The following is a 72,089-nucleotide window of genomic DNA, read 5'->3' as shown; positions in this document are numbered from 1 at the left end:
TACATTGCATTTGCATTTAGGTTCTAATTGTACATTTTGTAGATCAATTAGTAAATTAGTTTGTTTTACAAAAATGGAAAAAACACAAAAAATAACTTATTTTGGCATATTTTAATTTTTGAGTTTCGAATTTTGGTAGTTTTTCTTTTAATTTGGTATTTAATTAGTTGTGGCAATTATGATTTAGAGTTAATTAATTTATTTTGGTAGGAAAATTTGGTTTAGGGATTAATTTAGGTTTTATTTTAATTTTGAAAAGGAAAAGAATTTTTTGAAAAAAAAGAAGGAAAAAGAATAAGAGAAGGTCTAGTTTGGGCCATTTTAGTTAAAAATCACTAGGGCCAATTGAATTCCCCATTACCCCTTCAAATACCCGTTCAAAACCGGCCCAATTTTCGCCTCAACCCGGTCCGCCTCACTCAGAACCAAACGACACCGTTTTGATCGCCTTAAATCCAAACGCCCTGCACCCCCCCCCCCATCTCATCTCTCTCAACCCACCTTCTTCAGGGACCCAAAACAGAAAACCATAGCGCTGCCTTGGTTCTCCACCGCCTTGGGCCGGCGGCGCCACTTCCAAACCACCTCAAATGCACACCCGAAAATCCTCGTGGCTTCCTCATACCAAATTTGACACCCCTTTCCTTCGAATCATCACAGAACTTGTAGAATTCTAAATCAAAGGCCGGAACCCTAAAATCCCAAAACCCAAATCAGTGAAGTTTAACGAAGGTTTAAGGCCGAAATCGGCTTTATTCGTGTGTTTTCGCTTGAGAACACATGATTAAAGCCTATTTCGTTCAAAAATCAGAGTTTCTTTTGAAGACTTTCAAGCCATTTTCCACTTGGTTTAGGTATTCTTCAGTCCTTATCCTCTCTTTCATCTTTCTTCTGTTCTTTATTTTGTTTGTTTTAAGTGCTAGTCTCCATCTCCTCTTACCTCGTCTTTTCCGTTTTATTCTCGTTTTAAATTAGTTTTAAAATCGAGTTTGTTCGTGCATGTCGTTTTAATTTCTCTGTTTCTTTGTATTACTCCATTTTTCTGGTTTTCAAAGGGAAGAGATCCGATTTTTCTCTTGGGCAATTCTGCCTAGCCAATTGATTCTACATGGGTTCTGGAACCAGAAGCCTATGAAGAGATTCAATCTAGCCCTGCAAGCTTAGGATTTTTGATTTAAACCATTGGGTCCATTTGACTGTTGACCCATTTAGATTTCTGGGGTAATTAACAGGACTTAAAGGGGTAGTTTAGGAATTGTAAGTGGAAGGAATCTCAGTAACTGAATTAGGAAGCTGCTAGGAATGTGTCATTGGAACCTAAGTAAAAGTCTGATTTTTACACTAAGGGTATGTAAGAAAAAATAAAAATACAAAAAGGTTTAAAATGCAAAGATGATTTCATCATTGCTGCCCTAAAACCTTGCCTATAAAGGCATCTTTACTTCATTAGCAAGGCATAGGGGGGAGGTATTAAAAACACTAAAAAGCTGAAACGACTAAATTCTTTGAGATAAGTTCTGGATTCCTTGCACCATTTGTTTGAAAACTGCTCAAATTCTGCTTATTTCGAGTCTTCTACTTTTGTTTGGTTAGTTAAAGCTCCTGAAAATGTCAAATTCTTGCACCTTAGTTATAATGGCTTGAGCTCGGGTTCTTTAAAGTTTGGTTTTTGAGCTGTGCCGCTGGATTTACTATTGCATTGTTGAGATCTAAATTGACTTCAGTTGCTGCTTGTCTACTGATTCCTTACTTTTTTTTGCTTTCCCCTTATTCCCAGGTACATGTTTTCTGAATTCTACCTCGTATGAAGCTTTGGTTTGAAGTATGAAATGAAACCTGGAAGTTTAAAGCATGTCTTCAGCATGTTCTGATTCATTAGTCTAGCTTCATTTCTCCTGAATTACATGATTCTGAGTTTAGTCGATGCGTTGTATCTTGCTAATTGTTTGTAAGACTCTTTTAGGAGCTATACTTGGTTTGTATCTGGTAGGAAGCCATTTTTATCAAATATCTTATAGTTATGTGTTGGTTTGTGATAATTGAACTTTATTTTTGTACCTAATTTCGAACTGTCACAAAAGCATGATGAAATCCTGTTAATCGAGTCAGTAATTGGACTTTGTGTTCATTCCTATTTAAGTAGGGTATGCTATATCAGATCTCTCCTACTATGAAATTAAAGTGAATGTTATAATATAATGCTATGTTCATACAATGGGTAATTGATTACTTCTTAGGTGTTGATTATCATAAAGTCACGTTCAAAAGGAAAGGAAATAGCCTAGGGGTCAAGCTATGTGCTGACTTGCTTGTGATGTGTTAAACATGCTTAGTTTGGAGATAGATTCATGTCTGTTTATTGAATAATCCCATAAGATCTCGTTTCGTTAATTGTATATATTGAACAGAAGGTTTAAGTCAAGTGGAAATCTCATAAGTGTCTTCTGAAAATCATTGGACTGATTCAAGCATGATTATCAATTGATTTGTTTGTTATCAAAACCATTGTTAAGTTCATGGTAATATTCCGGATCTGGTACTCCATTTACAGGCGAACTCGAGTCTTCCCCTATTTAGGCTTTAGTTTTTAAAAGAGCTAGGCTACTCTTTGGGCCTTAGTTCATGAGGCTGCATAAAGTTGAAATGCAGGCCTCTCATGTTGGGCTCGCCCGTTTCAATTTTGTTTTGCTGCTGAAGATGGCACGAGCCATTCTTCTTTAAACAACCAAATCTGTCTCCTTTCTTCGACGCAAGTTTTTCTTTAAACTGGTATCAATGTTGGACTTGAAAAGCAAAAGAGGTAAAATCTCAATTTACCTAGTGTTATTAATTAGATTTTGTTAATAGTTGAGGGGAGTTGTTGTAGATAAAACAATTAGTTTATGGCCCTTAATATTTCAATTGATTTTTAGACAAGTAGATCGGAAGCGTGCTATATTAGGCAAGACATAGTTTATGGCCCTCCAAATTTAGTTCAAGTTCCTTTTAGAACTAGAATCGAGGTGTGCCATGCCGAATAAAAATCTCAAAATGCATGGCCTCATTTAATTAATTTTTAAAATCCTTAGAATCTGAGGCGTGCCATTTAGCAAATTTCCATGACCCTCGCAAAGTTAACAATGCATAGTTGCTTTAGGCGTGTTATTATAATAATATTGCCTTCTTAAATTCGGGTGTGCATTTCATGCGACCCAAATCCAAATCTTAATAACGTTGAATAAAATGTGTTTCGGATTGCGGGTTCATTTCATGTGGCGCGGTCCAAAGACATGTTTTAGACGACGTTAAATCTTCTTTAAAATTAATTAAAGTGATTGATGATTTAAAATTATACCATAGGCTAAAACATATATTAAAATCAAATAATAGGTCAATTGTAATAGTTTAAGCGACCGTGCTAGAACCACGGAATCCGGGGGTGCCTAACACCTTCCCTCGGGTTAAAAGAATTCCTTACTTAGAATTTCTGGTTCGCAGACTTCAAAATGAAAAGTCGAAATTCCTTGACTTGGGATTTTAAAATAAACCGGTGACTTGGGATGCCAGAAAACAAACCATCCCATGTGGCGACTCTGAATAAAAATGAATAAATAATCCTATGTCGAATAATGTCACTTTAATTGGAAAAACTCCCTTGTACTACCCTCGGGTGTAGTAAAAAGGAGGTGTGACAGCTCTTACGTATTGGGTTGGTACGACCTCTTATCTGGGCTGGCAATAGTGGCTCTTACGCATTGGGTTTGTACGACCTCTTATGTGGGCTTTATTTTTCCCCCGTTAAGAACTTTTGAAATTGTGTTTGCTTGACTCTTCGATGGTTTGGTTAAAACCTCGATTATGAGTCATTATATGGCGATGATCGAGCACCTTGAGAGGTTTGGCTAGGTGGCTGAGTATCTTGAAGCCTATAGTTTGGAGCTGACATGGTCGAAGCTCTTTTTCCTATGTTGAGGATAGCCTATTTAACCGGTTCTTTTCGAAGTATTTTCGAAGCAATTGAAGGCCTGTGATTTTATAGTAACGGTCGGGCGTCCCCGAGTCGCGTTAGTTTGGCTGGTACAGCCTTATGACCGTAGTCATTGTGTTTGGCCGGAGCCTTTCCGTTCCCAAGTGAAGTAGTTTTGGCGTCTATATCTAGGGTATACCTTTTTAGGGGTCTTACAAGTTCGATACATAGCCTTAACATTAAGATCAGGGTTATGCCTTTTGTAAGGGCTTACAAATTTTTACATGCCTTTGAGGTCTTACAGCTTTGGTTACTTGGTACAAGTATGATTCATGCCTTTCTCGGGGTCTTACAGTTTTGGTCACTTGGTACAAGTACGATTCATGCCTTACTTGAGGTCTTACAGATTTGGTCACTTGGTACAAGTGTGGTTCATGCCTTGTTTGAGGTCTTATAGTTTTGGTCACTTGGTACAAGTGTGGTTCATCCCTTGCTTGAGGTCTTACAGTTTTGGTCACTTGGTACGAGTGTGGTTCATGCCTTGCTTGAGGTCTTACATATATTGTTGTTGCCTTATATAGGTCTTACGAGATCGAGGTTGCCCACATGAGGTCTTATGGCCTTGGGTATTTAATAAGTCGATGGGGGTGGCGATTGGCGGCAGTCCCCGAGTCATCGAAAGTTTCTTAGCTCGGGGGCCATTCTTTGAAAACTTAGTATTACCTCATCGAGGGCTTACGAGTTCTAATCTTCCGACCCGGAGGTCATACGTCCTCGAGTTTTTTGACACCAGTCCCCTAGTATTAGGGACATTTTTGGCTCTGGAGCCGTTTTGTGAACTTGACGTTGCCTCATTGAGGGATTACGAGTTTGAATCTCCGACCTGGAGGTCATACGATTTCGAGTTGTTGATGCCAGTCCCCGAGTGTTCGGGACATTTTTGGCTCTGGAGCCGTTTTTTACAAACATACCGAGCTTCTTTGAAATGCGAAATGCTTTGGAAAGTATTCTTTAATTACTTGGTACAAGTATACATGTTTTCACTATTAAGGGCTCGGTAAGTCTATACGGACACGGTTCGTTTGACCGTTTGGCCCGGTACATTATTTTCCTATCAAGACCCCATTCAGCACATCTTGGCTTCTCTAAGAAGGCGACCTTCCGGGGGATGCCCCCCAGTATTCGAGGTTGATTGAAAAAGAAGCCTTGAATACTTGTTGAGTCTTCCTTAGGTAGTATATAGATGTTGCCTCGTTAAAAACCTTGTCGGTAAAACCCTTCTTGGGATAAAAACTCGATCGAAGGAAAAGAGTGCAATACATGCTTTTGAAATTTAAGGCCTTTGAGCTTTTAACAATAGTAGCGTTTAAGCATTGATACATTCCAATTGCTTGGAAGTTGTTCGCCTTCCATGGTGCCGAGTTTGTAGGATCCTTTACCAACTATCCCGAGGACGCAGTACAGTCCTTCCCAGTTCTGACCTAGCTTTCCTTCATTAGGATTTCGAATATTCAAGGTGACCTATCTTAGGACTTAGTCCCCAATTCCAAAATGTAAGAGATTTGTTCTCCTGTTGTAGTATCTTTCGATCCTGTGTTTTTGTGCGGCTATTCGGACCATCTAGGCTTCTCACTTTTCATCCAATAATTCGAGAGTAGTAGCCATAGCCTCATTATTCGAGCTCTCAGTGGTGTTTCGAGCTCTGGCGGTAGGTTCTCCGACCTCGACCGTTATCAAATCCTCGGCGCCATATACTAGGGAGAAAGGTGTTTCCCCCGTGCATGATTTTGGAGTTGTTCGATATGCCCAGAGTACTTCGGGTAATATTTCTCTCCATCTTCCCTTTGCGCCTTCCAGTTTCTTCTTTAAGTTTTGAATGATGGTTTTGTTTGTGGACTCAGCTTGAACGTTTGTACATGGGTGGTAGGATGTTGACAGGATCCTTTTAATCTTGTGATCCTCGAGGAACTGAGTCACTTTGCTTCCGATGAATTGCTTCCCGTTATCACATGATATCTCGGAAGGAATTCTGAATTGGCATATGATGTGGTCCCAGATGAAATTAGTGACTTATTTTTCCCTTATTTTTTTGAAGGCTTGTGCTTCAACCCATTTTGAGAAGTAGGCAGTCATAAATAAAATAAATCTAGCTTTACCTGGCACCATTGGTAGAGGTCCGACGATGTCCATCCCTCATTTCATGAATGGCCATGGTGACAAAATTGAATGTAATTGTTCACCAGGTTGGTGGATCATTGGGGAAAATCTTTGGCATTTGTCGCATTTGCGGACAAACTCTTTGGTGTCCTTCTCCATGTTGTCCCAATAGTAGCCTACCCTGATTATTTTTCAAATTAAGGAATTGGCACGCGAATGATTTCCGCATGTGCCCTCGTGGATCTCTCGGAGCATATAGTCGGTATCTCTCGGCCCCAGGGATACTACTAGAGGGCCATCAAAGGTTCTTCTGCACAGAGTTCTGCTTTCGTCGAGCGAGAATCGGGCCGCTTTAGCACGCAGAGCCCTCGACTCTTTTGGGTCCGCAGGTAGCTTCCCGCTCTCCAAATAATCGATATATTTATTTATCCAATCCCATGTTAGGCTAGTGGAGTTGATCTCGACGTGGCCTTCCTCGATCACTGACTTGGACAGTGGAAAAACAGATCCAATGAGTATGTCATCTTCCTCGACGGACGATACCAGGTTTGCGAGTGCATCGGCTTCGCTATTCTCCTCTCAGGGTATGTGGACCAGGGACCATTATTTGAAGCGTTGCAATGTGATTTGAATTTTGTCTAAGTATCTTTGCATCCTGTCTTCTTGAACCTTGAAGCTCCCATTTACATGATTTACCACCAGGAGAGAATCGCATTTCGCTTCGATGACCTCATCTCTGAGGCCTTTGGCCAATTCCAAACCTGCAATCATAGCCTCATACTCAGCTTCATTGTTAGTTAATCTTATGGATTTAATAGATTGTCTAATCACGTCGCCCGTAGGTGCCTTAAGGAGTATGCCGAGCCCGGACCCTCTTACGTTCAAGGCGCTGTCGGTGAACAGGGTCCATATCCTGGAGGATGTACCTGTTTTTAGAAAAGTTCTTTATCGACCTTGGGTATGAGAGAGGGAGTGAAGTCAGCTACGAAGTCTGCCAAAATTTGAGACTTTATAGTTGTCCGAGGCTAATACTCGATATCGTATCCCCCGAGTTCAATGGCCCATTTGGCCAACCGGCCCGATAATTCGGGTTTATACAATATGCTTCGAAGGGGATACATTGTTAAAACGCAAATATGATAGCATTGAAAGTAAGGTTTCAATTTTCGAGATGTACTTATTAATGCAAGAGCTAGTTTTTCCAGATGCGGATACCTAGTTTCGGCATCACCTAGGGTCCGACTTACATAATAAATAAGGAATTGCGTACCTTGTTCTTCTCGGACCAGCACGCCACTTACTGCTATCTCAGATACGGCTAGGTACAAGTACAATGTCTCATCCTCTTTTAGGTTGTAGAGCAAAGGTGGGCTTGTCAGGTATCGCTTCAACTCCTCCAAGGCTCGGTGGCACTCCGGGGTCCATTCAAACTTGTTTTTCTTTTTGAGAAAGGAGAATAAATGATTTACTTCTATCCGATGATCTTGATATAAATCGGCCCAAGGCTGCTATTCGCCCGGTCAACCGTTGTATGGCCTTTACAGCGTATTTACCACCGTAATTTCTTCGATGGCTTTGATTTTATCGGGGTTGATCTCTATTCCTCTGTTCGATACCATGAAACCTAAGAATGTTCCCGATCCTACCCCGAAGGCGCACTTCTCGGGATTGAGCTTCATGTTGTAACATCTGAGGATGTCGAATGTTTCCTGCAAATTAGTCAAATGGTTCTCTACGCACAAGGACTTAACTAGCATATCGTCAATATAAACTTCCATGGACTTGGCTATTTGATGTTCGAACATCTTATTAACTAGGTGCTGATATGTGGCCCCTGTATTTTTTAGCCCGAAGAGCATTACATTGTAATAGTACGTACCGTACTTTGTGATGAACGAAGTTTTTTCTCTGTCCTCGGGGTTCATTTGAATTTGATTATACCCCGAATAGGCATCAATAAAAGTAAGGGTTTCATGGCCGGTTGTGGCATCAATCAATCGGTCGATGTTGGGAAGTGGGAATGAGTCATTTGGGCATGCCCTATTTAGATCTTTATAATCTACGCACATTCTTAGTTTATTCCCCTTTTTGAGAACCACCACCACATTGGCCAGCCATTCGGGATATTTTACTTCCCTAATAGATCCTATCTTTAGGAGCTTCGTTACCTTGTGTTTTGTTTTAACGGTTTGTACCTGGGGTCAACACTTAGTCAATGGGTAGCTATCTCCGGTAGGATCCCTGTCATGTCTAAATTTGACCAAGCAAAGAGATCGATGTTGTTAATAAGGAATTGGATGAGTTTTTTCCTGAGTTCGGGGGTTAATCCTGTCCCAAGGTATACCTTCTGATTTGGGATATGCTCGACCAATACCTCTTGCTCTATTTCATCTGCAGTCAACTTTGTTGCATCCGATTCTTCGGGGGAAATGAAAGTTCTGGGAGCGAGGAAATCTTCTTCATCATCCTCGGGGATTTGTCGGCTTTCCAACTCTTCCGAGGTGGAGTGCCTAGAATTTGGTACCTCTTCATGGACCGCGAACATTTCCTTCGTCGCGTGTTGCTCTTCATATACTGTCTGTATTCCATCCTTTGTTGGAAACTTCATCATCTAATACAGGGTCAACGCCTTCATATTATGTATCCACAATCTACCGAGCAAGGCATTGTACCTTGTATCACCTTTAATGATGTGAAACCCGATATCTTGACTTGCATCGGATATGTTAACAGGGAGGGTGATCTCTCCTTCTATTGCCTCACCGACCATATTGAAGCCGCTGAGGATTCGGGATGTAGGTATGACCTGATCAAGCAATCCGAGTTGTTCTACCATCATCGATCTAATTATGTTGGTCGACTACCTGGACCCACGAGTACACATTTAATTTGGATGTTATTTAAGAGAAACAAGATTACCAGCACATCGTTATGTGGATGAGATAGAATCTCGAAATCTTCTTCGCTGAATGAGAGGATGTCCTCAGATGGCCCGCCCCGGGCTTGCCCTTGTGTTGTCGCAGAAACCTTTATCCGCTTGATCTCGGGCCACTGGGGGACGTCGGTCCCCCCGATAATCATATGAATGATGTGCCGAGGTTTTCCTACTTCGCTTCCCCTGTTTTCTTTTCTTTCTTCCCAGGCGAGGTTCTTCCAAGTATCCAGTTGATTTTCTAGGCGTATACTCCTGTCGACATGGGAACTTACGCCAATGCATCGAATGTTGCATGACACCACATCAACGAAAATTGATTCTCGTGCGACCTCAGGGTTTTGTGGTGGTACAACATTCCCTAGAACAGGTGCACCATACTATTCACGGTCTTCGAGATTGTTGTTTTCACATGCGTCTACCGAGTTAGACATTTTGACCTGAAATCAAAGATTTTGGACAAGAAAAAGTGTGAAAGGTAACTTGCGTTATGTAGTAAACCAGCAAGAAAATAATCACTATTATTTTAGCACCACGGTGGGTGCCAAACTGTTACCTAAAAATGGTAATTACAATTAGATTTAATTTTGTGGTTCTAAAAATATGTAATCTATTTTATGCTAGTTGTTAGAAAATTGATTATCAGAGCGATTCTGTCCTAGGGAGTTTACAAGCTGTGTCTAGTAGAGTCTTATTTATGGGTGTGTCGTGCACCACGCTTATAAGTAGGAGGCTACAGGGTATTTAGGACTGTCACTCTTTCTTTTTACTCTAGATAGTGTGATAGAGCTAACTTATAAGAATTCAAATTCCGAAACTTCTATTTTATTCGTAATAAAACGATGCCTACATTCAGAAAGACATTCGATAAGATATATAGATGTGGAAGTATTTAGATAGAGGAACTCGATTTTGCATCTTGCTTATGATGAGTAAATGTTAGGTCTTCAGCAAATCCTGCATGTACTAAAATGTGTAAGGTTCTTGATAAGGAGCTTAAGGAAGAATCACAGAATCAGAAGTCAGACACAAGTTTCAGCAAGTAAAAGAAGGAAGGTGAAGAAGGGTACGAGGTACCTATTTAATAAAGATTATCATTATTTACCATTCAGGAAGGGATATATAAGAATTTAAAGTTACCTTTAATAGTAACAGATGTACGTTCAATCAGTCATACCAATCTTAGCCATGCCTATGGGAGCTAACGGATATGGTTTAAGAGAAGGATAGGATATCAGGATCCGGCTGGGGTTAGAATAACCCAAAATGATGGATGGATGGTTTACGTTAGTTGACAATTCCGAAGGACATTGCAAAAAGTGCTAAATAGATCCCCTGGTGAAACACCTCGATGGTGTATTTTAAAATAGTACCACTAGATATAAGTGCTACAAAGATAGGCGATGGAAGCCTGGAGAGGATTAATATTATCATAGTATGACTCCGTCCCTAGTAGAGAGATAATGCCATGCAACCCAAAGAGCCAGTGGATGGAGCAAATGGGAGGTAAAAGCAAAAGAATATCTTGTTAAAGTTTTCAGAATAAAGTGATAGACAGAAAGGTTAGTAGGAAATAAGAAAAGAGATAATGAAGCATTAAGAGAAAGATATGATACATAGATGGCAACGGTAGGTCAAAGAGATGACGGTATTACCGAGTCTAGAGTTAAGTGAAGGAAAAGACGAGAGGTGACAGGCCTTGAGACAACAAAAGAGTATAGGCCATAAATTTGTATCTTCACTACGAGAAATGAGTTCGTGACTCCAACGCAACTACTGGAAGGAAAGGTTAGACCCAAGAATAATAGAAATCAGTATAGGTTGGTGAACATGATAAACTAAACGTGAATCAGGGACATAGTGATGGGATAATACTCGGCATCATGAGAGTTTCATATTTCGTTCTGGCGATAATAGACTAGACAACAGAAGAATATTCATGAGAAATTCAGAGGATGGTCATTCAGGAAAACGCTTCGTTAAAGCAAGCAAGGTGAGCAAAGTTAAGCTTAAGGGACTATGTGTGCCAGTTACACTAAGTGCCACCCTCGCAAGTAAGGAATTTCGTTATCCTTGATACAAAGGAATTACCGCAAGGCGAGTAAGGGTCATCGGTAATGTGAGAAGAAGTCAATGATGAAGAGGTAAACCATCTATAGATAGATCGTTGTAGCGCTAAATATTAGTACTTCCCTAAATGGGGAATGTGGAGTGAGGTGGCATTAAGTCAGGATTAAGTGGTTTTAGGAATATGGAATGATAAAGGAATAATGCGATAAAATGAGAAAGGGATGAGGTTGCACTTATCCAAATGTTACAGATATGTTATGATTCCAGAACGTTATGTAAGCACGACGTCAAAAAAAGGGGAAGTAATGGTTTCTGCACTGGATGTTATTGATAGAGAAGGAGCCCTTACGTAAGGTAAGTTAAGACAAGGAAATAACCGAAGAAAGATTATGCAGAATATGGATATGAGAGTGGGCCAACGAGTAATAAGTAGTTGATTCATGAAGAGCCTAGTCATGAGTAGACAAGAAGTTATAGACAAATCAGCATATCATGCAAGATAAATATATTAAACCCCAACATGGAGAATTCAACCTTGCAGTAGTGTCATTATAATACTTGAGATATATTCAAATAGAAGTCGGGGTAGTTAAAGGTACCGTACAAGTGTTACGGGGATAAAAGAAAATGCAACTGGAAAGGCAGTCAAAATATTAGTTCAGAAGCAACCCTACAAGCACAAGAGCAAGGAGGTAAGCAACTACGGATGATTATAGGCAAGGAAGGACATCAAAAGGTCCGTAATAAGCGCACAACTTTACGAGAGTCAAGGGTTCTCCCTAAGTACTACAACAAAATACTAGCTGAAGAAATAAGGAAGAAAGCTTCAACCTAAGCACAACGACCTAAAGAGGAAATGATCGTGTAACAACAGTCTCACAATAACATTGTAAGCACTCCAAAAGAAAGTATTACCTATCGTGGCTAATGAACGGGAAGTAAAATTAAAAGTAATATTCAAGATTATATGAGTTGCACGAAAACTCTAGCATGCGTAGGAACTAAGATAAGCTAAGTATGCCTGCAACAAGAAAAACCGGGAAAAGTAATAGCTGACATTAAAGAAAGCTAAGATGGAACGAAAGGAATTATTCGATCAATGATCCCGAGTTGGTGACGTTATGAACGCACTTAGAAGTTTGGAATTTTATACCTGTAGTATATACATCCATAGAAGATTCAAGTATACGTTAAAAGAAAGAATTAAGCCCAGGTCATAGACGAAGGATGGAATTGTTAAAGGATTTTATCATGAATATCCCGCAGCGCCTATGAAAGGCTAAAGTAATAAATAATACGCGGAGCCACATATTGAAAGATAGATTAAGCCTACATAAAGGCTGATTAGAAAGAAGAGAAAACTAAAGAGTTACATCGACTAAGTAAAACATGAGTGGACCAAGAGAATTATAGACCTCAGGATCACTCGTAAATAGCAGAAGTATAAGAGAGATAGTACAGTAGCCATATTTTATAATGGCTCTACGATGAAGCCAACCAAAGAGTATCAGCCTCATAAGAAGTCAGTATGAAGCTCCCATCAGATTGTGTATGCACCAAAGGTGCAAGTATTATAATAGAGCTTCAGGTTGTGGAGATAAGTTATACCTATGTGGAAGGGAGGTTATGAAAGAGATAGAAGAATGTGAGGCAATATTTTAAGATAAGTAAGGAAAAGGTGAAAACGTACAAAATACTCAAATACAGAAGGTTATGAATAGTCCATACTGCGGATAAGGGGCTAGAAGCATAGGGATTCAGTATCCAAGAATGATAGCAGCGTCATCAGTGGCATACCTTCCAGCCTATGGTTTCTAGGTACCAAAAGGTCTAATTAGAGAGTGAAAGAAGACTTAAAGATGATGTGATGTCTTGATGTTCCAGAAAAGCATAAGGAAATCGGTCGCAAGCTAAAGTATGAAATGAGGTTAGGTCGTCACTCTTATGATGAATAGTAATGAGGAAGTATTAAAAGACATAAACTTATACATATAGGATAAGCAACGAGAGTAAGCTGGAATTTGGTAGCAGACCTCAGTAACGATAAATCAAAGTAAGAGTTACGGTATAATATGACCTATTTCGATACAGTAAAGTCATATGGATTGATAAATGAATCCATGGAATAAGGTATAGCAATATTCGTAAGTTCAACTAAGTATCGAGCGAAGAACTTCAGTATACCTATAGATGCCCAGAGGGAATCTTGGCAAGTTTTTTTCATAAAGTAAGGCCTAGAGATTTGCTAAACGCTGAAGGAGAAAGGAGAGAACAGTTACGAGATTGGAAGGATTCCGGCCACAAGTCATGGCATGAGGAAGAGGCGTAAAAGGGGGAATGCCCTGGCCTTTAGATTTATTCATAGAACAATTGCCTAAATGGCAAGGAAAGTATTAAAGTATTCAAAAGACATAAGTTATGAAAATGATAAGCGCATCAGTCAACATTCGAGGACGAATGTTCCAAAGGGGGGAATAATGTTACGCCCCGCAGTATTACGATGATGTTACGCTTCGCAATATTAAGTTACAATGATGTTGCACCCTGAAGTATTGTATGTTGAATTTGTCATAAGGTAATTGACACCAGTCCAAGTAAAAGATTATTTGGAGATTATAAGGATTGTGCTATCTCACAAGTGATTAGTAAATTCATGAAGGTGAAAGGGGGAGCAAGTCAAAGAAAATGAATTTTGTCCAAGTTTGGCATTTTGGGGTATAATACGGCCCGAGCTAAAATACCCGGTATTAATAGACTAGTATCATGCAAGGCACCATATGACCACGGTAGTATAATATATAAGGTATATATGAAGTATTTTAAAAAAAAAATAGAATTTTAAGTAATTTGTGGTAATTTTTAAATAATGCGGGTAGTTGGTTAATTACAGGGTAACGGGACATTACCCAGTTAACTAATAAGTGGGTAAAGATTATTAATCTTCACCCACTCTCCACGTGGTACAAGGCCATCAATTTAAGAAATGACTCATAATAATTTTAAATAGGTGTCTAAATCCTATCTCATTGTAGGAATTTGTAATGTGATATATCATTAGGGAATGAGGAAAAAAGCTTTTCCAGCTGGTTGGCAAGGCAAATTTTAATCTTGCTGATGTTATTCTTAAGCTAGGACTTTTTGAAAGATCCTATATTGCATGGAAGGATGCGAAATATGCTCAAATTTGGGAATATCTCAGAGATAGACTTTGAGTTGACTCAAAGATTTGCAAGCCTTGATTTTAAGTTGAAGTTTGTGGAGCATAATATACAATTCCTTCAAGAAATTCTTCAGAATTGGAAGTCAGATTTCCTCGAATGGCTCATTATTATATTGATAGGTGCAGAGATCCACATTTAGGTTTATGACATTGCCCATAAGTCGTCAATTGCTCTGTAGGTTTAGCTTCTGAAGTGTTGGAAATTTGAAATATCACATTGCACTCTAGTTGTGGCCTGGAGTTGCTGTACATATGAAATCCTAAAATAACACATCTGAAATGTATAACCAAAGTAATATCAAAACCATTCAAGGCTAGAAACAGAAGTTTCAAACCAAGAAACGTGGAACAAGTTTTATGTTTAATCCATTCTTTAAGTTCAAGAACGTTTCCTTCCACACTTAAAAGGACCAGAACATTTTCCTCTCAAAATTCAAGGAAACAAAAATGTGCTATTTCGTTCCAAAACTTTAGGAACCAGAAAAACAAATTTCGTCCATGAATTTTTAAGGAGCAGAGGCAAAATTCGTTCAATCAACGAGGGTTTTCCAACAAAATAATATACGGAGTTTTCCCTACTCCAGGTATGTTAAGGCTATGCTCTTCTTTCATTTGGCGTGATCTCGTCATTACATTCATATCCCGGAATTTACGTATATTTTGCTAGTCTCGCAAATTGTGTATATTTTCCTAGTGTTGTAAGTTATAATATTCTCCTTATCGGGATTTCATATTTAGTTGAGTATTTTATTCTTCCAGTCAAGAGAGCAGAGAAGTTACATATATACAGTATTAAAAGTATTTTCATTACCATCGAGCTATAATCGATGGGCAGGCCCCTATTGGGCAACCTCAGATCAGATGGTAAGTTATATACCGAGCCTACTATGGCCGAGCGCTTATGAGTGAGCCCAGTTGGTCGAGATACAGAGCTTAGTATGGCCGAGCGCCTATGAGCGAGCCTACTACGGCAGAGCAGTTATATATATACCGAGCCTACTGTGGCTGAGCGTCTACGAGCGAGCTTGCTATGGTAGAGCAGTTATATATATATATACCGAGCCTTATAGGGCCGGACAACTATTTTACTTAATATATTGAGAGAGCTAAGTCAGTATTAGTAGGTAAGCATATCTTCAGATTATCTTTGACTTCCAGCTACTTGCGGTTATTATATTATCAGTTCAGTTTTAGCTTTAAGTAAATTGTCTTACATACTCGGTACATTATTTCATACTGGCGTCCCTTTTCTGGGGGCGCTGCATTTCATGCGTGCAGGTTCAGATAGACAGACGGGTAGGCCTCCTCATTAAGTGTTGCTCGAGTTCAGCTTGATCGGTAAGCTCCATGCTTTTCGGAGTATCCGGGTCTAGAGCCTTATGTACATCTTGTATATATATGTATATATGTTATGAGTAGGTCGGAAAGCTGTTCAGATCACAGTATATCCATTAGTAGAGGCTTGTAGACATATCCTGTCAGTTAGTGTAGTATGTTGGGCTTTCAGGCCTTGTATGTATATTTGGTTGGTTTGTCATCTGTAATAATTATGATGGCCTTGTCGACCAAGTTTTATATTGACATTTAGTCAGCATTCGTAGTCGTCTTGCAATGTGGCCCATGGCTAAAATCGATTACTGATTTTAGCGGCTGATTTTAACTTAAACCCTATAGGCATGATTTCTAAGTGCAAAAGCTGATTCAAAAAACCTTATGGGCATGGCATCTAAATCCAGAAATGATTTCAATCTTATTGGCATGGTTTCTAAAATGCAGAACTGATTTTACAACCTTTAGATATGGTATCAAAATGCAGAATTCTTATTGACATGATATCTATGTGCAAAAGTGATTTAAAGCTTTATGGACATGATTTAGAAAATGTGAAACTAGTTTTGAAACTTTGCAGGAATGTATTTAAATGGAGAAAATTAATTTTACAGCCTTATAGGCATTGTATCTAAATGCAGTAACATGAATCTTGAAAGAATATTCAAAATTATTTTGGTCCTATAGGCATGACATCTAAAAGTCGACCAGAACATGTTGAACAAATCAAATCCTATAGGCATGTTATCTAATGCATGCAATAACAGAATATAATTGAACAAGTGAATACCCTATAGGCAGGATATCTAACATGTAATAGTGAAAACATTTGAAAGAACAACACATAAATTAGGATTTTTACCCTGTTCTCATGCAAACATTAAACCAGGCCCAATTTCCCCAATTCACTATTTTCTCATCGTTATTACAAATAATTATTACATAACATAAGAAAATGAATAAATTACATAACTATAGGAGGCATACACCAGGCCCAATACATCCAGATAACTCAAGCTTTCAAACCATATGCTCCAATGCTCAGAGATACACAGTAACCATTTGCAAAGCACCAAGAACCCAAATCTCTAGTGTGTCAGAGTTCCCAAGGGCTTCGAGAACCCAAGGCAGTGCTCACACTATACAAATGTTCAAAAATAGTTTTTAAAGGATTGGAAACCAGCTCCAATGTGTCAGAGTTCAGAGGATTGTCATGGACCCTAAGCAGTGGTCATATTGGGGGTAGCAATACCCTAGTTAACTAAGAGTAGGAGTTGAAAATAATATAAGAAAATAGGAGACAACTTTGTTTTAGAAAGATAGTTTGGATTTCAGAAGTGCATAGAAGTAGATTACCAGATTACAAGAACCACATGCAACACACATTTAGCATAAGGAGTTCAACCATTAACTCAAGCAATCACAACAGACAGGATATAGCAACAATTAGTTTGAACAAGATTTCACATGGCTTTAATTCATTAGCTATTACTAGGTGAACATATAAGAATACATTAATCAGAGAACAACATGTTAGGGATCAAATTACTGATCAGACAATCACACAGAAAGGTAGCAAAAGTTGAGAGTATAGAAACCATGAATTTCTCAGCAGTTTGTTAAGGGTGAACACTTAAAACATGACAACAATCATGCTAGTTGAGAAACAAGAAGATATAGGTCTAATAGACATGCTAAAAATAAGAAGTACATAGATAGCATGCTGATTAAAAGTAATAAACATGAACACATAGGTGTAGTTACATTGAAGTAGATGTACTGATTGAGATCAATAAGCATGAAGCACATAGGTCTAATTGCAGCATATTGAATGATGGCAGAAGTGGAGACATACCAGTTAAGAAATAGCAAACAGGAAGGTGAAAGTATGTAGGATCCAATAGTCTAGCCTTGGCTTTTAGCCGGCTAGACAATGCAGCAAACACAAGTGACAGAAAGGCTTGAATGAGAGCAAGAACTTGTGTGTGTGTGTGTGTGTGTTTATTTATTGAGTGTTCGTGTAAGTGTGTGTCTGTGTTGAAAATCAGAACAAAAGGGTTTTTATAGCATGCAATAGGATAGGTCACATAAGGTAATGAATCACACATACATAAGGTATGAAAAATCAATTTGCAATCACTCAGGAATGTATTAAGAGGACATAATCAAATAAGTGACACTTAATTTAAGGAAAAATCTCTCACATAATCAATCCATAATTAAGAGCAAGGTTAATAAGGGAAGAAATAGTTTCCGGAATCAATTAGGAATCAAGACACACAATCAAGCCAATAATAAGGTAAGAACAAGTAAAACTTAAATAAGGAAATATGGGTACTAAATTCAAACCCTAACTTAGGTAAGTAAATCAATTAATCAACTTAATTGACAGAGTTAAAAGTAACGGACAAAAGACAACAGGATAAATAGTCAGAGAATCAAAACCCTAGAATATGTCAAAGGCATAGAGATGAAACTCAAAAGAACTGGTCGAAATAGTAAAGAAGAAAATCATAGTTGAAAGCATTTAAATGTCTAAGTATTTTCATAGAAAACCCGTTAGAGGTCAAAACCCTAGGGTAAAGAACATAGTCATGAGAATTAGTCGAACAAACAGAGAAATTAGGGTTAAACACTTAAAAAAAATTAGTATTTTTCAAAAACTAAAAGGGGTGAAACCTTAGTTTTAGAGAAGACAAAAAATCGGTTAATAATAAGAAATACAGAAAGTTTTTAAGAGAAATAACAAAATAAACTTAAAATTATCTTAGATCTACAAGGATCTGAACAGATTCGAGCAGCAAGAGACTATGGTTTTAAGAGAACGATCGAGATGAAAGAAAATCTGGTTTGAAACCAGAGATTTAAGCCATAAACACGAAGATAATAGTACTCAAATGGAGATGACCGTAGGTAGATTCATAAATGGTTTCGAACAAATCTTGGTTAGATCTCTTCGAGATTCTTTCATAAAACAACAAAATCGAACGACCAGAAGAGTTAAGAGGCCGGCATGGGCCTGAAATCACAGAGGAACCCCATGGAACGTGTAATAATCGAAGGAGTTTAGGGAAATTATGGGGTGACGGCACTAGGGTTAGGGATAGTTTCAAAGAGAACGGAGAAGAAGAGGGAAACAGGGGTGGCGGGTTTAGACAAATAACTAGGGTTAGGGGGGTTGGTGGATTAAAAAGGAAAGGGGAAATGTGGACCATTTATCTCAAAGATCAACGGCCATGATTAGGGGATGTTCTGGGTCGGGTTAGACAGGGAGTTGGGCTGGGATGGATTATTAAATTTGAATTGGGCTGGGGGCTCGAATTTAAGCATAATTAAAGGGGCAACTTGTTAAATACCCAATTTATTAATAAACTAATTTGTAAAAATAGCTAATTAAATGATAAAATTGATTGTTATGCATATAGGTGATTTAAAATAATTACTTAATATTATTAAAATATAAAAAAAGCTGTATATATATTGTAGTTATGCATATGTATGGGCTATTATTGCAAAATATGCAATTATAGTCTGAAAAATGCAAATGTAATTGTAAAAAATACAATTAAATTATTTGAACAGTTATATGAGTATAAATGATGAATTAAGATGATTAAAACATCGTAAAGAAATATGAGGGATAATTATTGAATATTTATATAATTAAAAATACAAAAATAAATTGATTTAAGGTCTTTAAAAATTATAGAAAAATTATAAAATACTTGTGCATGTTTGTAAATGCATGTACAATATTTTGAAAGTATATATGCATATTTAAAATATATGAGGGAAAAATTGGGTATCAACAGCTGCCCCTCTTTACTCGGGAAGGATGAAAGAATTTTCGGGTAAAGAAATAATGACCGATTTTGATCGAATAGGATGTTTTGAAAAATAGAAACTGAACCCTGGTCTCTGAGTTGCCTACATATCCCTGGTTTTACAGGAATCAGGCCATGTGTAGTTCTGGACCCAACGGTGAATGAAGCCGATGGAGTTGTTATAGGAATGGTAGCCAGTTTCAGCAAAGGTTCTTTTGTGAAGGGTAATATCGAATGGAGTTATGATTATGAGTCTGAAGTATGACAGATGTATCATAGGGCAGATATTTGAACGGTCATAGAGCAAAGGTGTGTAATTGATGGGGGTCGATCGCGTTTGAAATAATGGTAAGGCACGAATGGTAACCGGAAGAGTATGAATGGAAACCGGAGCGAAGGTTGCTCCTGTTTGAAGAACGGTTACTTCATGGATCAATGCATGCGAGTATATAGAGTATTGCGAGAATTTAAACATGATGCAAGTTCCCTTTGGACCATGAAAGATTGTCTTTGGACAGTGAAGATGACGTCCTTAGACTATGATGTCCGGGGCCATGAATTATGAGATAGGAGATTCGCAGGCCATAAAATGGTGTTCTCGGGCCGTGAGAATTGTTCCTCTGAACCATGACGCCTTTAAATAATGATGCACAATGTTAGGGGATCCTCAGGTCATGACATGGTGTCTTCAGGCTATGAGGATGATGCCTTCGGACTATGACACCTTTGGACAAATTGGCTATACATTGTTGACATCCAATTTTGTCCCTCAGTTATTCCAATTAATTTTCTTGAGCTTTTAAGTTATTAATAATTTGAATACTTTTATTTTTACTACCATTTTTGTTATATTTATTATTGTTAGAGAAAATGTATAAAGTACCCATTAAACTTGTCAGCAAAAATTATTTACACACCTAAACTTTACTGGTGTCCTAACACCCCGCTATTCTTATCTAAACTAAATTTGATACCCCATTGAGTGATGACCTGGTATGAAAAGTATAGCTCATTTCGTAGATGCGCGTGAGGAAAAAGAAGAAGCTTTAAACTAATTTAATTGTCCAGGTATCACTTTCTTATTGGATACTCTAACTAATTAAACTTAATACTAATTTTTTCTCTTTTCTTATTCATTTTCTTTTCTTTTTCGTTTCTTTTTCTCTTTCTTCATTTTAGCAAACCAGTGTCACCATCTTCCTCCCCATTTCTTGAAACTAAGTCATGTTTTATTTTTTGCTTCTCTTTTTTTTTTCTTGTAAAGTCTCTATTTTCACTCATCTGTTTCCTTCGCCATATTCCATCAATATAATCCTACTGCAAAGAATTAAAAAGAAAGAAGACAAAATATCTCACAACCACGGGCTTATTTTTTGGACTGATTTTAAGGTGTTTTGGAGCTGTAAATTGGTGGTTTTGAGAGCTGATTTCAGCAAGTTTTGGGGAGGTTTTAGGGCTGCAATTTGCTGCAATTTTCAGTGATTTTAGAGTGATTTTAAAGGGGGAAAAACTGCTGGAATTTAGGGGTGTCTTGGAGCTGATTTTCGCAGCTCTTTTCTGGTTTTCGCAACTGATTTTGCTACGATTTTTGGGTGGATTTTGAGGTATTTTGGGTGAGTTTTAGGTGTTGATTTTGGGGGTTAGTAGTGGGGGGGGGGGTTGAGCTCTGTTTTGGGCTGCTTTAGCGCTATTTTGCTAGCTGATTTTTAGTGGTTAAAAGGAGCGAAAATAGCGGTCATTTGGTGGAGAATTTACATGACTTTGAAGGATGAAGACATGGCTACTGTTTTTGGGTTTTCTTTCTATTTTTGCAGCTCTTCAAGGTGGTTTAGAGCTGGTTCTATGGTGGCGTAGGTGGTGATGAAGATGACATGGAAAAAAAGAGTTAAATAAAAAAGTAATTAAATAAGTGGAAAAAAATAAAGCAACTTTTGACACGTGACACGCGTGCACTACACATCATACCACAAGCTTGACTAAGTGTTACCAATAGGGTATTAAAGTCACCCCAAACAAGAATAGCGGGACCTAGGTCACCCGTAAAGTTAAGGTATGTGAATGATTTTTCCGAACAAGTTTAATGGGCAATTTATGTATTTTCTCTTATTATTATTATTATTATTATTATTATTACTACTATTACTACTAAATAATATTATTGTTAGTATTATCATTATTGTTGATTAATCTCAAAATATTGTTATTCCTATTATTATTGTCTATTTAATATGATTACATAGTTAATATGTTATAAAGATTAAGCATTTGACCAAACATAGAAGCTTGAAGAAATACGAGAGGAAAGGATTTTGGAATTCAAAATCAGGTCAAAACTTGCCTATTTTCAGCCGAACGAAAGGCCCAAAGAACAAACCAACACCAGTAGCCCATTAAATCCATTCCAAGCAAGTCCAAATTTGCTCGCCCAACCCAAATCCTAGAGACCAAATTAGGGTTTCTTTTCATTCTCTCTCAAGCAGCAAGCCAACAACGATGCTCCCTCTCTCTCTTCTTCTATTTTTGGCGAAATTCCAAAGCTTTTTTGCCAGAAAATCAGAATGGTCTTGACATATTCGTGCAAGTCTGGCGCTTCTCCATACCAAATCACTTTTTCAAACTCAAGCATGAAGCAACAGACTAAATCACTTTTTCAAAATCACGGGTCTATTCATTTTTATCGTTTTCTCCATCTCTTTACTCTTCTTCAAATAGCTCTTTTCAAAGATTTCGGAACCAAAATGTGGTTCTTTTGGACAAGTAGCACCTTAATAGGTGTAAAAATGATGATATTTTTATATATAACACCCAAATACTGGGCGCTATACATTAAAGTTAATTGTGTCGTTAATGTATAGCGCCCAGTATTTGGGCGCTATATATACAAAGCTACACTAACAGTATAGTGCCCAAATACCCGGCGCTATACATAAAGCTTTATGTATAGCGTCCAGTATTTGAGCGCTATACACCTTTTCCTGGCCCCACCAATAATTCCTGATTTCAATAATTCAAAAGCGTATAGTGCCCACTTTTTGGGCGCTATATATAAAAAAACATTCCGGCTAGCCATTTCCTATATAAAGAGGTTATGATTGTATAGAAATTCATTTAAAAAAATTTTTAACTCTTGTCGAAATATTTATTGTTGTTAAATTCTCCAGCATTTTTCCATTATGTCTAAAGAGCGTAGAATAAGAGTTTCATTATATTAGAGGGGTGAGGTTGTGATGGAGAATAACTCTGTGGGCTATAGTTTACCTGCTCAGTGTCATGTTAAATTGCCACTTACAATGGAGTACGATAAATTAATATCGTTGTTATGCAAAAAAATGAGTGTGAGGAAATGTTCAGTGATACTTAAAGTAACCGGAAAATATCCGTATTCCGTCACTCCGCAAGGGGTTGCTTTTTACTCGGAGTTTAAGATCGACAATGATGAAACTTTGAGTGATTTTTTGAGGACTTCGGATGAATGCCGGGAATTTCTTGTAATCACAATGTTGGAGATGTACGTGAATGTCGAAGACGTTCCATAAAACGAGGTTGTGCGTAGTAGAGATAACCCCCAGTCATCGGGTGGTTATTCTGGAGCAGTTTTTGCCGGACAGGTTCCGGATGAAAGAGTTTTCCTTGATTTAAACTTATCAACGCCGGCGAATGAGCAGCGAGAAAATAATTTATACCCTGTTTTTCATAATTCACAAGACGAGTGGTAAACTTCAATTTTCATTTGTGTTAATTATGTATATTTTTGGTGTATTGAATTTGTATTAACGCTCATATATTTAATAGGGGGTACCGGCCGGATATGAATTTTACAAGTGGCCCATCCGGTAGTCATCACCTAATTGAAAACGTCCATCATGGAATTTCATCACGTTACGACTTGTAAGTGAATTGATATAGCCATATAGAAAGCATTTGTTAATTCAGTAGCTTATATTTTTGTTGGTTGTGCAGTGAAAACAAGCAAGTTGAACCACCCGTACTCACTCAATTGCCCGAAAATGACGTATTACATCAGGATCTGGCAAATGCACAGAGTGAGGAACAGAACAGTGATTACGATAACAATGTCGATGAATCTGGAGACGAGACACCCTTTCCTCGTGAGGATGGTGAAGATGAGGGGGAAGGACCTGATTTGAAGAGAGACCCCCTTAGACAAAGAGTGTACGAGTCCGAAGTGACGTTTCATTCAAGGGAGATTCCTTACATTGATAACTTGCCAACCGTGCCGGATGTAGAAGCTATCACAAGGGATTTTGATGAAATCCGGACAGCAATGTGGGATGAGTCTAGACCAACGGTGCTTGCAAAGGGGATGCTTTTTCCTGATAAAGCGCGCGTAAGCAGGTCTTGTAAAATGCACAACGTAAAAGAGTATCGTGAGATGCAGGTATGGGAGTCAAGTCCGATGGTATACAAGGCTGTTTGCCGCAGGTGGTTTTGGCCATGTAATTGGATGTTGCGTGCGACCAAGAAGAATACAGGTATGTGGAAAGTGGGTAAATACATTCTCACCCACACATGCGAAATGGACACATTCAACGGGAATCACTTCAACATGGATATTGACTTGATTTCTCTTGTACTTATTCTGCACCTCGAAGCATCCATAAGGTATAAAATCAAAGAGTGCATTACATCAGTCCACGAGGAATATGGCCATACCATTACGAAAAGGAAGGCATTTCTCGGGCGCAAATAAACATTTGAAATTGTCTACGGTATTTGGGATAAGTCATTTGCAACACATGAAAATATCGTGGCAGAACTCCTTTTGGATTGGTCGTGATATTACTTTGAAGTCGCTCCTGATGTCTATCTTGCGTTTGTTTCTGCTTTGTACACTCCTGTCAAAAAATTCATATCTCGAGATAGGAGACTCCAAATTGCAATCCATTTGTGCCGTTAGAAAGTACACTCATAGAGCTGAAATACATATGAGTTTCGTGTCATAACTCCTTCCGAGCTAGAAACAGAAAATTCTCAAAGTCCACCTAGCTGCAATAACTTTAAGATTCTCTCCAAATTGCAAAGGGTTTGTGATATTACAAACTAGACATCCAAATGTACAACATAAAAAATGTTAGGAGCAGAACGTCTTCAAGATGGACTGCAGTAGTTTTCCAAAGTTGATCCCGTCGTCAGTTGAGCTTGCTTTCAAGCTCTATGATCTCTGAGTTGTCCTACAAATGTTTTTTTTCTTCTTGAAATTGACTATATAGTCTTGCATGTAGTAGCTTTGGCTATATGTATCACAAATCTTATCTCTTCATTTATTTCTTTTGCAGAGTCGCAAAGAAGCTCAAAGAGTCCAGATATCAGGTCGAGGTATCATACAAGATGTGGAGTCACCCCTTCACCAACTATTACACTTGATTTGTCGATAGTCTTGAAGTTCATCAATGGCGGGTCCCATGGTGATTGGGACCTTCAAACAAGAATTGAGGATGACATCAAATGTGGAGACGTCATACAAACTTGGAAAAACATTTAGACACGTCAGCAACAAAGCCTAGTTTACGATCATATTCATGATTTAGGCTTTTGTATAGAAAAATGTCTAGTTCATGTTGTCTCTACATTTTTGGATGTATTAACTTTTGTACTATTAAAGCAATAAAACATCTTTAATACTTCAAAGAAAATTGTCTCCTTTTCCTCATAGATATATGCCTCTACACTTGGAAGAATTAATGTAATGATCCGATGATGCCACACTTTTATTTTTTTAAACCTCATGCGACTGAACTTAGAATGAAAGTCTAAGCTGTCTACATACCTCGGTGAAGAGGATCAAGTCATAACGTAGTTCAGAGGGATGAGTTTTTTTTATATCCTAATTTTTTCCTAGGCCGCCTCTCGAGAGGTTTTCAACCTAGTGGACTTTTTTTTGGTCGTACACAGTTTAGACTCATGCGGGCCAGGAGTGTATTAATGTGCAATTTAGGCTCATGCATCAAGGAGCATCATGACTTGCAGTTTAGGCTCGTACATCGAGGAGCATCATGACTTGCAGTTTAGGCTCGTACGTCGAGGAGCATAGGTGACTTTCATGGGAAGTACTGCTTCAGAAATTTTCTGTTGATCGGACCAACTCTGGGACCATCCTTATCGACGATTTTGTATGCGCCACTTGAATAGGCTTCTTTCACAACATATGGCCCATCCCATTTTGAGATAAACTTGTCGCCTATGCATTTTTTGCGGATTATGGGTCGTTGAACAGCTAGGACTAAGTCTCCCACTTAGAATGATCATGGCCGCACTTTCTTGTTGAAGGCATTAGCTAGTTGAGCTTGATAGCACTCCAATTTTTGTTGCGCTTCCAATCTTTTCTCATCTAGTTCCTCTAACTCTGCTAGGAAAAGTTGAGCATTCTCCTCGGACATGAGTCCTTCTTGGATTGCTATCCGCAATGATGGAATTTGTTGCTCCAACGGCAGGACTGCTTCTACGCCATATACCAAAGAGTAAGGAGTTGCTTGTGTAGCAGTTCTGAAGGTTGTCCGGTATGCCCACAAAGCTTCACCGATTCTCTCATGCCGGTCTCTCTTGTTCTTTGCAAAAACTTTCTTCTAAAGGTTACCAAGCAACTTGTTAAAAGCTTCAGTAAGGCCGTTGGCAGGTGCATTATACATTGAAGACTTATGTTGCTTGAAATCGAACTTCTCGCATAGACTATTCACGAGCTTGTTGTCAAATGGCGTTCCATTATCAGTGATTATGTATCTTGGTATGCCATACCTAAAAATTATATATGACTTGATAAAATCGACAACAATTTCTTTTTTACCTCCTTGAGTGGAACAGCTTCAGCCCATCTAGAGAAGTAGTCTGTAGCAGCCAATATGTACATTTATCCCTTTGATGACTTGGAAGCGGTCCAACAACGTCAAGTCCCCATGCATCAAAAGGCCATGAAACTACAGTTGGATGAAGAGGCTTTGGAGCTTGATAGATGTAGTTGGCATGAAACTGACACTCTTAACATCTTTTGGCATGCTCCATGCAATCCTTCACCATTGTCGTCCAGTAGTAGCCCATCCTCTTGATGTGAAAATGTAACTTGGGACCAGATTAATGTGCTCCACTTGAGCCATAATGTGCTTCCTCCATAGTTTGGTGGGCTTCTTCTTTGTCAAGAAATCGCAAGAATAGTCCTTCAAAACAGCGGTGAAACAATGCCCCCTTATAGAAGATGAATCGTGGTGCTCTTCGTTTGATGTCTGTTCTTTGTCGCAGGTCCTCAGGTAACTTTCCGTGTTCAAGGTACTCTATCAGTTGTTTCCTCCAATCTTTCTCTTCAATCACTCGAACAGATGTATGATAGCTTCCATTGATTTTAAGATTAAGAAGTCTAGGAATAACCCATTGATGACACACATATACCTTTGTTGACTCATTCTCTCCAAGTGCCATGGTCATGGCTAAGTTAGCCAAAGCATCGTCCCTGCGATTTGCTTCTCTTGGGATGTGGTTTAAGAACACTTGGTCGAATCTTTCAAGTAAACCAGAAGCATATTGATGGTATGGCAAGAGATCTTCCTTCTTTACCTCGTAACTCCCCAAATGTTGGTTGATGATCATTTTAGAGTCACCGTAGATCTCCAACTGTAGAATCTTCATGTCTAATGATATTTTGAGACTCACGATCAAAGCTTGGTACTCTGCGGCATTGTTGGAGCATGTTTCAGCTAAAACAAAGAAGAATGGAAAGACTTGTCTTTCTGGAGAGATCAACACAACACCTGCCCCCACACCGTTATGACATGTAGATCCATAAAAGAATATTGTCCATGGTGGCAGTTCTTCAATAAAAAAACTTCTTCATCCGAGAACTCATCCAAAAGCTCCCATTCTGCTGGAAGAGGGTGATTAGCCAGAAAATTGGCTAGTGCTTGTCCTTTCACAGCCTTTTGAGGTGTGTATGTGATCTCGTATTAGTTAAACAATATGGACCATCTTGCTAGGCATCCAAAAATAATAGGTTGAGTCATCACGAACTTCACGGGATCTGCTCGAGAGATGAGTTTATGGTGTATGCTTCAAAATAATGCCTTAGCTTCTTTAGTGCATAAAGTAATGCTAAACATATTTTCTCAATAGGTGTATAGTTCAACTCAGCTCCTATCAGAGTTTGACTAAGGTATTACAAGGCTTGTTCATTTCCTTCCTCATTCTCTTGAGCAAGTAGTGCTCCAAACGTTCTTGTGCCGCGATGTAGAGTATTAATGGCTTCCCAAGCATTGGAGCCCCTAACACAGGTGGATTCAACAAGTATTTTTTTATGCTTTCAAAATCATTTTGACATGACTGATCCCAATGAAAAGGGATATCCTTCCTCAATAGGTGACTGAAGGGTTGACACCGTCCGGCCAGATTAGAGATGAACCTCCGGATGAATGCTAAGTTTCCTTGAAGACTTCAAAGCTCCCTCAAGTTCTTTGGCTTGGGCTTTTCGTGGATGGCGTCAATCTTTGCAGGATCAACTTCAATTCCACGATGACGTACAATGAAGCCAAGAAACTTTCTTGAGGTAACTCCAAATGCACACTTGAGTGGATTCATCTCCAGGTAGAATTTTCTTAACCTTTCGAAAACAATTCGAAGGTCTTCAAGGTGGTAACGCCTACTTTTCGTCTTCACCACCAAGTCATCGACATAGCATTCAACCTTATTATAAAGCATGTCATCAAAGATGTTTTGCATCGCACATTGGTAAGTGGCACCAGCATTCTTCAGACCGAAGGACATCACCTTGTAGCAATATATCCCTTTTGGAGTTCGAAAAGCAGTACGCTCTTCATTTTTTGGGGACATTCTGATTTGATTGTATCCGGAAGACCCATCCATGAATAACATAGCTTCATTCCTTGTTATAGCATCGACCATGAGTTCAATAATTGGTACCGGAAAGTCATCTTTAAGACATGCCTTGTTTAGGTCTCGAAAGTCAACACAAACATGTATTTTACCATTCTTCTTCTTGACAGGTACAATATTCGATATCCATGATGGGTACTTCACCTCTCAAATAAATCCCGCCTCGATAAGCTTGTTGACTTCGACTTAAATTTGTGGTACTAGATCAGGTCGGAACATGCGTTGCGACTACTTCATAGGGCGTATTCCACTTTTGATCCCCAAATGATGAACGACTACCTTAGGACTAAGACCAGGCATTTCTTTATACGACAAAGTGAAGACATCTTTGTACTCAGTCAATAACTTGGAGTATTCCTCCTCTTCCTGAGGCGTAAGAAATGCAATAATGAAGGTGGGGCATGGATCTTCCGGAGTACCTAAATTGAGTTCCTTAATCTCCTCCACAGTCGATTATCCGCCATCTTCTAGTTTAGGGGGAGCCTCGTGTACTTCATCATCAACGTCAAGGCATGGTCTATCTTCCATAGTTATGTGAATGTTTCCACAAAGTCTTACTTTTCTGTTTGACTTCCTTGGATAGTCGGCATGGCTTCTTTCTCTTTTTATACTTCTTTACGATCCTGGCAAGTGTAAAAAATGGTTCTCCTTTGCACCTTCAGTGGACCATCTGTGGATATTGACAAAATAGACTTCCTCTTCATACGTGATGGGAAAGCACTACAGATTTCTTTGTCAGCAACAACTTCAAAATGATCCCGCTCCTCATGGACTTGATCCTTATATTTTGCCAGTATCTTTCTAGATGGTGACTTTCTTGTAGTTCCCAAGCGACAAAAGACAGAGGTCTTTGAGGTAGTGAAAAATTCCTTTAGATCTTTGGAAGATACACGTTCACCTTTGTGACTTAGCCTTTCAAACACCGACGCCCAAGGGGTTGAGCCTCCAATGCGATCGAACACTAAAGTCCGTTGTTTTATTTTCTTGCCATTAACTTCCTTCATCTCCTCTACCGAGGTGTATTGTTATGAAGCTATCTTTTTGCTTCTCTTAGATGAAATTATAAGAGGCTCTGCCAAACTAAATCCCAACATATACTTTGGAGTGGCGACGTAGTGCCCTTGCTTTCTCAACTTTATTTGGGACTCATTGAGCCCATGTATCTTTTCACCCGTGACTTCGTCTTTGAGTTCTTGTAGTCTTGATAGATTGGAGAAGTCGTAACCAAACTTTTCACGCAGTATGAAGGCCTTAGGATCAAAGCAGCCTTTTATCTTATCAGCTTGGAGATTGCCTTTAGCAAACTCGCAATTCACAGATGGGATTTGTACAACTGGGACAGTCATATTCTCCTTCAAATCTTGTATCACTATGTGACTTATTTTCTTCTTTGCAGTACATTCTTCTAACAGGGGTTGTCCTTTTTTTCGACGCTCACGCGGAATATAGCGAAAAACTAAATGCTCCTTATCATTCTTTGTTTTTATGTCACCTTCAGATGATGATAGCTTAATGGAGACTTCTTCAGTTCTCTTCTTAGACAGTTTGGCGATAGTCCATTGAGCCTCATTTTCTTTTTCTGAATTGACATCAGCTTCGTCGACTGATGATGGTCTCTCCACTTTCGATTCACAATAATCTAAGTAGAATTTTGCATCTGCAAAGTATGACTCCCTCTCAGTGAAAGGCTTGATGCCTACATCAATTTTGACTATCTCTCCATCTCTTCTGTACTTCAGACATTGATGCAAAGTAGATGATACCACCCCATTCTCATGAATCCAAGGACGTCCAAGCAACAATTTATATGATGTTTTAGCATCTATGACGTGAATCAGGGCGTTCAACTTCATCTCACCGATGGATAATCCCACGCGGATCATATCTATGGCTCGTTGTCCTCCTTGGTTGAAACCTTGGATTGTTAAGTTACTTTTGGATAGCTCATCGATAGAGATCCCAAGCTTTTTTAGCACTATCTTTGGCATGATGCTTATAGCCGAACCATCATCAACAAGTATGCGATTGAGATGTTGTTCCCAAATGGCCCCTACAACGAACAAAGGTCTGTTATATGGCTTAGACAAGTCATCATCCGTGAAGGAAATTGTTGCACAACCGCGCGGAGTGCGGACAAATTTACTAGTATGAATAAAAATACGGACATCCAATACGGTTTTAACAATAGCTTTTAAGGCAGTTAAAAGGTCGAAAGCTAAGTAAGATTAGGGGAAAATTCTCAATAGAGAGGCTTAAAATGGAGAGAGCTACGGAGGCAAGGGAAAAATGATACACTTGAGTTTAGCAAATACAAGAACTAGAACTGTTATCCTAATAATTGTGCCCTCTGAATTAGGATTGAGTTTGAGGAATTGAGGAATATCTATAAATGAAAGGAGTTACTAATAGAGAAGTTCTAAGAACATTAAGGGAGATTCACACAATATAAGCTATTTTCTACCACTGTTATTTAAGTTTTGACCACGTTTAAATAAGTTGTGCAAAAACATCTTTCAGATCATAAGATGGAATTCAATTCCTGGAAGATCGCCAAAAGGCTTACCTTGCCAAAACTCATGGCAAATCACCCAGAAGTTTAGTACAAAATATCCTGGCGGATCACTAAGAGCTTCTGATGGATGAGTTTAATTTGCCACAAGTCCCACCAGCTGGACCTTAGCACAAATTATGTGGTAACTTTGGAACAAATTATTCATAAAATCTAATGACTTACCACGAGTTTCTAATGATTTTTTTTATAAATAAAGTTGCCCAGATAGCCATCTAGGTTGTGCTGTATTTTAAAAAATACAAGAAGGGACTAGACCTTACCTTAGAAAATACAACAACGGTGATACCATCACCCCAAAAAAAGGAAAAGGAGGTTCCTATATATACACCCTCCTTCCTGATACCTATGAACAAAATTAGCTAACAAAGAAATTAGATGTTTCATACTTTGTCCTTATACTAGGAAGTTGCCATTTATCTAGGAGAAAAGGTCCTTTTGCACTGTTGGGCAAATGTTGGAATGAATGAAACAACTTTCTCCGATTTGTGGTGGCACTCAATTTAGCAAGACAATCTGCTACTTGATTACCTTCTCTAATGCAATGTTTGACAGTGGCTCTAGTTTGTTTAACTATGTAGGAAGCTCTATCAATTACCCTCTTTGTCTTCACATTGTTTGTGTCTCCTTCTGCGAGCATATCTACTACGACCATTGATTCCAGTTCAAGAGAAAAATTAGTGTATCCATTTTGCCTACACCATTTCCCTCCAAATTCTGGTTCTTTAGCCTCTGCCATGGTATTACTATCACAACTGATAGGAATAGAAAATGTCATGATAAAATCCTCTTGATTGTCCCTGACTACCCCTCCAATGCCTGCTTTTCCACTTTCCTTGCAGAAACTATCATCCGTATTAACATTGACAGTGCCAGGTAGAGGAAGTTCCCATGTAACTTGTATCCATTTTTGGAATGGTCAGAGTCTTTCAATTTTATCACATAATAAGGGTTATTCCATCTGAGTGTAGTCACCAGGAACAATGTTGGAGATAGCTGCTTTTAAAGTCCAAATGACCTGATGTCTCATAGTGTTCAACTGAAACTTCTTCTGTTTTCCACACCTGCACGCATTCCTTTGTTTCCAGAGTTCCCAACATATTATCGTGTGAGCTAACTGAAGAATTTGATTGTGGACTTTATTGTTAGCGCATGTCTCCCACCATCTCTTGAAAGTAGCAATAATATGTTCGTATTGGTGTTTGATTCCAAGTGTATTCCCAATGGTATTCCATATGAAGTTGGCAGCTTTACTACTATTGAAGACATGTTGCACTGTTTCTACATGCGCAGAAGAACAATAAGAACATCTGAAAATAATGTTAGTACCAAATCTGCAAATAACATCATCAAATGGCAACCTATTTTTGAAAATTCTCCAAGTTGTAAAAGACATTTTGAAGGGGATAGAATTATGCCAAATTTTATTTATAAACTCATTCTTTTGCTTTTTGAATCTAATAGAGTGTCATGCTGAGTTAGAAAAACGTTCCCATCATTAGAAATAATCCGAACGGGGAAGTAGTCTTCATTTGGATCCCCAATTTCCAGGTGAGCAATATTATTACTAATATGAGCAGGGAGAAATTGATTGAGTTTGCCAATATTCCATTCTCCATTATTCATGAAGTGCTTCACCTGTACTTATCTCCCACCTTCTTGTAAAAGATTGGCTAAAGCACCTTTGCATGCCCAATTGTCCCACCAAAAGCTACAATTACCTTTCTGAACTTTCCATCTAATGTTATTCTCCGCTTTGTTCCTGATTTTGAGCATGTTTCTCCTAATATGAGAGTCAGTTGGATTTAGCCTTTTGTTCACCGGATAAGTTCTTTTGCAATGTTTACTCTTGAGAAAGTTGGCCCAGAGGGAAGGTTGAGTTCTAAATCTCCACCACCTTTTAATGCTAAGTGTATCAATGAATTTTGCTGACACCAGCTCTCCCTTCATCTTTAGGGAGACAAAGATTGTTCCATGAAGACCAATGATATTTATTCTTATCTTCATTGGTGCCCCAGAAGAAGTTTGCAAAGTGCTTCTCCATGAGCTTGGTAATTCCTTGAGGAGGATTCATAGCAGATAAAATGTATGTAGGAAGGGATTATAGGTCATGATTGATCGAAATTATTCCCCCCCAGAAGACATCATTTTGGCTTGCCATCCATTGAGCTTTTTGATAATTTTGGAGAGCATACCATCAAAGAGATTGTTAGTCTTTCTCCAATAGTATACAGGGCACCCCAGATAAGGAAAAGGAAAGGACTTATCCATATAACCAATAGCATTTCTAATTCTATTGATTCTTGCGGCACATGTGTGAGGAGATATAATAAAGAAACTCTTGTCATTATTAACTTTCTGCCCATAAGCCTTTTCATACCTGTCAATAACCTTTTTGTTAAGCTTGATAGTCATGTTGTTTCTTCCACAGAATATAACAGTATCATCGGCATAAGATAAATAATTGATCATTAGACCTCTTTGATATATACTAAAAGGAGTGAAGCTAATAAAGTCATTCAGCTCATTGAGAGATCTAGAGAGAACCTCAGCTCCTATAATAAACAATAAAGGGGATAAAGGATCTCCTTGTTTGAGGCCCTGAGTAGATATGAAAAAAATAGTTCTAGCCCCATTGATGATGATAGAGTACCAAATATCTTGTAGAAGCCCCCAGATAATGTCAATCCAATTTTCAGAGAATCCAAATTTTCTCATAACTACCATCAGAAAAGTCCAGGAAATTCTGTCATAAGCTTTTGCCATGTCGAGTTTTATAATAACATTGCCTCATCGGTTCTTCTTGTTCACACCTTGAGCAATCTCCCGGGCTAACAGAATATTTTCAGTGATCAATCTACCTTTCACAAAGCCTCTCTGATTCTCTGATATAAGCTTCCCTATGATAGGATTCGGCCTTCTGGAAAGGATCTTGGTGATAATCTTTGCTGTAAATTTACTCAAACTAATATGTCTCAAATCTGAAAAACTACTAGGAGAGTCTACTTTAGGAATAAGAACTAGACAAGTATAAGAAAAAAATTTAGTGAGTCTCCTACCATTGAAGACAACTTGAAAAAAATCAATAATATCCTCCTTAATGATATCCCAACAAGTTTGGAAGAATTTCCCATTATATCCATCCGGACCAATAGCACTAGTAGTACTCATATTGAAAACAACATCTCTAATCTCTTCAGCATCAGGGATGGTAGTGGGGTTTTCATTGTCATCATCAGTTACACATTGAGAGATACAATTAATGATATTTTGATCATTGATGTTAAAGAACTGTTGAGAATGGTGGACAACTGCCTTGCCAATGTTAGAATCCCTCTCAATCTAGTGGCCTCTGTTGTCTTTGATTTTGAGAATTTGAAGCCTTCTCCTTCTCTCTCTAATGGTGCTATGAAAGTATTTAGTTTTAGCATCACCTTCCTCGAACCAGTTCACTCTAGCTTTCTGCTAAGAATGTTATCCTGTATCCCCATCCATATAATGTATTATGCTTGGCCTTTATTCAGTTCAGTCCTGGTGATGTCATTATTGTTAATAAGATCACTCTGTTCAAGGCCTTTAATTTTGTTTTCCCAATACTATACTTGATCAAAAACATTGCCAATGTCTTCTTTAGACTATTGAGTCAGCCTTCTGCTAAGCATTTTAAGTTTTTGTTGAAGTCTCCACAAAGGATTTCCATTAACATGATTCATCTAGGCTTTTTCAACTACCTGCAAAAAAGTTAGTTGGTTAGTCCAAAATGTAAAAACTTGAAATATTTAGGCCCCTGTTGGTTAGAATCATGGCATTGAATTAGAATCAGTCTATGATCAGAACCAATTCTAGCCAAGTGGTTGACTGTATTGTTTTGAAAAACTTGGGACCATTCATCATTGATAAATACTCTATCCAACCTTTTCCATATTCTTCTTCTTGGTTCCTAATTGTTACACCATGTGTATTTTGGTCCATTAAAACCCAAGTCCATCATTCCACAGTTATCTATGCAAGTACTAAATTCAAGACTTTTACTCATTCTATAAGGTCTGCCACCTTTTTCTCATCTGGGTCTAGAATGACATTGAAATCACCCCCGATGCACCACAGACCATTCACTTGAAGAGTACATTTAGCATACACTGCTGTAATCTCGTGATCACTATTAGCAGCCCCATAATGCAATTTGATAGTAAGTTGTTGCTCGTGATTGTTCAATACAATAGTCATGTTGTTTCCTGACCACATGATCCAAATCTGACCATTTATATTAGAGAAACGGTGTTGATAGCCAAGGAATCTCCTCCACCTTTCAATTTAATTGATACTGGCAAAAGGTTCCATAATAACAACAAGTTCCACTTATAGATGGTAATTAATTTTTTTAACCTTGGTAAGGCTTTCTTTTTTGTATTTACTCCCCTAATGTTCTAAAATATTGCATCTATCATGGAAACAATATTCGAGTCAGCATGAGTGTCCTCCTTTAGGAGGTGTAGTATCTTTGCTTTTGTTCTTTCTTCCTTTTAGCTTCCTATTTTCTTTACCACCTATGATTTGAAAGGATCCCTCATTCAAATCTGTTTGGAGCTGATCTTCAGGAATTATAATTGTCACCATATTAGGGAAAGTCACTTCAATTTGCTGGCTAGTAACATATTTGTCTTGTTTTGGATTGGGTTCCATGTTGAGATCAACTACCATATCAGTCCTAGGAAGATTTTTAATTTCTGAAGGAACACTGGTTGATTCATTGACATAGTCTCTTATGTTAAGAGTTTTCTTTTCCTTTTGTCTATTTTTAGGATCTTCATTTCCATTTTGAACATCACTTTCTTGAATCGACTCCTGCTGATTCTCGTTGGTTTCCCTGTTATTGGCATATGCATTATGATCCTACCTGCTTGGGTTTGTAACAGAGGTATCCTGATTATTGGTATTCCCAGATTGAACCCTCTTTTCACAATTATTTGACTGCCTCTGATCATTCACAGCCACTTCATGATCACTTTCCTGATTCAAATTTTGAAGAGCCAAGGTTATCTCTTTGTTGTGCTTCTTTCTCCTGTTGGTGACATCAGATAGGTTTTGCATAGGTTTGAATATAACTTTAGCTTTATTCTTAGGCAAATTCCTCTGTTTTCTCTTCTTAACTTTTCTGCTGGATTTATCCTTGATGTTGCTTGAAAGCTTTTGATGGTGATTCTCGAGTTCATTGACAATCTTTTGTTTCAATTGGTTCTGTGTCATACTGTCTCTATCCCGCCCATTGTTAATTGCATTTGTATCACACCTCCTTTTTCTACTCCCGGAAGGGGGTATAATGGAGTTCTTTTCAATTTAAGTAACAATCGAAATGAGATTATTTATTAAATTCAGAGTCGCCACTTGAGATAATTTATGGTGTCCCAAGTCACCGGTTTAGAATCCCGAATCGAGGAAGTTGACTCAATTTTATGGTATGGGAACACATAAATCCGGGTAAGGGATTCTATTAACCCGGGAGAAAGTGTTAGGCATTTCCGAGTTCCATGGTTTTGGCACGATCGCTTTGATCTTACTTGGCTTAATAAAATTGTCTAGTTACTTACATATGTGCATTTGCCTTTTTTAATTAAGAAATTATCTTAAAACAGGTCACACGTACGTGTACCCATTTGTTTGGTGCGTCAAAAATCATGTCACGCAAACGTGTCTACAATTAATAACGCTTTATTATTATTACGAAGGTTTAGTCAAAGTTGCACAAACGCATACTCCTATTTTATTTTGGGAATCGTAATCATGTCACGCGAACGTGTCCACAATCATGATGATATATTAAATCGCGCCTAAAGCATTTCTACGATGTTCATGAGTTATTATTTTTCCTAAATTACATTAAGGTCTCCTTATACAGCTTCCTCGACTTCTTTTCATTATAGGCACGCCTAAACGTATAGAAGAACATCAGAATAAACTCAAGTAAGACATGTTTTCTATGGCTTTGGTTTAAAGGAAAGCGGTGAAATTACTAAAATCAGGAAACGTCATTTTTCATCGGAGTAATTCCACAATCATTGTTTTAGGTTTTATCATACATGGTAAGTTTTATTAACATGCTAATGATATGATCAGAAGCTATGATGAAAAAGATCAACCAACAAACTCAAACAACTGTGAGTGTATAAGCGATACAGACCATTCAGCCTGCAACAATAGAACTTTTTACCAAGGACGTGAAAGACCAAAATAATAAAAAAATGAACAAAAAGTTTAACATGAGCCTGGATATGAATTTATGATGAACAAAGTGTATGCACATTATAACAAATCACTTGTAATATTCAGCAACACATTTATGACTTAGACTACATCTAACTAAACTAACAGCACTATTCTGAAAAGAAACAACAAAAGATTTCAGCAGAATAATCCAACAGGAGCATATAATAAGACACAAAAATGTAACTCGAATCCAGAAAAGGCGAACAACATTTCAGACATCATTTTGGATCTAGCTCGAACATGAATCGACATTCAAATTTCTGCAAGCAAAACGGACCTACAGCTGCGAAATAGCATGGATTTCATTCATTTAAACCTAAAGATATGCATAGGTTGCATATACCAGTGCAAATCAAACAACATTAGCAGGAAAACTTTACAAAGATATCAAAAGAGCTAGTCGAACTCTTTCATCAGTAACATGACATACTTCATGTAAACCATACAATCATAAACCAAATTTAACGTAAATCAAACCTATCAAAATCAAGCAGATTCAAGATTTGTATGACACTTGAACACAAAAAAAAACAGAACAAGTTTGCACATCAGGGAGAATTCATCCAAACTCATTGTCAATCCAAAACCCAACGATCTGCTTTTATTATCACTCGAACTTCAACATTTTAGAAATTCAAACCAAATCTTAATTGCTTATCCTAAGCCCTCCTCATACTTTAATGACAACAAAGAGTAAAATATGAGGAAGAGTCAGTCAAAGAACATGAAATCGAACACTGAACTAGCCCCAAAAACTGAAATCGAATAAAAACAAATAGCGGCTTAAAATCAACTCTCGAGCAGCATTAGACTCAAACTTCTCAAATGAATTTCATTTTAACCAAAATCCAGAATCGAAATGAAAAGATAGACTCTATAGATTTCGAAATTTTAGACAATAATCGACATCAAAATTAAATCATAGAACACTCAACAATATTTTTTTTTGTATTTCTCTGTTCTGGGACAAAAAATGAAGAAGAACAATAGAAAAGAAGAAGAATATTTTCGAACCCTAGTTTTCTTCTTTCAATTTTTCCTCCGAAATTTCTCTCTAAAAATCCTCCTTCTCGTTGAAAATATCACTCCTCTTATATAGGCCTTAGAAATCTCGAATCTTCTATACTTCCCTCCCAAGAAATCTCCCAAAAATTCCCAAAAATCCGAATCTGATTTTTACTCCTTTTTTTATGGAAAAACGGACAAATGGAGGGACTAGATCCAATTTCACTCAATCCTACGCCTCCCATTTCTCCTAATTTCCATTTAAAAGATCAAAAATCCGAAAAAAAAACAAAGAGAGGGCATGTGATGGAGAGGGAATCTATCAGAAATGGTTATGCCACGTTGGAGAGAGATGAAAGGAGGGGCCATGCGACGAGTTTAGAGATGAACTCGTATGAAACTCAGATGAGATTGGGTGAGCTAGGCGAGGAAGAAACAGGCTAGGAGATGGGTGCCGCTTATTTTGTCTCTAGTTTTAGGGTTTAGTTTGGGGGAAAATGTTATAATGGGATTTATATATTAAAGGGTAGGGGGGCAGGTCAAACCGGTTGGCTGGGCGGGTTTAAGGGTGTTTTGGGCTGGTTGAGGGGCTGGGCAGATTTGGAAATTGGGCTGGTTGGTGGGAATTGGGTTAATTTTAATTTTGACCCAATCAGACTTAAAACCCACCTTTTCCAATTTTATTTTTCTTTTGTTTTGTTTTCTCTTTTTTTCTTTATGTTCAATTAAAAATCTTAAATTAAAAATCCTAAATTAATCTAAATTGTAAAATTAGGCTAATTATCTAATTATAAATTTTAAACAATTACTTGATCATAGAGAAAAATCACTGATTTAAGAATTAAAAACGATAAATGTAAAAATGAGCCATTTTTGTGATTTTCATTTTAGTAAAATAATTAATTAACTAATTAATCCTAAAACATGGAAACAAAATCTAAATGTAATGCATGGTATGTTTTGTATTTTTTCATAATTTTAATAAAAGTAAACATGCATAGAGATGCAAACAAATAACACAAATTCCTACAAAAATCCTATAAAATTGCAAATAACTGGGAAAAATTTATTTCTTTAATTTGTAGGAGTATTTCACATAGGGAAAAAATCACGTGCTTACAACTTCCATTTTCAGAAGCCTCATGTTGGTTATCCATTTCATTTCCTTTTGTTTCATCATTCTGATTTGCAACAGTTTTTTGAGCTTTCAATTCCCTATTTTCAGCATCTTTTTTCCTTTCTAGTGCTCTACAGTTAATCATATTATGTCCCAGCTTTTGACAGAATTTGTAGTATTTAGGGACGCCTTCGAATTCAATTATTTGCACAAAATCTTTCTGAGGAACATTGTCACATGTTTGTCCAACATAAACAGAATTTGGCTGGTCTTTAAGCAGGTCAATTTCTACTTTGACTTTGGCCATGCTAGGCCTTGTTCTTCCTCTAGTAGCCAAATTCATTTCAAGGGGAGTATCAATTGCACTCACAACTTGTTTAACATAGTTCCATGTGTGCATATGAAAAGGTAAACCAGGAAGGAGAACCCATACCAGAGCAATGGGCAGGTTCTCTTCAGGCTTGAAATCCGGGGACTATTTTTGGAGCCACATCTGCTGCCCTTCGATTTCAATTACCCTTCTAAACCAAACTGAGTTAAAATCTTCGTCATTGGTGAAATCAAGGAAAAAATTGTAGTTGTCGTAAACCCTAATCGTGATAGCCCTTAATCGAGATTAACTCCTTATATTTTGATCTAGTTTTGTCAATTTGAGGCCTTTCTTTGAGGAATCGCCCAACAATTGTGAGCTTGCACTCTTCAGCCATAACACCATAATAGTCTTTTGCTTTGAAAAGAACCTTCGGTATTCCATTATGCATGGTATGAGTAGCAATGACTAACTCCCTGCCATGGTGATTTGGAGGATTCGGAGTGTTCTAGGAGGAGATGACCTTTGTAGCATATGGCAATTTTGTATCAATTAGATAAGTAGGTTGGTTCGCCATTGAATTTGGAGTCGATTGACCTTCCAGACGCGTCGAAGCAGCGCCGTCCGGCGGGTCCATCAATGGGTGCGTGTAGTGAACGTTGGTTAGAAAATAGCCGTTGATGTTTTGTTTTAGAGTGAGCTAGTTTAGTTTCTAATGGATAGGCTTGCCAAAAGTACAAGCTACTCACTTTTAGTACATACTATAGCGTAACTTTGAAATAAATTATTCAGAATTGTGGCTAATCACTTGGAGTTTTTGATAAATTTCACCAACTTTTGTTGGCTTCAAAATGGATCTAAATTTGTCCAAATGACTCCAAATTTTATCCTCTATTCTAGTATCAATCCTAATAATTCACAATGGCTAGATTTAACTCAACCCTTCAATAACCAATATACCCACTTTATTTTCTTCAAAAATCAAGCTCAATAAAATTAAACAATGGTGTTTTTCAAGTTTCTTCAATCAAAATCAATCCAAAATCAACCACAAATAAGCAATGAGTCTTCAATTTTCTACGGCTCCTATGAAGAAGATGGAGTAAAAGGAGGATGAGCACAAACTCTTGCGATTGTCTATATTTATTATTATTTTAACATGGCCAAAAGTTAAATACCAAGCCCTAACGTGGAGACTCAGTGAAATTTCTTGGGACATTAAACATAGTAGTATAATTCGAAGTACAATGGACAAAATGTGTTAGATCATGTTTTAATGATGCAAATAATATACATGTGCAGAAAATCAAGTTCAAGAAGTAAAGAAGACTACTGGAATGGTTCATGATGTACAAGGAAAGAAATTAATCAGCATATGATCAGCAAATCTGGATTGGTCTCGTAAATCTGGCGCAATATAATCAACGAATCAATCAGCGATAACAATGATTAGCTGAGCTGGAAAAAATCAAATAAGCCTTGAACAAAGGCACGAATCATGGCAGAATCACGGAAGACTAAAGGATACGAGGAGATCTGGGAAGCGACCACATTTGGAAGATCCAACAATTAAGGAGAAATCAAGTGAAGCAATCCTCTGCTGAAGGAAAGTAATCAAGAGAAGCAACGGCTCATTCCTTATTCTTGGAAAAAATCAATTCTTTCTAAGGATCAAATTTCTTGGGTTGTCAAGCCTCTACCATCCATCAAAGTATTTATACACCCTTGTAAACCCTAGCTTAGACATACTTTGATCAAACCAAATCGCTCTCTTCATTCTACTGAAAACAAGCATTGTAGTTCACTAAGATCTGTTGTGTAACAAGTTAGGGATAGAAAGAGAGCACACAATTGGTGAGGCATTGTATCAAAAATGAGTGCTAGAGAAACTAAGCGATATACACCACATTTGTACTCGGAGGAAACTCATTTACTAAAGAGAACTCCTTGCAACCCAAGGGGACTGGATTAGGATTCACATTGAATCAGAACCAGTATAAAAATCTCGGTGTTTTTAATTCCTGCAATTATTTTTTGCATTTTACCTTCTGTTACCATATCTGCTAAATTATCATATTCAGTCGACTACTCAAGTTATAAGTCAACTTATAAGCAATTAATTTTAAGTATTCACAATTCACCCCCCCCTCTTGTACTTTCAATTGGTATCAGAACAAGGCTCACATTTTACCTTTTGCTTAACAGCTTGTGAGAAAAGATTATGGCAAATCAAATTATCATAGGAGCTCTCTTTCAGGAAGGAACTTCACAAGTTAGACCACCATACTTCAATGGACAACATTTCTCTCACTGAAAAGTACAAATGGAAATCTTTGCTAAAGCATACGATGTCAAAGTCTGGAGAGTCGTTAAAAAGAGAAACTATCCCCTACCTGCTAGCACTCCACCACTTGCTGATCCTGATGATATAGATTCATACTCAAAGGAGCAACTTGAAGCGGTACAAGTGAAAAACAAGGCAAGAAATCTGCTTCACAATGCTATAAATGGTGAGGAATACGAGAAAAAAATCGAGTTGTGATACAGCCAAAGAGATGTGGATAAACTTGAGGTCACCTATGAGGGAACTAGCAAAGTAAAGGAAACTCACATCAACATGCTAGTTCATGACTATGAACTTTTCTCAATGAAAGAAAGAGAATACATTGAAGAAATATTTGCCAGGTTTAGTAAAATAATTAGTGACTTAAAGGCATTTGGCAAGCCCTACACCAGTGGTGATCAAGTTAGAAAAATTTTCGGAAGTCTGCCAACCACTTGGCAGACCAAAGTAGTCACACTGGAATCTCAAGACCTAAACAAATTGTCCTATGATGAACTACGAGGAGAACTCATTGCTTCCGAAAGGACATATTTGAAAAAGACAAATCAAGAGGAGAAAAAGAAAATAGTTGCATTCAAAACCTCTACTAAAATGGCTAAAAATGAAATTGATGATCCTGAAGCTCTACAAGAAGAGATTGCTGTGATGTCTAGAAATATGGATGTGCTGATGAGAAGATACAGAAATACAAAGAAAGGAAGATTCCCACCAAGACGATCCAGGCAATACAATGAACAGGATAAGAACGATGGAAAATGCTACGAATGTGGAAAATTTGGGCACATTCAAGCTGAATGCCAAGAACTGAAAAGGAAGATCTCTAGAGGCTTCAACAAGAACAAATCCTTTGGAAGCTGGAGCGATGAGGATGACTCAGACCACGAAGAAATAGCAAATCTTTGTTTCATGACAATTCTGGAAAATGAAATAAACAGAACCTCAGGATGCTGGACAGATAAAGATGATTCAGATGACGAGAACTGTTTCATGGAACGGGGTAAAACTAGTGAGGTAAGATCTTATGACTGCGAAAGATGTAATGAATTGCAGGATATTATTGATTCCACTTTAAAAGAGTCTCAAAGAATGATGAATGAACTTAAGAGACTCACTAGGGAGATTAAAGACTTGAAACTCAAACATGAAGTATGTGAAATCGAAAAAGAAGTACTTCAAGAAGAGTTTGAGGAGTTGCAAATGCAGCTTAACAGCTTGTGCAAATCCACCAGTCATATTTCTGTTAGGTCAAACCAGGCGACTTACAAGTCAACTGGAAAGGAACCAATCAGAACCAAGTCGACAAGTCGATCGGACCAGATGACTTACAAGTCAATTGGGAAAGAACCAGCTCAATCTAAGTCGGCTAGTTCTAACACTTATGAAAACAGGTCTGGAGCTAAATGTCATTACTGTAATAAAAGTGGGCATAAATATTCCGGTTGTTGCTTTCGTAAATCAAATGTGTCAGGATGGGTTTGGAAACCAAAAAATTCTGAACCGAGCAACACTAACTCACCAGGACCCAGGCAAGCTTGGGTACCAAAAAGAAAGTGATCATCTTGTCTTGCAGGAACACGATAGAGTAAGCCGCAAAGGAAAATGGTATCTAGATAGTGCGTGTTCCAGTCATATGACAGGTGACAAAAACCTGTTCAAGGAAGTTACAAATATCGATGGAGGAAGTGTAAAATTCGGAGACGATTCAAGGGGCAAAATAGTTGGCACTGGAACAATTCCATTCAATAACAACTGTGACATTACTGAAGTATATCTCGTTGATGGCCTAAACTACAATCTCTCGAGCATAAATCAACTCTGTGACTCAGGATATGAGGTAAAGTTTAAGAAAACAAGGTGTGCTATTGTAGACAAATCAGGTAAGATAATTCTTCATGGAAAAAGGTATGGAAATGTTTATATACTTGATGGTTTTGAAAATATAGATGGACGCATTTGCTTATCCTCTATGTCTGATGATCCATGGTTATGGCATAGAAGACTTGGCCATGCTAGCATGCATTTGATTAAAAAACTGTCCAAACATGATTTAGTTATTGGTTTGCCTAAACTGAATTTCTCTAGAACTCATATTTGTGATGCATGTCAAATGGGTAAGCAAATCAAAAATTCTTTCAAATATAAAGATATAGCATCTACTTCAAAACCTTTGCAATTACTTCATATGGATTTATTTGGTCCTACTAGAACTACTAGCATAGGAGGTAAAAGGTATGCTTTTATTATTGTTGATGACTTTTCACGTTTCACCTAGGTAATCTTCTTGTCTCATAAGGATGAAGCCTTAAGAAATTTTGAAGTTTTCTGCAAAAAGGTTGAAAGAGGATTTCCGATCTCAAAAATTCAGAGTGACCATGGAGGAGAATTTGAAAGCAGAGCTTTTGAAGACTTCTACAACGATCAAGGATACACTCACAATTTCTCTGCACTACGCTCACCACAGCAAAATGAGGTTGTGGAAAGGAAGAACAGAACTCTCCAAGACATGGCAAGAACCATGCTACTAGAACATTCATTGCCAAACTATTTCTGGGCAGAAGGCGTAAGTACTGCTTATCACATCCTCAACTGTTGCCTTATAAGGCCAATTCTGAAGAAGACCCCTTATGAACTCTGGAAAGGTAAATGTCCAAATATCAGTTACTTCTATCCCTTTGGAAGCAAATGTTTTATTCACAATAACGGTAAAGATAATCTTGGAAAGTTTGACCCAAGAAGTAACGAAGGTATTTTTCTTGGTTACTCGTTGAATAGCAGATCTTTTAGAGTCTACAATAAACGTACTTTATGTGTAGAAGAATATGTACATGTTATATTCGATGAAAATAATCCCTTGGTCGAGAAAGAAACTACTGCAGGTCACGAAGATCAAACTCAAGAAGCTCAGGACAAAGGAAAATCACAGGAGTCGACTAGCACATCTGGGGTGATCGAATCAACTGGAGAAAATAGAAGCAATACTCTAGACCCACAAGTCGAGTCGACTACAAATATAATTCGACCAAATGAATGGAGAAGCGAACCCGAATATCCTCAAAAATTTATTATAGGGGATCCAAACGAAGGAATAAAAAATAGGCCTGCCCTAAAAAAGAAAGCAAATATTGCATTGATTTCTCAAATTGAGCCAAAAAAGGTAGAGGAAGCACTGAAGGATTCAAGCTGGGTGCAAGCTATGCAGGAGGAATTAGACCGGTTTAGCAAGAATCAAGTGTGGAAACTAATACCCAAACCTGATAATGTGTCTGTGATCGGAACAAAATGGGTATTTAGAAACAAACTGAACGAGGATGGAAAGGTCATAAGAAATAAAACGAGACTAGTTTCTCAAGGCTATTCACAGCAAGAAGGAGTCAACTATGATGAGACTTTCGCCCCAGTAGCTCGTTTGGAGTCTATACGAATTCTTCTGGAATACGCATCTTTTAAAGGATTCAGGCAGTTTCAAATGGATGTTAAAAGCGCCTTTTTGAATGGATTTATCGAGGAAGAAGTTTTTGTAAAACAGCCTCCAGGCTTTGAGGATTCAAAATTTCCATACCATGTATACAAGCTTACCAAAGCACTGTATGGGTTGAAACAAGCTCCACGTGCCTGGTATGATAGGCTGAGTACTTTTCTTATTGATCATGACTTTACCAGAGGTAAAATAGACATTACTTTGTTTATTAAACGATCATTAGAAGGTAATCTCATTATTCAAATTTATGTTGATGATATTATATTTGGTAGTGTTAACCCTCTTATGTGCAAGGAATTTTCAAATCTTATGCAAAGCGAGTTTGAAATGAACATGATGGGTGAACTCATGTTCTTCCTTGGGCTACAAATCCAACAAACCGAAGAAGGAACTTTTATTTGTCAGACCAAATATACAAAAGAGCTGATTCAAAAATTTGGTATGAACAATGCAAAATCAATTGGAACTCCTATGAGCCCCGCTACAAATCTAGACAAAGATGAATAGGGCACGCCAGTTGATGAAACCAAATACATGGGAATGATTGGATCATTGCTAGATCTGATAGCAAGTCGACCAGATATTATGTTCACCGTATGTAAATGTGCCAGGTTTCAGTCAGCTTCCAAGGAGTCACATTTGACTGCTGTAAAGAGAATCATTCAATATCTCATTGGAACTGCATCTCATGGATTGTGGTATCCTCGCTCTAACTCTTTTAAATTAGAAGGTTTTTCAGATGTTGATCATGCAGGTGATAAGGAAGAAAGAAAGAGCACTAGCTGCATTTGTCAATTACTAGGAAATTCATTAATATCCTGGAACAGTAAAAAACAAGCATTGGTCGCCTTGTCCACTACTGAAGCTGAATACATTGCTATTGGACAGTGTTGTGCACTACTACTATGGATGTCTCATCAATTGGGTGACTATGAGCTTTTGTTTAAACCTATACAAATTCTTTGTGATAATTCTAGTGCTATTTGTCTTTCAAAAAATCATGTGCATCATTCTAAAGCAAAGCATATAGATATTAAGCATCATTTTATTAGAGATCATATTCTTAAGGGAGATATAGAAATAGCCTTTGTTGGCACCTTTGCTCAATTAGCCGATATTCTTACTAAGCCTTTATTAGAAGAAAGATTTTGTACTTTGAGAAATTTACTTGGCATTATTTGCTTTTCTAATAACTCTTAGGACCTATGTACTCAATTACTTTTAAAGTGCTATAATTGTCTTTTTCCCATGCATTTATTACGCCTCCTATTTTTCCCTCTCTTTTCACTTTGTTCACATCAGTTCGCAGTTCGAAGATGGAAAGCCAATCATCACGTCTTCTCAACTGACAACTTTTCCTTTTCTATACTCAACTATCAAAACCCTCTTCTTAAGTTAGAAAACCCTTTCGGTCACTCTCATCTCCATCTTCTCTCCAAAACCTCGAGCATATCCCCTGTTCTACTATGGCGAAACACTCCAAGAATCCCTCTTCCTCCACCAGAAAAAGTACCACTCTAAGGCGAAACCCCCTTCTGTGCCTCCTGAGCAAGTAGACCTAGGGTCTGATCACTCTGAAGGCTTTGCCTCATCTTAGGGTGATTTCTCTGAACACTCCCAACTTCTAGGAGAAAAAGCCTTAGGCAAACGACCCATGGAAGATCCTCCCATTTCATCCACCCCAAAGAAATCAAAGGTTAATTTCTCTGCCTTACTCAAGTCGGACCTAAATTTCTGGGATACCCCAAATAGGGATCTTTTCATTACTCTTAAGGACAAGCCCATTGCCCATGGAAGGCTCGTGGATCTTGATGATATGGAAGCCCTCAACTGTAAGGTTAAGAACTCTTTGTTTATCAAGGGTGGGAAAAATTCCTCTCTATTCCCCCGCCTAAGGTATATGAACCCCTGGTCAAAATGTTTTATGCAAATCTTCGCTCTAGTAAACTAGATAGGCTAGAATCTCTAGTGCTAGGTAAGCGCATTGTTCTTGATTGTGCCTTATTTGACTCTCTTTTCCAATGTCGTTGCTCTGGTTTCCCTACTCTTTTTAAAAATGTTTGGCCTGAGGATTTTGAATTTATTTTTGACCAAGCCAAACATTGCATTGTTGAGTGTCCCTCTGAAATTCTTCCAAACCAATTGGGCCCTAGTGATGTAAGTTTTGAAACTCGGATTCTGGCCCATATTGTGGTAACCACCCTGCTTCCTCGTACTGGTTCCTTTTCAACTTCTCTCAAAGGGATACATTCTTTGTCTACTGCCTCATCACCAAACTCAAACTCAAGCTTTCCTCATGGGTCATCAATTTCATGATAGAAAGTGCTGAAGATCCCACTAGTTTACCCTATGGCATGGCAATCACTCATATTCTGGAAGCCATCAAATTTCTCTATCCAACTATCCCTTCATTACTGTCTCCAAGTCCTATAATTCTAGAGCTTTTGCTAGTATGGGTTATGTGAGTATCAAGGGCTCTTGGGTTAAGAAAAGTGAGAGTGAATCCAAGCAGGCCCCTATGAAAACCAAACCTTCATCAGTTGTTTCTCCTTCTACTCTTGTCAGTTCTGAGCTTAGTGAGCAGCTTAGCTCTATTGACTCCAAACTCTCTGACATCAAAAATCTTCTTTTCGCCACTTTGTCCACTGTGGGTGACATTCATGCTATTTCAAAGGAAACAGGGTCTGACGTGTCAAAAATCAGAGTTGTTGTTCTTAGAGTAAGGGAGAATGCTGTCAAAGCCTTCAAGAAGGATCACGACAGGCTGGATGGTCTGAGCGTCGCTGCAAATACTAGCTTCGAACAGTTAAAGGAGGCCATCTGCAACACCCTTACCTATTTCCTGCACCGATAGTGTGGATGTTTTTCAAAACTATGTTTTTTTGACATCTTGTTTTGGTGGTATTGTGGGCTGCGGTTTAAGCCCTTGGATAATTCTGTTTTTTGCTACTGTGGGTTGTTTCACCAGCCGCTGGATAATCTCTTTACCTTTCCTGCTTTATTGTTATCTATGTTTCTAATCCCTCTTTACTGATGACAAAAAGGGGGAGAAAAAGCCTATGTTATTTTGCCTATGTTATGTGTATGTGTACAGGTACAAGTCGACTATGCGCCTATCTCTGTATACAGGTCGACTGCACACATTTTATATGTGTATAACTAGCCTATATTGTATATTGTACAGGTACAAGTCGGTACAAGTTGACTGCACACATTGAGGGGAGAGTCATGGACAGGTCAAGTCGATTGCATACATTAAGGGGGAGTCAATCGTACATACATTGAGGGGGAGTCAAGTCAACTAGTAAAACACAGGGAATTCGACTGGTGTTTACTTCTTTAACTTATTATATTATTTTTCCATCATCAAAAAAAGGGGAAATTGTTAGATCATGTTTTAATGATGCAAATAATATACATGTGCAGGAAATCAAGTTCAAAAAGTAAAGAAGACTGCTGGAATGGTTCATGATGTACAAGGAAAGAAATCAATCAGCGTATGATTAACAAATCTGGATTGGTCTTGTAAATCTAGCGCAATCTAATCAACGAATCAATCAGCGATAACAATGATTAGCTGAGCTGGAAAAAATTAAATAAGTCTTGGACAAAGACACGAATCATGGGCAGAATCACGGAAGACTAAGGGATACGAGGAGATCTGGGAAGCGACCACATTTGGAAGATCCAACAATCAAGGAGAAATCAAGTGAAGCAATCCTCTGCTGAAGGAAAGCAATCAAGAGAAGCAACGGCTCATTCCTTATTCTTGGAAAGAATCAATTCTTTCCAAGGATCAAATCTCTTGGGTTGTCAAGCCTCTACCATCCATCAAAGTATTTATACACCGTTGTAAACCCTAGATTAGACATACTTTGATCAAACCAAATCACTCTCTTCATTCTACTGCACACAAGCATTGTAGTTCACTAAGATCTGTTGTGTAACAAGTCAGGGATAGAAAGAGAGCACATATTTGGTGAGGCATTGTATAAAAAATGAGTGCTAGAGAAACTGAGCGATATACACCACATCTGTACTCGGAGGAAACTCATTTACTAAAGCGAACTCCCTTGCAACCCAAGGGGACTGGATTAGGATTCACATTGAATTCGAACCAGTATAAAAATCCCGGTGTTTTTAATTCCTGCAATTATTTTCTGCATTTCACCTTTTGTTACCATATCTGCTAAATTATCATATTCAGTCGACTACTCAAATTATAAGTCAACTTATAAGAAATTAATTTTAAGTATTCACAATTCACCCCCCCCCCCTGTACTTAAAAAATGTAGTCTTGTCTATGGATTTTTTGCAGTAATAATGTGATGCACGAAAAAGAAAGATGAGTATAAGCTACTCCATCCATTCCAGTTTATGTGAACCTATTTCTTTTTTAATCCGTTCCAAAAAGAATGACCCATTTCTTTAGAAACAATTTAGCTTAAATATTCAATCCTACCCTTAATGAAAAGCTTTTATAACCACATAAATACTCAGGCCTCCTTTTTGATTTGTTTAGGACGATAAATTTCAAAAGTCTTCATTTTTTCTTAATCTCCGTAACCAGTCATACAGGTTCACATAAATTGGAACGGAGGGAGTAGCAACTAAGAAGTATATTGTTAGTTCTCAAAGCAGACACAAGTGTAAATGGGGTCACAAGTAGTAAAGTAACTTGAAAGTTGGAAGTCAAATCTAGAAAGACTTAGATTAATTGCTACCTAAGTAAATAAGAATTTATTATTTGTTTAAGATCATCAAAGATTAATAGCCGTGACTAAACTAATATTGCTGAGTTTAAACAACTACGTAGCTAAACTTACAAGAATGCAAGTGTTTATGATTTTGTCTAGACCAATTCAGATGAAGATTTTAAGGTTGTGATCAGTTTAGCAATTCTATAGAGTTGATGATTCCACTAGCTTATCCAAATTATCTATTATTACTAGTTGACCAGATCGTTTATATGACTAGCATGCTCCAATAATAATACCTGCCTATTTACAATATATCAATTTATATCCCTATGGTATTGAATCTATCATGAACAAATATAATATGAAATTCAACTGGGTGAGACTGTTACGTATACTCCTATCCTAGTTGCGAAATCCTTTCGCGAGACACGGGTTCAAAAACAAGTCTTCTTTAATTTTACTCTAATCTAAACACTAGTAGGTAAATTAGTGGCCACAAATTCACAAATTAAATCTAGAAATAATTATGGGGTATTTATATGACCTAGCATGAATAGGAGGCCGTCCAGGCCAATCCAATTTTGGACATGAGACATTGGTGCTGCGTTTGGGGGTCGCGCGTCACACATCCCTTGAACTATCTCCCAGTTGGTTCTTTTTCTTTTTCTTTTCCTCACGTGATGTCACGCATGATGGCAGCTGATATACTGTTTGGTGCAAAGGTTGGCTGATAAGTAGGGATTTTGACTATTTATTTTCACTCTATTATTTTCGTTTTGGCTCAAAATTTCTTAAAGGTATTCCCCAAAACTAATGAAATGTGTTTTCTTTTAGGAGTGTTGGAATATGAGCCAAAGAAATGAAAATCAACTCAAGAAGGAGTAATTTTGGACAAGGACCAAAATGAAGCAAAAAGGGAACAATGCATACCGCACAATATTGAGTGCGGCCGCAGAGCATAAGGAGGCCTCTGATAGAATTCATATACAACATGCGAACCGCACAATTCTGGGGCGGCCACAGAAGATGAAGTTCAGAGAATTATATTTTTGGGCCATGAAGAAATGCGGACCGCACCATAATTGTGCGGCCGCACTCATAATTGTGCGGTCCGCGGAAGAGAAGAATCTGAGAGCCCAAGTCCAAGTGTGCAGCCGCACTCAGAATTGTGCGGTCCGCACAATTAAATGAAGTGCAGCCGCAATCTAATTTTATGCGACCGCAGAAAGCCCAATTGATCAATCAATCTCAAATGTGCGGACCACACACATAATTGTGTGGCCGCACAACTTCAATAGCGGCAATTTTGTCAGATATTTCAGCTTAGTATAAATAGAACTTTTTGTCATTTTTAGGTCACATTTTGTTTTGGGGGAGCACCTGAGCCATTTTTACTTACTGTATTGGGTAACATTGTATTAGTTTAACATTAGATTTCCTTCCCTTAATCATCTATTATGGATTTTGTCTTAGTTTCTTCTTTAATTTCTTCATTTTTCATGAGTATCTAAATTTCTAGCTAGGGTTGTGGCCCAACCCTAGTGTGGGTACTTAATGGGTATTTGATTTAGGGCTTGTTTGTGATTGGGTTAGTGATATTTAGTCTAGTTCTTGCTTGAATTCAAGAATTAATAGTTGCAAATATTGATTCATGCCTAATTGACTTAGTCTCTACTTGAGAAAGAGAGAAAGTCTAGGAAAACTTGGCTAACAAGAAATCAGGGAACTCAAGAAAATGATAGCCCCAATTAAAGGGTTGAATCTAGAGATAATAAGATCCGACTTGAAATCGATGTTCTTCTCTCTCTTTTTTTTTCGTTTGCTAAAGCAATAGTAACGATGAGAAAGTAAAGAAAATAAAAGCTTTCTTATAATTTTTTTGAAGTCATGATGCTTGAAGAAAAAATATGCATGCGATTCATTATTACATCTAACCGGGGGACTCTTTATCAATTATTTTTAGTAGCTATAGTTGAATTAGGCTTGATTTTATTTTCCACGGTATCATCTAGACACACTAGTCATTGTTTAAAGTCTCAACATCTCTTTGCAAAAGTAATATTATTAGGGGGAAGCAAAATCCAAAGCTATAGTGTTTTCACCACCTATATATGTTAACTCCATTGTTCTCGTGAATACGCTCTTTGTTAGATCTACATTTATTTTAATGATGCAAAATAACACATCTTTTATGTGCAAACATACTCCGGAAGCAATGGAAAGGAAGACTATGAAAGATAAGAGACAGAAAAAAAGTAGCGGAAATTTGAAGGGAAAATCAATAAAGGATTTGACAGCAGATTAACGGAGAATATTATAGGAAAGACCTAAATTAAAGAAAGTCAAGATTGCGAAACTATGCACTGAAGATTCCTCCATCAAAGAAAGACAGTTAAAAGCAGGAATCGAGGGATCTAATTTTGATTGATCAAATAACGAAAAGATTTGCTTAGAAAAGAAAAAGTCCAATCAGGACCAGAAGCAACACCTTATTCTTGGAAAGAATCACTCTGCGATTCCTTTCAAGGATCAACTCCCTTGGGTTCGCAATCTCTCAAGATTCACATCAATCAAGAGTCAAGAAGCTCTCACAGAGTATATATACATATGTACCAGTCTTGAGCCACATACTTTGATCTAACCAACTTTGTACTATTTGTTCTGCTCTAAACAAGCATTGTAATCTAAGTGAAGTTTATTGTATAATCAGTAGAGATAAGAAAGAGAGAAAAATATTGGTGAGGCATTGAATCGAAAATATCACGAGCGTACTTAGATCCAAAAGTGAGTTGGTGTTCGGAGATAACATCAACACGATTGTACGAAATTATTCAAGGAGCTTTGAAGAGATAACACTTTTGCAACCCAAGGAGACTGGAGTAGGATTCACATTGAATCTGAACCAGTATAAAAATTCGGGTATCTTTAATTCCTGCACTTTACTTCTACTTTCAATTATATTCTGTTTTTATTTTCAGTCGACTAATTGGTAACTAGTCAACTACTTAGGATACAAAAAGAAAAATTGATAATTTATCCTTCCCCCACCCCCCTCTCCCGTACTTTCAGTTGGTATCAGAGCAGGTCTCACATATTTATAATTTGCTTAACAGCTAGTGAGAAAAGATCATGTCAAACCAAGTAACTATTGGAGCACACTTTCAAGAAGGGACATCACAAGTAAGGCTACCATATTTCAATAGAAAGCACTTCTCTCAATGGAAGGTGCGCATGGAAATATATGTTGTCACGACCCAATTCTGTACTAGGTCGAGATTATACCTAACGCCACCATTAGTGTCACGACCCAAACTGAAGGGCCATGACTAGCACCCGACCACACTTGCCGAGCACCAACGTACATTTCATCTAACCTTCATTATTATCTTTTAGGGCTGACGAGATCAATATAAATGGTAGACCTAGATCATGGACAACCAGCAATAAAATATGACGGCATGAACATACATAGCAGGGGATGACCAGACAATCAAGAAACTACATATAAGGTATGAGCTACCACGCTACTATGAAAGACTATACAACAAAAACTAGCCGACAAGGCATACCAAACTATACATGAGCCGACACCTGTCTATGAGCCTCTAAAAGAACATAAGTGTTGCAACATAGCCGGAACAGGGCCCCGACATACCCATAATGTCTATAACAAAAATTGCATACCAAGACCAAGGCAAGTCCGGAGAAGGGATCTCGCCAATCACCGCTGAACTGGACAGTCTACTGTGGTGGGGGAGCTGCACCTGCCTGTCTATCAGGACCTGCAGCACGACATGCAGCGTCCACAAATAAAAGGACGTCAGTACGAATAAAGTACTGAGTATGTAAGGCAAGGAACCATAAATACGATCAGTAATGTAAGCAAGGATAGAGAATATACAACCTGTAACATCTTAGTACCTCTGAGGGCTACTTACATGAAATGCATGATACATATGTATAAATACATAAACCTTTAAAGCATTCGCCTCTGTGGGCATCATCATCATCATATCGTACCCGGCCATAATAGGCTCGGTAAAAAAATGTACCCGGCCATCATAAGGCTCGGTAGAATCGTACCCGGCCACGTGGAGCTCGGTAAAACCCAACTGATCAGTGGTTGCACAATAGGTGCCGTACCCGGCCAACTATAGCGTGGCTCGGTAGAGTAAAATAGATACATATATATAATGCATGCTCGACTCATGGAATCACATTCTAAACCTTTCGGAGTGACGTAAGGTCGGTATCCTCTGTACGCGTTATTAGGACTAACTCTTCACTATGAACCTTATAAGATTTAGGAAGTACGAACAACATTGATAACATAAGAATAAGAGAAGCAACATTAACATCAATCGTTCCATAAGAGGGAAAACAATGTAAGTACTGCTAGCTTCTAAGAGTAGAGTATCTTGGAAGCTCGTTCATTACATTATGTACAATCGGAGTCGTGCAAAAGAAGGAAAGGGATAGCCTCACATACCTTGTATATACTGCCCCAATCTCAAGCTATGCAATTGTCAAAACTCCTTAGTCTACAATAAGAGAAACGATACTATCGTTATCATTTAAGCGTCATAACTATTATGTATCGACCACAACCTATTTTACGATGAAACGGACAGCACCTCCCCTATATATATGACCTCACACCATTCAAAACAGTCACCAAACAGCCCAAACAACATCAATAATAAACATATTGAGCCTCCCAAAATAGTCCACACACAGCCTAATCACTCCATACATACGACGACCACCGTAGTCGTGTCAAACAACCTGGAAATGTTACGAATAACTATCAGCCCATAAACCTACATATATATGGTGTTTCTCCACACCCTTCCTCCTCCAAAACTCCACAAGATAGTAGTAAAATACGCAGCCCAACAACAACGCAAAACAGTCCACAAAACAATAACATTACTACCAAGCCTTTCGATATATATCTCACAAGTTCTAGCTTCAATGGCTTAGCCGCAACTTGGATAATCTTAAATACATATAGAGTAAGAGGTTCCTTACCTTTATACAGAAAGAACAACTCCAATTTGACCTTAAATTTCCATGAAATATCCCTCCAATGCTGCCACAACAACAAAAAAGCGAAACTAGCGATCAATTAGTGTTTTTCGGCACTAGAATCACTTTAGAAGGCTTGAAATCACCTAGGATTGATATTAAGAACATGAGGGAGTATTTACAGAACATAAACCCTTTAAAACAACCTCCCACACGAGCTGGAACGACACAAAAATGAGCAACAACAAGAAGAACAAGAGACTTACTAGCGCCACGGAATTCCCGACACTTGATTTGTGTTGTTTGCCCTTTTTTGGGTCTTGAATCTTGAGAGAACCTTGAGAGGATGTTCCTAGGGTTCTAAGGTCTGAAAATAGTGAAAATAAATGACTTAAAACGGGTTGGAGGCATCCTATATAGGTCCAAATATCTTAAACCGACTTAGTGGGCCCCATAGAGAGGTGCTTGGCGCAGTCTCGCGAAAACGTGAATATCTCTCTACTCCGAGATCGTATCGATGAACGGTTTAATGCGTTGGAAATTAGACTCATAGATCTTTAATTTGGTTTGTAGATCACCCCGTAATTCCTTGTAAATTATGAGAAAATATTAGAAACATTTGACCTAATGTTTAAGTAAAATTATGAACCTAAGTTGCGACAACTTTTGTCGACTTTTGTTTCATAACTCGTTTGACTTCAAAACTTATGATACGGATATTATATGATTAAAATACCTTAATAAATGACCTCTTGAGTGTATTAAGAACCGCTAGATTACCTGAAAATACGAGTTACAACATCCTTGATTCGTTTAACTTCTAATACTGGTTAATCACCCTTATACACTCTTGTATCACTTAAGACCAATAGGATTGACTTCTTATCATCTCAAAGATAATTCCTTTTTGGATTTATGTTAACTAATATATGGCATGAACTAACACATGTGGATATGGGTTGTAACACCCTCCCCCTTAGGAACATTCGTCCTCGAATGTAAGGGTTTATGGGGAGTTTAAATCATCATGGATTCCAATGGAAATTTCCGATCAATTTTCCCCTATAAAATGGTCACTAGCAAAACTTGCAAGTAATTAAGCCCAACATATGGCTTCACAAGGCTACACAAAGCATTATGCATATTTACATTATCTACATATCACCATTTTGTATTAAGGAGGAGTATTCTCAAATTATTGCTTACCTCATAGAGCCCGTTTCACCTTCCAATGTATCCTGTCTTCCACCAGCATCCTTGTTATCTTCATTCTGGAATAAGTAAGGGTATTTAGACTTCATCTCCTCTTCTGCTTCCCATGTCATTTCTTCCATATTTTTGTTCCTCCACAATACTTTGACGGAAGCTACATCTTTTGTTCTCAGCTTGCGGACTTGCCGATCTAATATCGCCACTGGCACTTCTTCATATGATAGGTCCTCTGTAACTTGTACATCTTTGATAGGGACGACTCGAGAAGGGTCTCCAATACATTTTCTCAACATAGATACATGGAATACCGGGTGGACAAATTCCAATTCGGATGGCAATTCTAACTCATAAGCAACCTGTCCAATCCGTCGAAGAATTTTATACGGCCCGATATACCTTGGACTCAGCTTACCTTTCTTCCCAAAACGCATAATACCCTTCATTGGTGAGATCCTCAGGAAAACCCAATCACCAACCTCAAACTCTAGATCACGACGTCGGACATCAGAATAAGATTTTTGCCTGCTTTGTGCCGTCCTCAATCGCTCCTGTATCACTTTCACCTTCTCAATAGCTTGGTGAATCAAATCTGGCCCATATAATTCTGTTTCACCGACTTCGAACCATCCAACTGGTGATCTACATCTCCTCCCGTATAGTGCCTCGTATGGGGCCATTTTAATACTGGAATGGTAGCTATTGTTATAGGCGAATTCTATGAGTGGAAGATGATCATCCCAATTCCCCTTAAAATCTAGAACACATGCTCGTAGCATATCTTCCAGTGTCTGAATGGTACGTTCAGCCTGTCCGTCAGTCTGCGGATGAAATGCAGTGCTGAGATTTACCTGTGTGCCTAAACCCTTCTGGAAAGACCTCCAAAAGTTAGCCGTAAATTGAGCTCCTCGGTCTGATATAATAGATATGGGCACACCATGAAGCCTAACAATCTCCTTGATATACAACTTCGCATAATCTTCAGCCGTGTAAGTTGTCTTCACTGGCAGAAAATGGGCACATTTTGTAAGTCGATCAATTATCACCCAGATGGAGTCAAACTTATGATAAGAGCGAGGTAATCCAATAATGAAGTCCATATTAATCACCTCCCACTTCCAGGTCGGAATCTCTATATTTTGAAGCAATCCACCGGGTTTCTGATGTTCTATCTTTACTTGTTGACAATTGGGACACTGGGCTACAAATTCTGCAATAGACTTCTTCATATTATCCCACCAATACTGCTCCTTGACATCATGATACATCTTTGTCGAGCCGGGATGGATGGAATATCGGGATTGATGAATCTCATTCATAATCTTCTCTCGCAACCCTGCCACATTAGGCACACACAATCGGCTCTGGTATCTCAGTGCCCCGTCTTTTCCGATCCCAAAAGCCATACTTTTACACTGTTGAATGCTTTCTCTTAATCGTACTAAGATAGGATCTTCATATTGTCGTGTTTTTACCTCGGCTACCAAAGATGATTCTGATGTATTCTGTACAGTAACACCTCCGTCATCAGAGTCTAACAATCTGATTCTCATATTGGCTAGCTGATGAAGCTCTTTAATCAACCCCCATCTACCTGCCTCAATATGTACTAAGCTTCCCATTGATTTACGGCTGAGAGCGTCTGCCACAACATTGGCTTTACCGGGATGATACAATATCTCGACGTCGTAGTCTTTCAATAATTCAAGCCACCTACGCTGCCTCAAATTCAACTCTTTCTGCTTGAAGATGTATTGTAAACTCTTGTGATCTGTGTAGATGTCAACATGGACGCCGTATAAGTAGTGCCGCCATATCTTCAAAGCATATATTACTGCAGCCAATTCCAAATCATGGGTTGGATAATTCTTTTCATGCTTCTTCAATTGTCTTGATGCATAAGCAATCACATTCCCACGCTGCATCAATACGCACCCCAAACCTATACCTGAGGCATCACAATATACCACATAACCTTCTGTTCCTTCAGGAAGAGTGAGCACTGGTGCAGATGTCAATCGATTCTTCAGCTCCTGAAAACTACATTCACAAGTGTCAGACCACTGGAATTTGGTAGCTTTTTGTGTTAACTTAGTCAATGGTGATGATATAGAGGAAAATCCTTCTACAAACCGCCTATAATATCCTGCTAGCCCTAGGAAGCTGCGGACTTCTGATGGTGTTGTAGGTCTCGGCCAATTCTTTACTGCATCGATCTTCTGAGTGTCGACACTAATACCCTCATCAGATATCACATGGCCAAGGAATGCTACTGAGTTCAGCCAGAATTCACATTTGGAGAGCTTAGCATATAACTTACGATCCTGAAGCGTCTGTAATACTATCCGCAAGTGGCCCGCATGTTCCGCCTCCGAACGAGAATACACTAGAATGTCATCAATGAATACAATCACGAACACATCAAGATAGGGCCTGAATATAGTATTCATGAGATCCATAAAAGCTGCTGGGGCATTTGTTAGCCCGAACGACATCACCAAGAACTCAAAGTGCCCATATCTTGTCCGGAAGGCCGTCTTTGGAATATCCTTCTCCCTAACCCTCACCTGATGATACCCTGAACGTAAATCAATCTTAGAGAAATACTTGGCACCCTGGAGTTGGTCAAACAGGTCATCAATTCTTGGAAGTGGATACTTGTTCTTTATAGTAGACTTATTCAACTGTCGATAGTCGATACACATCCGTAACGACCCGTCTTTCTTCCGCACGAATAGGACTGGTGCACCCCAAGGTGAAGTGCTAGGCCTAATAAAGCCCTTATCCAGCAAGTCCTTCAACTGCACCTTCAACTCTCGCAACTCTGCCGGGGCCATTCTGTATGGAGGAATAGAGATCGGTTGAGTGTCAGGCAACACATCAATGCTAAACTCAATCTCCCTTTCAGGAGGAAGGCCTGGGAGTTCATCTGGGAAAACATCTGGGAATTCGTTGACCACAGGGATTGATTGTAAAGTAGGCGGTTTCGCCTCCGCATCCCTAACGCGAACGAGATGATAAATGTAACCTTTTGAGATCATTTTCCTTGCCTTAAGATAGGAAATAAACCTACCTTTCGGTGTAGCAATGTTCCCTTTCCATTCAATGACGGGTTCACCCGGAAATTGGAACCTAACCATCTTCGTACGACAGTCAACATTTGCATAGCATGAGGCCAACCAGTCCATTCCCATTATCACATCAAAATCAACCATTTCTAACTCAAATAAATTTGTCGAGGTTTGACGACTACAAATCATCACAGTGCAACCTCTATATACCCTTCTAGCAATCACAGAATCTCCTATCGGAGTAGATACCGCGAGGGGTTTACTTATCAATTCAGGTTCAATGCCAAACTTATTAGACACAAAGGGTGTAACATATGATAAGGTAGATCCCGGATCAATCAACGCATATACATCATAAGAAAACACAGATATAATACCTGTAATAACATCTGGAGACGACTCGAGATCCTGTCGACCTACTAGAGCATAGGTTCGATTTTGAGCACCACTCGAACTCGGCACTGCACCTCTACCCCTACCATGACCTGTCGACTGCTGAAAACCCCGTGCTGGAGGTCGAACTGATGAGGAAGAACCAGACACAGATCCAGTCGGCTGAGCCATACCATCACCTCCTCTATTAGGACAATCCCGCATCATATGGCCAGGCTGTCCGCACGAATAGCATGCATCAGAACCTCGACGACACAGTCCAAAGTGGGCCTTGCCGCACTGATCACAATGTGGTGTTGGGGGTCTCATCTGACTAGTATCCCTGTGATGTTGCGAGCCAGATGCCCGCGAACTCTGACCTGGACCAGAATAGGATCGATCATATCGAGGCCTCTGAAACTGTGGAGGAGCACTAGCTACAGGTGGCGCCGAACTCCTCGAAAATTGTGGCCTGATGCGGCCTCTGAAGTCATCAGAATACCCTGCAAATCCCGCCCTCTTATGCTGGCCTCTATCCTGCTCCCTAACTGCCCTCTGCTGGCGCTTACGATCCTCTAGGGTCTGGGCATAAGCTTGAATACGGGAAATATCCATGCCCTCCACCAAGGAGGCTGTCGTACACTCATTTATCAGATGTGGTCCCAACCCATTCACGAACATATGCACCCTATCACTCATCTCGGCCACCATATGGGGAGCATACCTTGCCAAAGAATCAAACTACATACTGTACTCTCGCACACTCATATTACCTTGTCTAAGGTTCAAGAACTTATCAGCTCTAGCTCGTCGTATCTCAACTGGCAAGTAGTGACGAAGAAAGGCCTCAGAAAATTCCTTCCACACAGCTGGAGGAGGGTTCGGACCCCTGGATCTCTCCCAACTATCATACCAGAGAACCGCTAAATCCCGTAACCGATAAGAAGCCAACTCTACTGCCTCTGTATCACTAACATGCATAACCCGAAGTGTACGATGAACCTGGTCAATAAAAGTCTGTGGGTCCTCCTTGGGGTCTGATCCGGTAAACACTGGAGGGTCTAAATTAATAAAATCACGAACTCTTGTACTAACTGGTTTCTCAGCAGCACCTGTATTCTGCCTCTGAGCCTGAGCAGCTACCAAGCTAGTCAATAACTGCAAAGCACTCCGCATATCCTGGTCTGGAGTGCCAGACGGAGGAACTGGAGGCGCTGGGTGCCTTCTAATATCCTCTGGAGGAGATGGAGTAGATGAGGTATGAGAGGGCATCTCACTTTGAGCCTCACTTTGTCCTGCTCTGACTTGGGGCACCTGACTGGTACCCTCTCCCGCTGTTGTATCAAGCCGTCTACTAATCGTTTGCTTCCTAGTCGAAGGCATCACTGAAAAAAACAAGGTGAATATTAGAGACGAACACTTACGACTCAACTCTACGCACGATCTAGATTCAGGAAGAAGGTAACAACCCTAGATGTCATGTAGCCTCCTGATTATAAATGTGGCGCGCTACACATCCATAATCAAGACTCTACTAGACACGGCTCATAGACAACCCCTAGGACAGACTTGCTCTGATACCAAGTTTGTCACGACCCAAACTGAAGGGCCATGACTAGCACCCGACCACACTTGCCGAGCACCAACGTACATTTCATCTAACCTTCATTATTATCTTTTAGGGCTGACGAGATCAATATAAATGGTAGACCTAGATCATGGACAACCAGCAATAAAATATGACGGCATGAACATACATAGCAGGGGATGACCAGACAATCAAGAAACTACATATAAGGTATGAGCTACCACGCTACTATGAAAGACTATACAACAAAAACTAGCCGACAAGGCATACCAAACTATACATGAGCCGACACCTATCTATGAGCCTCTAAAAGAACATAAGTGTTGCAACATAGCCGGAACAGGGCCCCGACATACCCATAATGTCTATAAAAAAAATTGCATACCAAGACCAAGGCAAGTCCGGAGAAGGGATCTCGCCAATCACCGCTGAACTGGACAGTCTACTGTGGTGGGGGAGCTGCACCTGCCTGTCTATCAGGACCTGCAGCACGACATGCAGCGTCCACAAATAAAAGGACGTCAGTACGAATAAAGTACTGAGTATGTAAGGCAAGGAACCATAAATACGATCAGTAATGTAAGCAAGGATAGAGAATATACAACCTGTAACATCTTAGTACCTCTGAGGGCTACTTACATGAAATGCATGATACATATGTATAAATACATAAACCTTTAAAGCATTCGCCTCTGTGGGCATCATCATCATCATATCGTACCCGGCCATAATAGGCTCGGTAAAAAAACGTACCCGGCCATCATAAGGCTCGGTAGAATCGTACCCGGCCACGTGGAGCTCGGTAAAACCCAACTGATCAGTGGTTGCACAATAGGTGCCGTACCCGGCCAACTATAGCGTGGCTCGGTAGAGTAAAATAGATACATATATATAATGCATGCTCGACTCATGGAATCACATTCTAAACCTTTCGGAGTGACGTAAGGTCGGTATCCTCTGTACACGTTATTAGGACTAACTCTTCACTATGAACCTTATAAGAATCAGGAAGTACCAACAACATTGATAACATAAGAATAAGAGAAGCAACATTAACATCAATCGTTCCATAAGAGGGAAAACAATGTAAGTACTGCTAGCTTCTAAGAGTAGAGTATCTTGGAAGCTCGTTCATTACATTATGTACAATCGGAGTCGTGCAAAAGAAGGAAAGGGATAGCCTCACATACCTTGTATATACTGCCCCAATCTCAAGCTATGCAATTGTCAAAACTCCTTAGTCTACAATAAGAGAAACGATACTATCGTTATCATTTAAGCGTCATAACTATTATGTATCGACCACAACCTATTTTACGATGAAACGGACAGCACCTCCCCTATATATATGACCTCACACCATTCAAAACAGTCACCAAACAGCCCAAACAACATCAATAATAAACATATTGAGCCTCCCAAAATAGTCCACACACAGCCTAATCACTCCATACATACGACGACCACCGTAGTCGTGTCAAACAACCTGGAAATGTTACGAATAACTATCAGCCCATAAACCTACATATATATGGTGTTTCTCCACACCCTTCCTCCTCCAAAACTCCACAAGATAGTAGTAAAATACGCAGCCCAACAACAACGCAAAACAGTCCACAAAACAATAACATTACTACCAAGCCTTTCGATATATATCTCACAAGTTCTAGCTTCAATGGCTTAGCCGCAACTTGGATAATCTTAAATACATATAGAGTAAGAGGTTCCTTACCTTTATACAGAAAGAACAACTCCAATTTGACCTTAAATTTCCATGAAATATCCCTCCAATGCTGCCACAACAACAAAAAAGCGAAACTAGCGATCAATTAGTGTTTTTCGGCACTAGAATCACTTTAGAAGGCTTGAAATCACCTAGGATTGATATTAAGAATATGAGGGAGTATTTACAGAACATAAACCCTTTAAAAAAACCTCCCACACGACCTGGAACGACACAAAAATGAGCAACAACAAGAAGAACAAGAGACTTACTAGCGCCACGGAATTCCCGACACTTGATTTGTGTTGTTTGCCCTTTTTGGGTCTTGAATCTTGAGAGAACCTTGAGAGGATGTTCCTAGGGTTCTAAGATCTGAAAATAGTGAAAATAAATGACTTAAAACGGGTTGGAGGCATCCTATATAGGTCCAAATATCTTAAACCGCTTTAGTGGGCCCCATAGAGAGGTGCTTGGCACAGTCTCGCGAAAACGTGAATATCTCTCTACTCCGAGATCGTATCGATGAACGGTTTAATGCGTTGGAAACTAGACTCATAGATATTTAATTTGGTTGGTAGATCACCCCGTAATTCCTTGTAAATTATGAGAAAAGATTAGAAACATTTGACCTAATGTTTAAGTAAAATTATGAACCTAAGTTGCGACAACTTTTGTCGACTTTTGTTTCATAACTCGTTTGACTTCAAGACTTATGATACAGATATTATATGATTAAAATACCTTAATAAATGACCTCTTGAGTGTATTAAGCACCGCTAGATTACCTGAAAATACGAGTTACAACATCCTTGATTCGTTTAACTTCTAATACTGGTTAATCACCCTTATACACTCTTGTATCACTTAAGACCAATAGGATTGACTTTTTATCATCTCAAAGATAATTCCTTTTTGGATTTATGTTAACTAATATATGGCATGAACTAACACATGTGGATATGGGTTGTCACAATTAGGCAATCCCATAAGCGAACTACCATTTATTTATCCCTTTTTAACATATTTTTAATTACAATAAATTTCATGCAATGGTGATAGGTACTTTGAACAAATATCAATATAATAAGTACATAGTTTACTGTGATAGAAGTGATAAGTACAACAATACAAAAGTCCTACAAATTCCCAAAACCCGGCGTCACAAGTACATGAGCAATCTAGGAAATATTCAAAACCACTAAGACTAATGTATGAAAGTAATAGACAGAAATCGTAAATAAGATGGAAAGAGACTCCGGTGCTGCAGATCGTAGCAAGGCAAGAAGCTCACCCCTAAGTCTCCGTAACATATCGGCTATGCGCCCGTGTGACCACTGGTGGAACTTGTCTCAGCACGTGCACATCAGTGCAAAAGTGTAGCCTGAGTACGAAGAAGACCACGAACCCAGTAAGTATCTAGTCTAACCTCGAAGAAGTAGTGATAAGGGGTCGACTTGACACTTACTAGAGGTCAATAATGACAATAAAAGTGCATAAAGTAGACATAGTGAAAAAACAACATGCGTCAATTAGTCAAATAAAAGAAATTACAATAATTACAGCACGATTCCGTAACACATCACCAACATCTCATAACTGACCGTGAAGATACTAACTCTATTATTCAATCTGGAACCCATCTCGATTATTAAGAACGAAGTTGCCGAGGCAAATGGCCCGATCCCATAAGAATCGTGGTACTGTCGAGGCGAACGACCCAATCCCATAAGAATAGTGGTACTGCTGAGGGAAACGGCCCGATACCATAAGATCAGTGTTATCTTACTGCCGAGGCGAACGGCCGGATCCCATTAGAGTAGAGATGTTTACCTCGCTCGCGATAGCAATTACGACGTGAGAGGACATGGATTATCTCATGGGCATTAATTATTCCTAAAATTTCCCAAAAGAAGAAGGCTACATCAATAATCACAACTTTAAATCCCTAGTCTTAGCTCTATTCAAAATTGTCAATACGCAAAGTAATCACAACAGTACAATTAAAGTATGGTATGGATCTAAGTCTACCCGAACATAACATGGAATATAGCTACGCATGGACTCTCCTCACCTCGTGTGTGCTTAGCTCCCCACAAATAAATACACCACAAACATACACCTAAGGGGATGAGTTCCCTCTTACAAGGTTAGGCAAGAGACTTACTTCGCTCCAAAGTTCATTTTCGGTCCACAAATTCACTCTAAAGCCTCAAGTCGGTGTCGGACAAATCTAAAACTAGCCAAATATTATAAGAATTGATAAATATATGCTCAAAAGCTCGTAATTTAGTTATTAGAAAGATTTCCCAACCCAAAATGGTAGATTCTTAAAATTCACCTTCAGGTCCATGTGCCCGAATTCCGAAATTTTTTGAAGATTATTATTACTCATAGCCTTACGAACTCAAATATGTAATTTTCACTCAATTCCATAACCAATTTTGTGGTCAAATCCCATTTATATCAAAACGTAGGTTTTTGAACTAACCCAAAATTTCTACAATTTACATGTTAAGAATCTATCCAAAGTCTATGTATTTCACTTATATTAAGTAGAAATTACTCACCTTACAATGCTTGATGAAAACTCCTCACCAAGAAGCTCCAAATTCGGACCACACAAGTGTGAAATGGGAAAAATAGTTCTAAGTCCCGTCTTAAAAACGTTTTCTGCCTAGTGGTCCCTTATTCGCGATCGCAATAAGGCATCCGCGATCGTGAAGGCCAAAAAGCCAAGCCCAAAAAAATGCCTTCGCGAACACAAGACAAGCCATGCAAACGCGAAGACTTAGCTGGCCTGCCCATCGCGGATGCGCTGGCCTCAACACGAACGCGAAGGCCATCGATTGACTCCCTCCCCAGCCGGCCTCTCACTTCACGAATGCGAAGGGCTCAGCGCGAGCGCGAAGTCCAGTGGCCCAGAGCCCCGCGAACGCGGTCTCCCTCTCACAAACGCATAGGGAAAAATCCCACCCAAGCCCATTCCTTCATCGCAAACGCAATTACTACTCTGCGTTCGCGATGAAGGAAACCAGAACAGCAATTTCTGGTGTTTCCAACTTAGCTCCAGGCGGTCCGAAACACACCCGAGCCACTCGGGACCCCGTTCCAATACATGCACAAGTCCATAAACATAGTACGGGCCTGCTTGAACTCTCAAAACATGTAAAACAACAACGGAACTAAGAATCACACTCCAAAACCAAATTGAATCAACTTATGAACTTCAAACTTCTCAACTAGCTCCCAACACGCCGAAACACACTTACAATGCTCGAAATGACACCAAATTTTGCATGCAAGTCTTAAATCTCCACGCGGAACTATTTTAAGGCTCGGAATCCCAAACGGACCTAGATAACACAAAAACCTACTCCAAACCAAACTTAAAGGACTTGAAAACCTTCAATGCGCCAACTTCGATTATTAAGCACTGTAACGCTCCCGGGGCATCTAAAACCCTATCCGAACATACACTCAAGTCTAAAATCATCATACGAACCTATTGGAACCTTCAAATCCTAATTTCGAGGTCGTTTACTCAAAAATGTTAGCTCATGTCAAATTTAACCATTTTAAGACATTATTAAGGAACTAAGTGTTTCGATTTCAACCTGAACCCTTCCAAACCCGAACTAACCATCCCCACAAGTCATAAAATAATAAAAGCATATATGGGGAGTCTTAATTAGGGGAACAAGGATCTATGAAGCAAAATGACCAGTCGAGTCGTTACATTCTCCACCTCTTAAACAAATGTTTGCCTCGAACGGGTCTAGAATCATACTTGGAGTGCTGAATAGGTATGGGTATCTGCTCCTCATGTCCTCCTCATCCTCCCTATCGCTTCCTTGGCTGATTCACCCCTCCACTAGACCTTCACTGCAGCAATCTTCTTGGACCTCAACTAGCAAACCTGTTAGTCAACAATGGCAATTGGCTCCTCCTCATAACCAAGACTCTCATCTAACTAAACCGTGTTGTAGCCTAACATATGCAACCTATCGGCATGGTACTTCCGGAGCATAGACATATGGAAAATCATATGAACTCTCGATAAACTAGAAGGCAAAGCAAGCTCATAAACAACCTCCCCAACTCGCTTCAACACCTCAAATGTATCTATTAACCTTGGGCTCAACCTGCCCTTCTTCCCGAACCTCATGATGCCCTTCATCGGTAAAGTTTTCAAGAGGACCTTCTCGCCCACCATAAATGATAGATCACGAGCCTTTTTATCTGTGTAGCTCCTCTGTTTGGACTGTGACGTGCGAAGTCGCTCCTGAATTAACTTTACCTTTTCCAAGGCATCTCTCTACAAATCAGTACCATATAACTTAGCCTTGTCGGGCTCGAACCATCCGATGGGTGAACAGCATCGTCGACCATATAAAGCCTCAAATGGAGCCATCTTGATGCTGGACTGATAACCGTTATTGTAAGAAAACTCAGCCAAGGGCAAGAATCTATCCCGCTGACCTCCGATGTCAATGATACATTCCCTAAGCATATCCTCTAAAATCTAAAATGTCCGCTCCAATTGCCTGTCGGCCTGAGGATGAAAAGCTATTTTGAGCTCTACCCTAGTACCCAACTTGTTCTGAACCGCTCTCCAGAAGTGCGAAGTGAACTGAGGGCCTCTATCTGAAATGATGGAATTAGGTACACCATGTAACCGAACAATCTCCTGCATGTAAATCTTGGCCAATCTCTCTAAGGAATACGTAGTCACAACTGAAATTAAGTGTGCTCACTTAGTCAACCTATCGACAATGACCCAAACCGCATCGAACTTCCTCAAAGTCCGCAGCAGCCCAACTACGAAGTCCATAGTAATGCACTGCCATTTTCACTCAAGTATACCTGTCTGCTGAAGTAGGCCACCTGGCCTCTGGTGCTCATATTTGACCTGCTGGCAATTTAGACATCTCATCACATACTCAACTATGTCATTCTTCATCTGCCGCCACCAGTAATACTGCCTCAGGTCGCGATACATCTTCATAGCCCCTGGATGAATAGAATACCGAGAACTGTGTGCCTCCTTTAGAATCTTATCCCTCAAACCATCAACATTAGAAACACATAGGCGACCCTGGAGCCACAGAACACCATCCTCAGCGATAGCAACCTCCTTGGCACCACCCTATAGTATCGTCTCTCTGAGAACCAAAAAGGCATCCGCGACCACATTCGCCTTGCCCAGATGATAAATAATGGTAATATCATAGTCCTTTAGTAACTCAAGCCACATGCGTTGCCTCAAATTGAGATCCATCTATTGAACAAATGCTGCAAGCTGCAATGATTAGTGTAAATGTCATAGGACACCCCACAAAGATAATGCCTCTAGATCTTAAGAGCATGAACTATCATGGCCAACTCCAAATCATGTATGGGATAATTCTTATCTGGGGCTTCAGCTGACACGAAGCATATGCAATAACTTGCCCCTACTACATCAATACACAACCCAAGCCAACACATGAAGCATCGCAATACACAGTATACATCCCCCAACCGGAAGGCAACACTAACATCAGTACCATAGTCAGTGCGATCTTGAGCTACTGAAAGCTCACCTCACAATCATCGGACTATTGGAACGAAGCACCCTTCTGGGTCAGTCTAGTCAAAAGTGTTGCAATAGATGAGAAGCCCTCCACAAACCAGCAATAATAACCTGCCAACCCTAGGAAACTCCTGATCTCGGTCACTGTGGTAAGACGAGGTCAACTTTGGACTGCCTCGATCTTCTTGGGATCTATCTTAATACCCTCGCCTGATACAACATGCCCTAAGAATGCCACAAAATCTAACTAGAACTCTCACTTGGAGAACTTAGCATATATTTTCTGTTCCCGCAAGGTATGAAACACTAATCTCAAATGCTACTCGTGCTCCTCCATACTACGTGAGTAGATCAATATGTCTTCAATGAAGACGATGACAGATGAATCAAGATAAGACCTAAACACTTGGTTCATCAAATCTATAAATGTCATCGGGGCGTTAGTCAAGCCGAAGGACATTACCAAAAACTCGTGGCTATATCTCGTCCAGAAGGCCGTCTTCAGAACATCCAAAGAACGAATCCTCAGTTGATGATACCCAGATCTCATGTCGATCTTAGAGAACAGTGTGGAAACCTGTAACTGATCAAATAAATCATCAATGCGCGGCAATGGGTACCTGTTCTTAATGGAAACTTCATTCAACTAGTGGTAATCAATGCACATCCACATAATCACATCCTTCTTCTTCATGATGTGTACCCCAAGGTGACACACTCGATCTGACAAACCCCTTTGCTAGCAACTCGTCAAGTTGTTCCTTCAACTTCTTCAACTCTTTCGGAGCCATGCGGTACAGTTGAATAGAAATAGGCTGGGTATCTAGAGACAAATCAATATAGAAATCGATATCACGATTTAGTGGCATGCTTGGGAGATCAAAAGGAAACACATCGGAGAACCCCCGTACCACGGACACTAAATCAATCTTCGGAGTCTCTACAGAAGTATCCCGAACATAAGCTAGATAAGCCAAGTAACCCTTCTTGACCATATGTCAAGCCTTCATGAAAGAGATAACCCAACTAGATGCACTAACATATGAACCCTTCCACTCTAATCTAGGCAACTCTGGTATCGCTAAGGTAAAAGTCCTGGAATGGCAATCAAGGATGGCATGATATGAAGACAACTAGTCCATGCCCAGGATGACCTCAAATTCAGTCATATCGAGCAACATAAAATCCGCTCTAGTCTCATAACCACAGAAAATCACGATATAGGACTAGTAAATCTGATCCACAAAATAAAGGACTATCGAAGGACTCATGAGGAATACCCAAAAAATGTCCAAAATAGAGATGAAACATATGAATACATAGACCCTAGATTGAATTGCACCATAGCATCCCTACCGCACACAAAAATAAATACATGTGATCATGGCATCTGAGGCTACTGCATTTGGTCTGGCTGGAAAGGCATAGAACCTAGCTGGAGCGCCACCTAATTGGACTCCACCTCTAGGACGACCCTTACCCACTTGCCCTCTACCTCTGGGTGGTCGGACGACTAGTACGGCAGCTGGTGCAGTAATCATAGGCCGATAGTCCTGTTGTTCAGCCTTTACCCAAAGTCTGGGACAAAACCTCTTCACATGGCCTAATCCCCGCACTCAAAACAACCACTCGGAACGGTAGACTGCTGACCTTATGTCTGACCTGGTTGGCCTGAATACCCACTGGAGGGACCCTGAATAGTTGGTGAGCAGTAAGTACTCTCTGCAATGGAACTAAAATAGGGTCGTGCTGGAGCACCCCAAGCAGGCAGTGGTGCTAACTACATGGGCCTGTTGGGCTGACCCCTCATGAACTGACTCTGACCACAAGTGGGGTGCCACTGAATCCTCCAAACTGTCGGGGCCGCTTGTCCCTCGATGTAAAGTCACCATTGTGATTAAGAATACGCTTGATCCTCCGAGCTATATCCACAACCTAAAGAAAAGAAATCCCCAGTTCTGTCTTACGGGCCATAGGTACCTGAATCTCAGGGTGCAGGCCTGCAATGGACCACCGCACCCTTTCTGAATCTATGGGGAGTATAATAGTTGCATGGTGAGACAAGTTAGTGAATCTCGCCTCATAGTCAGGGATAGACATCTGACCATGACGGAGTCGCTCAAACTAACCTTGAAGCTCCTTTCTGTTGGATGGTGGTATATACTTCTCCAAGAACAGATGTGTAAACTGATCCTAAGTCGAGGGAGGTGAACTTGCTGGCCTTCTAACAAGATAGGCCTTCCACTATCTACAGTCCTTGCTCTCAAACTGGAAAGTGGTGAAGTCCACCCTGTTGGACTCCACTATCCCCACGTTCCAGAGTTTATCCTTGCATCGGTCAATTAAATCATGGGGATCCTCTGACCGGTCACCTCCAAAGGTAGGGGTAAAGCCTAGTCCATCTGTCTAGTCGTTTCTGCTAGTCTTCGGTCACGGTTGGTACAGCCACTAGTATAGCCACTATAAAAGGCTAGGCCCCACATGCAGTTATTGTGCCTGGGCTGATAAATGGCAGCAATGTGCCCTGGAGCCTGAGTGGTAGGGGTCTGTGCTCCCCCTCCTGCCTGAGACGTGGCAGGGTCCGCTGGAAATAAACTAGCACGTATCATAGAATCCATGAACCGCAGCATACGGCCCATGCCTCCTGGAATTTTGGCGCAGTCATGAAATCTGTTGGAGCTAGCACAATAGCAAGCGCCTCATCCTGCACCTCAACAACAGATCCTCCACTAGATCCACTAGTGGTGCAATAGGATCAACCCTAGGGAGCCCTCGTTCTCTGACTGGAGCTAGAGCCCTCCCGCGGCCTCTGCCTCTAGCAACGGGGGGAGCAACCCCTCATCTGCCTAGTACATCCACCGCGCACGTCCTCACCATCTGTGAGAGATCAATAGAAAGACACTTAGCATAATACCGACCGCACGATAGGCGATAAAGAAAGAGAAGTTTCCTAACACCCTATAGCTTCTCGAAGATAAGTACGGATGTCTCCGCACCAATCCGCAAGACTCTATTAAGCCTGCTCATGACTGTGAGTTCTATGTGAACCTAAAGCTATGAAACCAATCTGTCATGACCCAATTCCATATTAGGTTGAGACTGAACCTAACGCCACCATTAGGCAATCCCACAAGCGAACTACCATTTATTTATCCTTTTTAACGTATTTTTAATTACAATAAATTTCATGCAACGGTGATAAGTCCTCTAAACAAATATCAACGTAATAAGTACATAGTCTACTGTGATAGAAGTGATAAGTACAACAATACAAAAGTGCTACAAATTCTTTAAACTCGACGTCACAAGTACATGAGCAATCTAGGGAACATACAAAACCACTAAGACTACTGTCTGGAAGTAATAGAC

General features: G+C 39.2%; 3 protein-coding genes across 3 annotated transcripts; 1 reads left to right on the top strand and 2 right to left on the bottom strand.

Moving 5' to 3' along the window:
- Nucleotides 1-25,741: 25,741 nt before the first annotated feature.
- LOC138889519 (uncharacterized) lies at nucleotides 25,742-26,343 on the bottom strand. Its single transcript, XM_070172836.1, has 2 exons — nucleotides 26,281-26,343; nucleotides 25,742-26,062 (listed from the first exon to the last, which is right to left on the bottom strand). The coding sequence occupies exons 1-2, from the start codon at nucleotides 26,341-26,343 to the stop codon at nucleotides 25,742-25,744; spliced, it is 384 nt and encodes a 127-aa protein (XP_070028937.1).
- A 221-nt stretch (nucleotides 26,344-26,564) lies between these two features.
- Nucleotides 26,565-27,113, bottom strand: LOC138889518 (uncharacterized). The gene has a single exon (XM_070172835.1). The coding sequence runs from the start codon at nucleotides 27,111-27,113 to the stop codon at nucleotides 26,565-26,567; it is 549 nt and encodes a 182-aa protein (XP_070028936.1).
- An 18,878-nt stretch (nucleotides 27,114-45,991) lies between these two features.
- On the top strand, nucleotides 45,992-46,657 carry LOC138889517 (secreted RxLR effector protein 161-like). Its single transcript, XM_070172834.1, has one exon. The coding sequence runs from the start codon at nucleotides 45,992-45,994 to the stop codon at nucleotides 46,655-46,657; it is 666 nt and encodes a 221-aa protein (XP_070028935.1).
- The last annotated feature ends 25,432 nt before the right edge of the window (nucleotides 46,658-72,089 follow it).

This window comes from Nicotiana sylvestris, chromosome 4, assembly GCF_000393655.2.
Source record: "Nicotiana sylvestris chromosome 4, ASM39365v2, whole genome shotgun sequence".
Taxonomy (NCBI): Eukaryota; Viridiplantae; Streptophyta; class Magnoliopsida; order Solanales; family Solanaceae; genus Nicotiana; species Nicotiana sylvestris.
Note: the sequence above shows the minus strand (reverse complement) of the source record. Positions and strands in the feature narration are given on the sequence as shown.

What these genes read in the sequence shown, in the direction of transcription:
- LOC138889519 (XM_070172836.1), bottom strand. Translation starts at nt 26,343, where the DNA reads ATGTACATATTGGCTGCTACAGACTACTTCTCTAGATGGGCTGAAGCT. An exon ending in AAGCTGTTCCACTCAAGGAG is followed by an intron (nt 26,063 to 26,280) that starts GTAAAAAAGAAA and finishes GGTAACCTTTAG; the next exon opens with AAGAAAGTTTTTGCAAAGAA.
- LOC138889517 (XM_070172834.1), top strand. Translation starts at nt 45,992, where the DNA reads ATGGGAATGATTGGATCATTGCTAGATCTGATAGCAAGTCGACCAGAT.
- LOC138889518 (XM_070172835.1), bottom strand. Translation starts at nt 27,113, where the DNA reads ATGAAGATTCTACAGTTGGAGATCTACGGTGACTCTAAAATGATCATC.